General features: G+C 38.2%; 2 long non-coding RNA genes across 3 annotated transcripts; one reads left to right on the forward strand and one right to left on the reverse strand.

The window, feature by feature from the left end:
* Window positions 1-10,001: 10,001 nt before the first annotated feature.
* On the reverse strand, window positions 10,002-29,058 carry LOC134474613 (uncharacterized). 2 transcript variants are annotated; one of them, XR_010045483.1, is made up of 2 exons: window positions 28,869-29,058; window positions 10,002-26,396 (listed from the first exon to the last, which is right to left on the reverse strand). It is a non-coding gene; the product is annotated as an uncharacterized LOC134474613 (long non-coding RNA). The 2 variants fall into 2 exon arrangements; XR_010045482.1 differs by having other exon boundaries at window positions 27,828-29,058.
* A 15,511-nt stretch (window positions 29,059-44,569) lies between these two features.
* LOC134474615 (uncharacterized) lies at window positions 44,570-48,805 on the forward strand. Its single transcript, XR_010045488.1, has 2 exons — window positions 44,570-44,749; window positions 44,861-48,805. It is a non-coding gene; the product is annotated as an uncharacterized LOC134474615 (long non-coding RNA).
* Window positions 48,806-72,089: the final 23,284 nt, after the last annotated feature.

The raw sequence follows: 72,089 nt of genomic DNA on the forward strand, positions 1-72,089 counted from the left end.
ATTCTCTTTGCAGACAATATGAACTTCAAACCAAGAATGACCAAAAAGACAAAGAGCCTCACTGTATACATCTTAATGGAAAGTTTGAAAAAGGTAAGATAACAATCATAAATATGTGTGCATCTAATACAAGAGCACCCAACAATATAAGGCAATTGTTAAAAGACATGAAAATAATGCAAACAAAAAATAACATAATGGACCCAAGAGACTTCAATATCCCTCTATCACAAATAGATGAACTAGACTAATAATTAGCAAACAAATAAGAAATTAGAACTGAATCTGTGAACAAATGAACTGAATAGATGTTTACCAAGTATGTGACTCAACATATTCAGAATAAACATTCTTCTCAGCTGTGCAGGGGAGGTTCTCTAAAACATGCCATATAAACTAGTCCACAGAACATGCTGAAGTGAATGCAAAGAAACTGAAGTTACCCCATGCATTTTACCTGAGCATAGTGCAATACAATTGGGAAATAATTGTAAAAGAAGGTACAAAAACTTCATAACTATATGGAAATTAAGTAACACTGAGTCAAACAATCAATAGGTCACAGATGAAATAAAGGAAGAAACCTGAAAGTATCTACAACACAACAAAAAATATAGATGCAAACCTTGGTTCTCATGGGATTCAATGAAAGCAGTTCAAAGTGGGACATTAATAGTACTCAAATTTCACTTCAGGGAATAGAAAGAGCATAAATAAAGATATACTGTTGTGCCTCACACTTCCAGAAAAAAAAAAATGCATGAAAACCCCAAAGCCAATAAAAGGCGGAAACTATAGTGATCAGAGAAGAAAGTAATGCAGTGCAGAACATAAAAACGACAAAAAGATTTAATGAATCAAAGACTTGGTTCATTGAAAGAAAAAATAAAATTGATAAACATTTAGCCAACCATAACAGAAGAAGGAAAGAACCATTCAAAACCATTCAGTGAGGAATGAAAACAGTAAGATAACTACAGTTTGTGTGAAAATTATCATCAGTATCTACTTCAAAAACTCATGCTTCCCTAGGTTGCAAAACATAGAAATGAATCAATTCCTAGATTCATATGAATTGCCAAAGCTGACTCAAGAAGATATAAAAGTTCTAGATAATGCAGTATCTGTCAATGAGACTGAAGATCTAATTAAATTTTATTGGGTACTGGCCCTGTGGTACATGCCTGTAACCCTAGAACTTGGGAGGCTGAGGTAGAAAGATTGTTGTGAGTTTGAAATTAACCAGGGCTACAATGTGAACTCAAGGCCACTCCAGTGCCCAATAAGACCCTCTGTAAAATACATTAAAATGAAGCAAACAATGACAACAAAAAGGCAACTGACCAACATATAGAAGTCTAAGTCTTCAGAGATTTACTGCTCAATTTTATAAAAATGTATAGAAAATTGAAGGCCCCTACTCTTTAATGAAATTGAAAGAGAAGCAGTTCTCCCTATCTCTTTCCTGGAGGCCAGCATTACACTGACACTGATACTAATACCAGAGAAAAACACAACCAGAAAAAGAAAATTACAGGAAAGTTTTCCTAATGAACATAGTTGCAAAAATCCTTAATAAGATCCTAGCAAAGTGAATGTAGCAAATCATCAAGATTTTAAAACCTAACAACTTGAATTCATCCTAAGAAGTCAGGGATGTTTCAGTACATACAAATCAACAAATTTAAATGTTATATCAACACAGGTAAAAACAAAAGTCAGATGGTGATCATCTCAATAAATGCATGATAAGCTTTTGATGAAATCAAGAACTGATTTGTAATAAAATTCTGCAGTATGTAACAATAGAGAGCCTTTACCTCAACCTGATAAAACAAGCAAGGACAAAAATACACCCAGCATCGTACTAAATGGTGAAAAACTAAAAACTTTCACACTACAATTAAGAACAACAAAAGCATGATTACTATCACCACTCCTATTCAATACAATCTGGAAACAGGCAGATCAATAAGACATGATTCAAATAAGAATAATCACATAACAGAAAGTAGGTAAACTATCATTATTCACAGATGACATGATATTCTATGTAGAAGATGTCAACTACTCCACCAAAAGAATTCTAGACTTAACCAAATTCAATAATATAGCTGGAGACAAAGTTGACAATCAAAAATTAAGAGCATTCTTGTACACAATAAACTCACTAAGAGAAAAGTTACAGAAATCACACCCTTAAAAATACCCTCCAAGAAAATGAAATACTTGGAATGAACCTAACAAAGAAAGTCAAGGACTTACACACATTGAAAATTACAGTACTTTGTAAAAGGATACTGAAGAGATTATCAGAAAATGGAAAGATATCCCTTGCCCAAACTGTGCATTGTCTTTTCACTGTGTTAGTGATTTCTTTTGATGTACAAATATTTTTAATAAGATGGAGTCCCAGTGATTGATTCTTTGAAGTTGATTCTTCAAATGTTGTGTTTTGTTCATGAAGCCTCATTAGTGTTTCTGTTGTAATATTTAGATCTCCAAGCTAGTTTGTCTTTAGTCTATTTCATGGTGACAGGCATAGACCCAGTTTAAGTCTTCAGTATGGGGAAAGTCATTTTCTTCAGCATTGTTGAAGAGGCTATTTCTCTTCCAGTGAACATATTTGGCTCCTTCATCAAAGACAAGGTAGCAGAGTGTGTTTGTAGTTGTGTCTCCATCTCCAGTCTGTTTGATAGATTACTGGGTCTGTTTTTCTGAAAGGACTCTGGTGATTTTGTGACAGTAGCTTCCTAGTATTATAGCAAGTGAAGAATTGTGATGCCTCCTGACTTGCCTCTGTTGCACAGGAATATATTTGGTATTCTAGATATTTTCAGTTTCCAAATGAATTTTAGAAAAGTTTTCTCTATATTTGGGAGCTATACTAATTGTATTTGGATGGGCATTGCATTAAATCTGTATAAGAGTTTGCAATATGATATTTTTTAGTTTTCCATATCCTTAAACATAGTCTTCCTGGTTTTTATACTCACCTGATGTATCCTAAAAGGTATGATCCCAAGAGTTTCAAACTATTGAGTAGTTCTTCTCAAGGATATCAGTAATAATAGATACTGTTTTTCCTATTTGTTTGAGACAGGGTTTCCCTATGCAGTTTAGGCTGACTGTGGACTCACATCTTAGTCCAGTAAATTCACCCTGGTAATCCTACCTCAGCATTCCAAATCCTGGGATTACAAGTGTGCACCTGACACATGAAAGAATTCCTGGTGTTATCGAAAGATGAGAAAACAGTCATGAGATACACATGTATTCATTAACTGTCATTTCCTTAAAGGAAAATTGTTCAAATTAACACATAATACCACTGGAGTGTAGGGAATCATAAGACGTGTTTCTATCTCTTATGGTCTGAGGATAACAGACTATACTACTGCAAAAACGGGAGACATCACAGCTAGGAATATGTGTCAAATTTGAACACCAGTATTATGAATTAAGAGAGTATTTATGGAAGATGAGCAAAAAGACCAGTGCAAAATAATGGGAGACCTGGTGACTTTAGCATTTCATGACTCTAGATCAGGCTTTATTATAATGCTGAACATCACAAATATTGAAATAGTCAAATATTATGTGTGTTTTTACGTAGAAAATATTAAGGCTTGGCACTGTATTCTAGCTGTGTACTAGCTTGGCATAAATCATACAAGTTTGAGCCCTACATTTAACTAGTGCCTTGTATTTGGGCCAGGAAGATGGAAAATGACTAAGCATATAAGTACAATGAGAAAAGCAAAATGAGCTGTACCCAAAGAAAAAAACTTTAACCTGCTCAACAACAACAACAACAACAAACAACAACAACAACAACAACAAAAAAAAAAAACAGGATACAGGTGTCAAAAAATTAACATTAGATTCTAACTACATTGTTTCCAATAGGATGTTCTTTGTGATTCTCTCTTTTAAAAACTCTTAACATTCCAGTCCAGGATAACTTCTTTAGATTTTGAAATGAGGGAGGTTTTGAAATGGGAGAAGTGGTTCTGAGCACAGCTATTTAAATTCCAATTTTATCCTTTGTCTGTGTGGATTCCTATATTGTTGTTCACAAACTGGCTTCAAGCTCCAGAAAGGTTTACTGACACAAGCAAGAACCTAGATTAAATACAGTGTCACTTTAATGAAAGAATAATAGTGAAAAGGAGGGAAGAAAAAAGACAAACAACATGTGTTATGATACCCACCTCTTTACCCAGCATTAAAGAGGCTGAAACAGGAGAAAGGCCATGTATTCAAGGACAGACTACATAGTGAGTGCAAGGTCAGCCAGAACTACAAAGTGGGGCTATGTCTTTAAAAACAAAAAAACAAAAACCAAAAAAAAAAAAAAAGAAAGAAAAACTATAAAAACCGAGGAACAGAGAAAGACTATTAAAAGTAAACAAAAATATTAGAGCTGAATGAAAGTTGACTTAACTAAAATGGGAATTATGGAATGATGTTGCAGAGGAAAGCTGGTCCTGAAGTGGCACCCAGGAGGCAGTGAAAAATACAGTTATGAATGGGACCTATTGTGCTACATCACAATAGTGACCTCCTTCCTTCAATAAATCTGCAGTCTACTAGACAGGAGGTCCAAAAGTTCACGGAAATGTCAAACTCAAAGCAAATAAGCAGCTTGAAATCAAGGCTTTGAATCATGGGCTTTAGCAGATGTTTGATATTCAAGTTGAAATAGGAGAAATATAATCCTACCTGGTTTGATGGCAAATTCAGGAAGTTGGTTGGCTCACAGCATTGAAGGATGAAGTCACAAATCAAAAGAAGTTCAAAAAGTTTTCTTGGAAAAAAAGACAGAATAGCCCTGCCTTTGCAGGAGGGGTCTTCAGTGTTTAGCTCACAGATATATTGTCAGGGGTCATTTATACTGCAAAGTCAGAATGTGAGTACAGTGTGGGTCTCAAACTACAAACTACCTGTAAGTGTATAGGTGCTTAACTAATATTATTCAGAAGGGCAGCAAGTCACCCAGAAAAGGTATGTAGAAAGAGCCAAGGAATTTTGTGGGAACCATAGCCCAGGTGTTCTATTGATTATGATGGTAATAGATGCCTACCTGGACTTCCTGGGGAAGGTGGTGGTAACTGTAGTACATTTCAAGCTATTGTTTTTCTCTTTAAGAGGCATGTAGAAATGGTCACTGCATCTTCACCTTCAGGTCTGGCTTTCTTCATCTGTGCCTCTAGCAGGGATTGTTGTATTTCGTTTTTTACATTGATTCCTCTGAGGTTCCATTTCCTCGCTTACTGTATATCAGTTTCTGTCTACCTTGGCCTCCTGAAGTAAAATCACAATACTATTTGAATGGATAAAGTAATATTTATACATTTAAGAAAATATTGTTTAATAGGGACCTGGGTTTTAGTTCAGCAGGCAAAAGTACCTGCCTGGCAAGAGCTGGGTTGTGTGTTTGATCCCCAGTACCTAAAAAAAATGATTTAAAATGCAAGGAAAGGAAATAATTTCATTTGTGAAGATGTAGATGAACAAAATTTTCAATTAAATCTGTCAATGGCAAATTAAAGAGTTGTAATAGTCGTATTTAGAATCTAAGGTTGTTCAGGCTGGGGATTGAGCTCAGTTGTACAAGGACCAGCCAGGCAAGCACAAGGTCATGAGTTCAATCCCTGGTACAAAAAATAAAACTTCTACAGTTGGCAGCCATGTAGTGCTATGAGCACAATTATTGAAATTGACAGTTGTTCATTCAGTGGCTCAATTTTTTCTTCTGTGTACTACAAAATATCTACAGATAACATGGTTAATACAGTGAATGTTATACTGTCCCCTATACTATGGGTATTTGCTGAGAGTTGTTTTTAGTTTTTATTTTTTCACATACTTGAAACATGAAAATATTTGGTGATGCTAGATAAACTGTGATAATTATTTTTTCATTTTACTCATATATTTCACTATATCCATTAAGTACATTTTATTTGCTACAATTATGATAAGAGAAGTTGATAACTGATTCGTAATGTCATGGGCAGCTGAGTTAGTTAGAAATATAAGCAGTCAGACAGTGACATAGGGGAATGCAACTCCTGACCCAGTATGTTGGGTAAGAATTTAGGTTCTCTAAAACTGAAGAATGAATAATTAGGAACAATGGAGGTAAGAGCAGAATATATTTTTTGAGAGAAATAAACTGACAGGATTTTGATCTAGATGGGACATTTCAGCACTGGGAGGTGGGACCAGTGGACATTTACCTTGAGGTCACTTTCCCCTCTCCTTTGCAACTTACCTGTGGCATGAAAAGACTCCCAATCAGCTACTTGCACATCAGTAATGCCACCTTTAAGCACCACCCCAAATGGAAAACTATATGTATGCCCATACATGACATTTTTATTGTGTATTTTCTCTTTTACCATGCCAAAAATCCTATCATTTGGTTCCCTAAGGAAGATTGAGTGTCTCCTGGGAATCCCTCCCGTTTTGGGTCCCTTTGCTTTAAAACCACCAGTTTCTTCCTCCTGGATGGTTTACTTGCCACTGCTAATATGCATGCAACAGCAGCCTTACTCACTGAACATGGGTGAGATACCTTCTGTTTTTTGGGGGTTTTTTTTGTTTTTTGTTTTTTGTTTGTTTCTGTTCCTTAGCAAGCTTGTGACAGAAAGCACATCTTGCAGTCCCCAAACACGTTTACTAGTTTCCACATTCCTTAGGCCACACAGCTGGAGGTAACATGGAGATTTTTATGTGCTGGGACCCCGCCCTGTGCTCTCTTTGGTTACCTGTCAAGAAGAATGGGTGTTGGGACTCTGCCTAACACCCTTTCAAAATACATTATGATCTCTTATGTTGTGTGTGACCAAGCACAGCTTCCACATTCCTTGGGGGAGCTACAGCTCTTAGTTCCTGAGGTGAAATTGTTCTCTCAGCTCCCTTATAATTCAGTCATGGGGACCACTTCCTGCCCTTAAGAAAACACACCTCTTGGGGCCTGTTCATAACCTTGGTGCTTTTGGCCTCTAAAAGGCTACAACAACCAAAAAGCTGATCTTTTTTTATGCTTTTGTCACAGTGGTGGTAAGTTGGCCAAAACCCTTCATCTTTAGGCCTTCTTCACTTTAAGGACGTGGTTTTCTCTGACTCTGTCTTCTGTGATGGCCCAAGTACTCCTGGCTCACTCTGCTCCCCCAGGATTTCTCCCTTCCCCTCACTTATGATGCGGCTCCTGTCTTTACAGCTTCTCCCCATATCTCTCATACCAAATCCCACTGCTTTCTCAGCCAAAGGTTTCTATACCCCCTGCATCACCCCCTCCTCCTGCTTCACTCCCCAGGGTCTCCAATCCCCCCTCTAGGTTCTACAATCTTTCCCCTAGGGTCTCTAATCCTTCCCCTAGCATCTCTCACAAGGCTCTGACTTCTCAATCCCCCTGCTCTAGCCCTCTGTCCCATCTGACAGTTCTTTTCCTCCTTCCCCTGCATCATCATTTTCTCTGCCTGCCCACCATACTCAGTCTCAGGCATTGCAGCCTTTTGGCAGGCCACATGGATGCCAGCAGCCATGTTGATTACCAACATGCACCTGCTGGGCTCATCTCTACTGCTGCTTTGGGAACAGGCTGGACCTAAAAGATTAACTATTATTTGTGTTCCTTCTTTTTAATTTTCTGAGCTACCTCAGGTTAACCATCAATTTGGTTCCTTTTCTGGTATTCTTATTTCAAGAGATCTCTATTAATTGATCTATAAGAAGGTTCACTCTACTCTATTTACCATAGTTGAAGTTGGCCAAATATATTTGAGTGCATTCTAATTTTATAAGATGATTGTCAGTTTATATATCTGTTGTCCATTTGTCCAATTGTCTGCTCTGTTAGCAGCTTTTTCTTTTTAATTGAGCTCAACAATGTTTTCCTCAACATTTATATTTTCAGATCATGTAATAAAGGTTTATTTGGGTAACAGATTTAAAAGACATGCTTCCACCTAAGTTGCCAGCTGGTCAAAATGATGCTAAAATTGGTTAAACAAAATCCCTTGGGGTGAGGCAACATTAGACCGTTTTCCAATTGATAAATAAGAAAGTGGCCACCTGGGAACTTTTTAAAAATTTCATTTTGATTTCAAAGAGACTAAAATAAAAGAGGACTTAACAAATGATAGTGGACCACAGCAATTTAAATAAGACTGAATCACTGATGAAGAGGTGGACTATATGAACTGTCCAAGCAGGTGGGCCACAGCAGGCGGTCTCTTAGGTCTTCCTATCTGGGCATTATTGACCTGTTGTGAGCACAGTACTGGAGCAGAATGTTTGCTGGATCTCATTTAGTGGTTTCAATGTCATGTGGCCTGGTTAGGAGATCTTTGAGCCATATAATGCTGATGTTGTGGATGGGAGCCCAGAAATAGTGTGCAAATGGCCTAAACCTGTTACAAGTGGTTAGAAGCACTTGTTTCTCGATCCTCAGGTATTTAGTTAGCTTCAGATCCTGAGGTCCTCCAGCATTGGCTGTGGGTCATCAATTGTGCACGTTGCCTCTTTCTGGTTGCAAGAGTGACTCTATCTTCAGTTTGACAGCAGCAGATTCCAGTATCATCTTTGAAATTCTCTGCTGCCTTGGCACCTACACAAGCTCAGTGAGGGAAGGAGCTTGGGGACACCCTGACTCTGATGCATTTTGTAGCTGCTGCAAAAGTACTGAGGAAGGTCTCTGATCTCATTGCTGTGAGAAGCAGACCTAGAGGGTCTGATATTTACAAATGTCTGCGATACAGGGTCTCATAGCCGCAACTGCTCTCCTTAAACTTGTTTTTTTTTTTTTTTGTATTTAGAGTGATCTCCTAAATTTATAGTATGTTCTTTTATTTCCATCTTCATGACAGGTGTTGGCAAAGGTACTGAGTATTTGAAGATGTGTAGTGATGTGCCTCAATGGAGGAAGGCTTCTCAAACACTTGCTGAACTCCTGTGCATCACAGAGAACAATGCAAAATAATTTTGAACATAATTATTTATGTGACACCTCTGCTCACAGACTGTTTGTGAGATGGATTTTTGAATTCTGAGAAAAATGAAGCAGATATGAAAGTGTTATCAAGGGCAGTGTAAAGTGAGCTTGCTAAGGACAAATTCCAGAATCACCTGCCTCTGAAACCCTCATTGAAAAATGCCAAAATTTATGCACTTGCATGGATCTATACACATGATATCCTTCTGAATGGAAAGGAATAGGCGTGTCATCTCTGAATTAACAGCTGATTTAACAGCTTGGCTGATAATATACATTGTTTATCTATAGAAATTCTCTGCAATGGACTTTACTAAGTGGAGTAAAATAGAATCCCTAAATAGAAGTTGTGCTGCAGGAATATCCATAATTAGGCATGAAGGATTTTCTGTGTGGTGTTGATCAGAGGAGAATGGAAAGATTGTGCAAGTGATTGGCATGATACAAGGTGCCAATAGGATTTACAAGTCAGAAGATCTTCACTGAAAATTGAGTAGTTCTTAGGGTAAGCATGAAGTTAAATTTGGCTTCTGATTTCTTACTTGAGATGAATAACACCAACTCTGTCAATATTCAGTATTACACATACCTGTTATTCTAGTGCAAAACTCTTTCAAGTACATCCCTCAGTTTCAATGACAAAATGAAAATAAAGTTTTGTTATCTGTCTTCCTCCAATGCTGGTGGTAACCATTCACAAGAAATATTTTGAGTCATATCCTTAATAAATTGTAGATACCATAACCAAAATTACAGATCAGTTCACTTTCAGAAAACAGAAGCAGCACTTAAATGCAGGCATAAAGGCCTTCAATGAGAGTACCCTGAAGAGGTGAGATCAACATTATAGAACAAAAACTACTACTCATTTATCTGAGTTCACTAAAGAGAAAAATTTATAATGGTGTTGCTACAGGGGAAAGAAACTCCTGATCTACTATGTCTGGTGTGAGTTTGTGCTCTCAAAATTAAAGCATAAATTTTAGGAACAACAGAATTTAAGAGTAGAATATATTTATTGGGAGAAAGAAAGCTGTCTGAGAGAGAGAAGGGGTCCTGAGTGGGTTGCCAAAGACTGACTTTTCTAGGGACTTCTATAGAGTAAAATCATTTTGTGGGATGGATTTAAGGTGGGAATACTGGGAGCTCACAAGGCTGATAAACATAAGATGGGACAGAAATATGGGAGCCAATAAAATTAATAGTTCAGGTAAAAGTGTTTAAATTGGGATCAAATGGGGAAGCCTGTCACACAGAAAGTAGGCATTTTTATGCAGTAGTGACTCTTCAATTAAGGGTTTCAGAAGGTGACTCGACTTCACCAGGATGATAGGAATTATTTGGAATATCAGGCTTTAGTTGAATGGTAACTGCTGACTTCCTCAGAGTGCTAGAGAACCATTTCAAATATCAATCCTTACAATGTGAATACATTTGCTTAATCCTTTGTCCTGAAGTCTGACACTTAGCAGGAAGTGTCTGCCTTCCCTATAGTTCAAGGTATCTGGGCTTCTGCATGGGATCCTTGGAGAACCTAGCCCTGTCTCACTGCCAACATTATTTGACTAACTCAGCTGCCCATTACAGTATTGTTTGGAGAATTGAATACAAATGTCTTGTGCTCTGGCTGAATGATCTGGGGATTACAGTGTACAAAGTATTTACCATTGCTGTCCCCTGATTAACATGTTTTGAAATTTAGTTTTAGTTTATTTTTATCCTTGAAATCAAATGAAATTAGAAATAAAAAGCCTGAGGTAAATCTCTTTGGTACAAGCACTCCTCGGTGGATATCCGCACTGTAGAAGACATTCAGCTCCAGAAGTCTGCACTACAGTCCATCATTTGGGATCCACTCTTGCAGGGAGGGGTTCCTTTCCCTGTTTATTCTTGATTCAGAAGGAGAGCAGTAGAGCAAGACTGAATCACTGATGAAGAGGTGAGCTATATGAACTGTCCAAGCAAGTGGGCCACAGCAAGCGATCTCTTAGGTCTTTTATTTAAATAATTGCTCTGGTAAGGACTTATGTATAAAGCCTTAGGCTAAGTGTGATTCTTTTAATCACAGCATCAGCAGAGGATGAGATGGAACAATCACAGCTTTGAAGCTGACTTTGTGAAGCAATTTTGCTAGGTGATTTAGCAGAATGTGTGGTAGGTGTTTTTATACCTGCATTTGAAGTTTAAGGAAACAGGTAAGTTTAGGTCAAGAATATAAATGTAAATAGGATAGCTGAATCATGAAAATTATGATTTCATTTTTTTTGGACCAGGAAATGTGCATTTCAGGGTAATTTGTGCAGCAGTCTTAAATATGCCCGTATTTGAGTAAAACATAGTGAAACGTGAATGAGCCAGGCATTCTAGGTTCTGAAAGTGGAGGCATTATCAAAACTTTTTTACAATGCTATTGCTGGTGCTTTTTATAGGAAATAAGATAGGGCAATAAAGCATGATAAATGATTCTATAATAATTTAAAACTCGTGCACAAATGAAGAAGCCAAAAAACAAACAAACAAACAAAAAGTCAAAGAAAAAAAGACGAAGAGACAATCTACAGGATAGGAGAAGATTGCATGTTACTCCTTGACAGCTAACATGTAAATCCAATAGAAATTTGAAATGAATACACACTTTTCAGAACAGGTACAAATTGTCAAGAAATAGCTGAAGAACTATTGAACATTTATGCACAATAGAGATATGCAAATCAGTACACCATCTCATTGCAGAGACAAATCACCACAAGATCAAAAGAACACTCATGAGACATCAGGAAACTATTTAACTTTGTTGGTGGAAATGTAAGCAAGTATTTCAACCACTACTGAAGTCAGTGTTCAAAGTATTCAAATGATTAAACATAGTAAGTCCACTAAGTGCAGTGCTTCCTTTAGTGGGTCTCATACTCAAAGATCTAAGGACCCATTGCTGTGATTCATGCATATTCCTGTTTACTGCAGCAATAGTCACTTTTCTGTGGAGAGCTGCAGCAAGCACTGCTCCATCACCACCAAATGCCAATGATGAACAACAAATACTCATCGGTGTACTCTTTTTAGTAAATGATATATTTTATTATGAAATGGGCCCATGACAGTTTATTGTTGTCAAATTGATGATGTATTTGATATATTCATATTTCTGAAGGCATAGGCCTCCAAGATTGTAAAATGGGGATTGCTTATGGGAGCAGACTTTTTTTCCATGTTCATACCTCTCCTAATCCCAAAGACTTGTGAGGTTCACATTCCACTAAAGGTCAATAAATTGGTCAATGATACATAAGAGACTTCTTGGGTATTTGATAAGGGTGCTTGACTAAAATGGATATTTTATGTCAAAAGAGAAATTCAGATTATTGCAAGGATGTCATAATACAATAACATGTACGGTTCTGATTTCGATTTGCTATGTAAAATATGTCACTGTTAACACTGTAGGTATTCAAATGTTAAAATATCCATGGATAGTAGAAAATACATTTCACTTAATGTTCTAAGGTGTTTCATGTTTAGATAAAACAGTAATGTTAAGCTTACTGCCTCTAATGTATTGTATTGTGATCAATCTTTTCTTCTGGATGTCCAACAGCTAAGGTTTAGGACCAAAAATGAGAGACACAAATGGGCTAAATGGATAGCCAATGTTTTGTCCACAGCACTTCAAGCTTGGAGGAGACTCAGGATGTAAAAGAAATCCTGCTTTCATCATCAGAAGATAACCAGTAAGTACCTAGTATTCTGATCAGAAAGATGATGAGACCAAAAAGGAAAGTGACCTTTGATGCAAGGTGTGCTTAAGGAGAGTCACGAGTCACCAGAAAAATCTCCTAAGTTTTCACAGAAATCAACATGGTCAAGCAATGGCCATGACTCTTCCAGGTGGCAGACACTGATAGAAGAGATATGAGGAGCTATGCATGGTTATAAGAGCTGGCCTTGATAGGAAGTAACGAACCCATTGTCCTTAGTGTAATCCTTATGTTAGCTTGATCTTGAACCTTCTGCAGAAAAGTCTGGACTTGGGAGGTACAGTGCAATTCTAAAATATTCTAAAATATTGTCTAAAATATTGTTTGTAGGTGAATCTCATATCACTAACATCATCTAACAATTGCTATCTATGCTGGTAACTGACAACCATTATGGATGGATGGACTGTGCAGTGGTCGGAGCTCTAACACAACTTCTACATCTTCAGCAGGACACCCATCTGTGTATCAACCAAACAAGAAGGGGGGACATGTTGGAGCCATTGAAGCTGAATACTCATGCAGGGCTGTGATGTGGCACAGGCATGATTGAACTGAGAATCAAGAGATGCCTCAAGTGGCAAGATAGGCCACATTGAGGCCACCTAGACACTTTCTGTGGGATAGTTCTCTGCAGTTACCATCGTCTGTTGCTTGGAGTGGGTCTTGAACCTCTCCCAAGATCCTGTTCAGGTTTCCTCCATTTTCCACTCAACTCCTGCCTGCATGAGGTTGGCCAGCTGGCTAGAAGAGTGATGAGCTCTGCCAAGGATCTCTCTCCTCCAGCAGCCCTGAAGACCATGCTGTGTTTCTCATTTCTTAGAGTCTTTTTGGTACACCTTTTTGGCATCTTGTTTTCTAGGAAAAGACTTCAACATGAAACATAAAATGTATCTGTTTTAAGACTCAGCACTGAAATCTGGTATTGTTTTATGATGAGAGGAAAAAGAAAAAGTATCAAACCTGTTTAAGACAATTCATGAATGCAAAAGCTGTTATATTCCACTGTATTTTTTTTGGTTCACCAATGCCAAATCCTCTTACATGACACAACTTTCCTCAAGACAATTATTTCCACTCCAATCAATGACCTACATATGAATTATTTTCTGTAGGACACACACACAGATATGCAGGTTTTATGATATGTCTCCACCAAGTCATCCTGAAGAAAAAATAAAAAATCCAGAGCCATCCCATGCCTGAGAAGAGAAATAGAAAGCTAATATGGCCTTGCTGTGAGCTGGTGGATGTCATATGGGGAATGATAGGGGAACCTAGCCAATGTGCCCATGTTGTGATTCTCTGGAAGCTATTCTGGTTCTCTGAAGAAAAACAAGACAGTAACTTGCACTTCCTGTGAGCTAGCCATTGCATTGGCAGGGAGATGAGCACCACAGTCACCTCCTCCCACCACCAACAGTCTGACTGGTTTAGAGCACATACTGAGTTGATAGCAATGGAGCTATAATAAAACTTAATCTTTGTATTACTTGATTGGCTTTGCAGCCTAAGGCTAGTATTCTTAAGCATGTATTTAAATTGGGAAATGATGGTAAAAGAAGTTCCAAAAACTGCATATCTTTATGGAAATTAAATATTACTCTTCTAGACATCCAACGGGTGGCAGATTAAATAAAGGAAGAAACTTAAAAATATCTACAACCTAACAAGAACATAGATGCAAAATCCTGTATCTTATGGGACTCAATGAAAGAAATCCAAATAGTTAAATTTATAGTAGTCAAATTTCACATCAGGGAATAGAAAGAACACAGTGTTGTATCTCATTCTTCCAGATGAATGGCAAGACAAACACAAATCCCATACAAGGGAGGAAATTATAAGACCAGACAAGAAATTCATGCAATGCAGAACAAGAAAACAATACAAATAATTAATGAATCAAAGAGGTGGTTCACTGAAAGAATAAACAAAATGGATAAACCCTTGGACAACAATATCATAAAAGAAAAAATAAAGACTGAAAACCATGCACTGAGGAATCAGAAGAATAAAATAATTACAGATGCTGTGAAAATTCAGAAGATCATCAATATCTACTTGCAAAGCTTATACTTTCATAGGTTAGAAAATATAGAAATGCACTGATTCCTAGAAACATATGAAATGCCAAATCTGATCCAATAAGATATAAAAATTCTAGAAAATATATTATCAGATTATCAATGAGAATGAAGATCTAATTAAAAATTTATCAGATGGTGGGCATGGTGGTGCAGAAATTGGTAGGCTGAGGTACAAGGATTGTTGTGAGTTCAAGAATAAACAACGCTACAAAGTGAGCTCAAGGCCAACCTGAACTGAATAATGAGAGCCTATCTCATGAGAAAATTAAAAAAAAGAAAAACAATGACAACAGAAAAGCAAATGACCAACATAAAAAAGTCTAGGTCCTGATGGATTTACTGCTGAATTCTACAATAAATGTAGAAAAAAATTTAAGGCCACTGCTGTTTAATGACATTGAAAGAGAAGCTGTTCTCCCTAACTCATTCCTGGAAGCAAGTATTACCCTGATACTAACACCAGAGAAAGACCCAACCAGAAAAAATAAACTATAGAACAGTTTTCCTAATGAACAAGATGCAAAAATCCTTAACAATATACTAGCAAAGTGAATGTAGCAAATCATCAAGAAGATTTTAAAACCTGATCAACTTGGATTCATCCTAAGAAGTCAGGGATGTTTCAGTACATGCAAATCAACAAATTTAAATGTCATATCAACACAGTCAAAAACAAAAGTCACATGGTGATCATCTCAATAAATGCACAATAAGATTCTTATAAAAGCAAGCACTGATTTGTGATAAAAAGCCTACAGTAAATAATGACAGATGACCTTTACCTCAAGCTGATAAAATCAAACAATGACATGGCTGGAGATTTAGCTCACTAGCATAAGCACCTGCCTTGCAATTGTGTGGTCATGAGTTTGGTCATCAGTACTGATTTTAAAAAAAGACAAAAAAATCAAACAATGAGAAAAAAATTCCAGCATCATACTAAATAGGGAATAACTGACAAATTTGATTTTACAGTTATGAAAAGGACATGGATCACTACTATGACCATTCCCATTCAATATAGCTCTGTAAACATTAGGCAGTCCAATTAGACAAAAGAGAGAAATAAGAATAAATATATAATAGAAAGTAATTAAACTATCATTATTCACAGATGATATGATATTGTAAATAGAAGATACCAAAGACTCCACCAAAACAGTCCTAGAATTAATATCCAAATTCAATAATGTAGCAGGGGATGTAGTTGACAATCAAAAATCAATATCATTCCTGTACACAATCAACAAACTCACCAAGAGAGAAATTACAGAAACCACAGCCTTTACAATAGTCTCCCAGAAAACAAAATACATGGAAAGAACCTAATGAAGAAAGTAAAGGACTTACATATTGAAAATTATAGTACTTTGGAAAAAGATATTGAAGAGATTATCATAAAAAGAAAGATATTCCTTGCCCATTCTGTGCATTGTCTTTTCACTCTGTTAGTTATATCTTTTCATGTAGAAATATTTTTAATAAGATGGGGTCCCAGTGGCTGATTCTTTAAAATTTGTATTTTGTTCATGAAGCCTCATTAGTGTTTCTGTTTTAATATTTAGATCTAATCTAGCTTGACTTTTGTTTTTTTCATAGTGATAGACATGTCTCCAGTTTAACTCTTCAGTATGAGAAAAGTCATTTTCTTCAGCACCATTTATTGAAGAGGCTATCTCTCTTCCAGTGAACATGTTTGGCTCCTTTGTCAAACACAAAGTAGCAGAGTGTGTTTGGAGTTCTATTTGCATCTTCTAGTCTTTTTGGTTCATTCTCAGGTCTGTTTTTCTGCCATAACTATGCTGATTTTCTAATAGTAGCTTTCTAGTATTATAGCAAGTCAGGAATTGTGATACTTCCTGACTTGCCTTTCTTGCCCAGCAATGTCTTTGATGATCTAGAGCATTTCTGTTTCCAGATGAATTTTAGAAATGTTCTCTCTACGTTTGTGAGCTATCCTAGTGGTACTTTGGTGGGCAATGCATTACATCTATATGACAGTTTGCAATAAGATTTTTTTGAGTTTTCTCCATATCCTTGAAGGTAGTTTTACTGGTCTCTTATACTCACCACATGAAACATAATAGGTATGATCTTAAGAGTTTCAAACTTTTGAGTTCTTCTTCCCAAGGATATCCACAATAATAGGATATTTTTTCTGTTTCTTTGAGACATGTTTTCCCCATGCAGTTCAGGTTGACTGCGGACTCACGTCTTAGTCCAGTCAATTCACACTGATTATCCTACTTCAGCCTCCCAAGTTCTGGGATTACAGGTGTGCACATAAAACTTGAAAGAATTCCTGGTGTTATTTGAAACCTGAATAAACAGTCATGAGATACACATGTATTCATTAACTGCCATTCCCTTGAAGGAAAAGTGTCCAATATAACACAAAACATCCTTGGAGTGTAGGGAATCAGAAGATGCGTTTCTATCTCTTATGAGCCCTGGATGCCAGGATACACTACTGCAGAAACAGGAAATGTCACAGATAGGAATATGAATGAAATGTGAGCATTAGTATTAAGAATTCAGAGAGTATTGTATTTAAGGATGATGAGAAAAAGACCAGTGAAAAGCAATGAGAGTCCTGGGGAGCTTCACTTGTCCTGACTATAGATCATGCTTTACTATAAGGATGAACATCATAAACAGTGAAATATTCAAACATTATGTGCATTTGACCCTAGAAAATATTGAGGCCTGACACTGTAGCTCAGCTGTATTGTAGCCTGGCATAACAGATGCCATCTTGCACCCTGCTTTTATCTAGTGCCCTGTATTAGATCCAAGAAAATGAAAAATCACTCACGATATAAGTTCCATGAGAAAAGCAAAAGGAGCTGTACCCAAGTAAAAAAAAGTAACATGCTAAGAAAAAAAGCAGGATACAGGTGTCAACCAAAAATTAATTTAAGATTCTAGCTAAATTGTTTCCAACAGGATGTCTTCTGTGATTCTCTCTTTTAAAAATGCCAAACTTTCCAGTTCAGAGTCAATTGTTTAGATTCTGAAATGGGGAAGGGGGTCTGTATAAAAGTGGTTTTGAGCTCAAATATTTAAATTCCAAATTTATTCTCTGGATGCTTGGATTCCTGTACTGTTGTTCACAAACTCACTTCAACATGCAGAAAGATTACTGACAGAAGCAAACCTCTGGATTAAATGTCAGTGCCCCTGAAATGAAAGAGTAATGCTGAAAAGGAGGGAAGAAAATGACAAACCCCATGTGTTATGATGCCCACCTCTTTTCCACAGCATTAAAGAGGCTGAAACAGGAGAATGGCCATGTATTCAAGGACAGTCTAACCTACAAAGTTAGTGAAAGGCCAGCCAGAACTACAAAGTGAGACTACATCTTTAAAAACAAAAAAATAAAAATGAAAAAAGTAAAAAAACCAAGGGAAAGAGAAAGACTATTAAAGGAAAACAAAAATAATAGAGCTGAATGAAAGCTGATCTAAATTGGCAATTATGGAATGATGTTGCAGCAGACAGCTGGCCATGTAGTGGCTTCCTGGCAGCTGTGATAAATACAGAGTTAGGAATGGTACCTATTGTGCTATAGCACAACAGTGAACTCCTTCCTCCAATAAATCTGCAATTTGCTCGAATGAAGAGGTCCAAAAACTCATTGAAATCTTAAACTCAGAGCAAGCACGTAGCTTCATGCAAAGGCTTTCAAAGATTTCTTTGACCACTAAGCTCAAAACCCAGCCCAACATTTTCAGCTTCTATATATGACTATTACCAATGTTTAATTTACCATTGACATATTTAATTAAAACTCTTATTAATCTACATCTTCACAAATGAAATTATTTTCTTTCTCTGCAGTTTAAAACACTGTTTTTTTTAAGTACGGGGGATCAAACTAACAACTTAGCACTTCCCAGGCAGGTGCTTCTGCATGCTGAGCTAAACCCCTGACCTCTATTGAATAATATTTTATTAAATGTATAAGCATCACATTATCCAGTCAAATGGTATTGTGATTTTACTACAGGAGGTCAACGTAGAGAAAAATTGATATACAGTCAGAGAGGAATTGAAACCTGAAAGGTGTCAACATAAAATACTAACACAACAATCCCTCTACAGGCTCAGCTGAAGAAAGCCAGACACAAAAGTGAAGATGCAGTGACCATGTCTACATGCCTCTTGAAGAGAAAACAATAGCTTGAAATGTACTACAGTTATCACTACTTCCTCCATGAAGTCCAAATAGGCATCAATTACCATACTCAATGACCAGAACAACTGGACTATTTTTCCCACAAAATGCCTTTGCTCTTTCAACATCCTTTTTCTGGGTGACTTCTTCCCAGGTTAAATAATATTAGTTGAGCCACTAACTACAAGCTTATAGGTTGATTGTAGTTTGGGACTCACACTCAAGCTTATAGGTTGATTGTAGTTTGAGACTCACACTCTAGTCACATTGTGACTTTGTTGCATAAATGACCCCTAACAATAGGTCTGTGACTTAAACACTGAAGAGCACTCCTGAAAATCCAGGGCTATTCTTCTCTCTTTTTTCCCAGAAAGCTTTTTGAACTTCTTTTGGTTTGTGACTTCATTCCTTAATGTTGTGAGCCAACAAACTTTGTGCATTTGACATCAAACAGGGCAAGATTATACTTGTCCTATTTCCATTTGAATATCAAACATCTGCTAAATGTTCCAAAACCTTTGCATGAAGCTACTTGCTTGATCTGCATTTTTAAAGACATATTTTGTCTTGAGGCCTGGCCTATAACAAGAGGTATCTGCTCCCCCATAGTTGCAAGGTGTCTGGGCTGCTGTGCTGGCCACTTCTAGGACCTGATCCTGTCTCCCTGGCTGTATATTTCTAACTAACTCAGCTGGCTGTGACAACAGGGCTGGGCCCTCAATGGAGCCAGAAAATAAGTTCAGATGGCTTCTAGCATTTGAAGAGACAATAACCTCCTGCTGTGGGCCAAATCTCAAAAGAACAGGAAAGGAAATACAACCAAGTGCTAAGAACCAACACTTCAAATAGTTCTCTGAGCACCCAGAGGAACTCAAGAGTCCCCATCTCAACCCCCTACAGGAAGTGTCCCTGCTCTTAAACAGGCCCAATTAGTATGTGACTTGCTCTCCCATTTGCTCCCAATTTAATCAATTTTACCTGTGAAATTAACCTTATTGGTTGACCACAGTCTTATCCCGCCTTATGCTAATGTTCAAAATTCCTATTTTTTCCCTACTGTGACCCATCTGACCTCATGGTTTAACTCTGTACAAGCTCCTCAAAAAGACAGAGTCATTGGCAACCCACTCAGGACACCTTCTGTCTCTCAGAAGCTTTCCTTCTCCCAGTAAATTTGTTCCATTCTTAAACTCCATCATTCCTAAAATCCATTCTTTAAATTTAGAGAACACAAACGCATACTGGACATATAGTAGGTAAGGAGTTTCATTACCCTATACCATTAACCTGAACCAAATTAACATGACTATACTATATAATGTCTGAAATTTGCTCCTTCTCCTGCAGTTTTAAGTGATTAATACAAATCACAGTGATTGTAGTCCTGGCAATATCTAAAATTGTATACATCAGTCATTATAAATGTTAAATAATTGGTTTGAGTGTATTATTTAGCAAGAACTAGACATTGCCATTGCAGTAGGTTATATCTTATTAAAGAGAAGATTCACCTATAATTGTTCAGAAAAGTTTCTACACAATTTTTCATTAGAAAAACTGTGTATTTTGTCAGTTTCTAGAAAGCATCTATTATATTATTGAAAGCTGTCTGTAGGTCTCTAGGACGTTGGCTGTATTTTGATGCATATTTGTGTTTTGAAATTTATATGAAGATTTATTTTTATCTTAGGATTAAACTTCCTGCATTGACACTGATAGAGTGAAGCAACAGCCCACTGCATTAATTTCCATTGGGTCCTCGTGGCATTTAACATGAGAATTATTGAAGAGATAAATTAGCTTCATAGATACACAAGAATCAGTACTGTTACTGAAAGAGTTTTGGCTGAGACAGGACACTGTAGCCAGTGAGGCAGAACCAAGGAGCTCCTATCTCCCCCACCCCTAGGAAATTACCTGTGACTCCAACTTCCCTGCACCTAGGAATTTACCTATGGTGCCAAACAAAGACCAATGGACTACGTGTGCATCCCTAATGCCCCCTCAGGTTCCACCCCAAACCTAGGTTGCTTATATGCCCCCATGCCATGAGTCCATGAGAGAGAAAGCCTGACTCCAATGGTTAGGGGGTTTTTGTTTTCTCTCTTCGCATTCTCAGAATAAAGGCCTCTTTTGTTTTATACTTCTCATCTTTTGGATGTACTATATAATCTTATCAGTTAGGATTTTGTGGCCCAATAGAGAAGCAGAATATAAGAAAAAGTAAAAGTGTCCTTTCCATTTAAAGAATGTGGAGGGGAGCCTACAGCCACCAAGGGTTTGCCTTTTTTTCTGACTGATTATGGGATTATGGAGAATATGTGAAATTTTGCTCTATGTGGTTCCTGGCACTAACATTGATGTCATGCAAGGAGCTGATAGGAATTTTCTTTGGGCCTCTGGAAAAGGAATGAGGAAGTTGTATTCAGGGAAAAAAAGAGGAAGTAGCCATATGGGTAAGCATGGCTGATTTTGTAAGATCACCATCATGAAGAAGACCCCAAGGAACCAGCTCTCATGAAAAATCAAGCGGTTTTATTGTCTGCGCATGCGAGGGACTCTCTGACCGCACTCCAGTGGGGAGAGGGGAGAGTGCCCGGGTAAGGGAGTGCAGAGTATATAAAGCCAAAAACCACAAAGCAAGCATTGGTTACAGAAGCAGATGGCATTGGTGTTTTGAAAACTCATATCCTGTCTTGCATGGTCGATATTTCACAATGCTCTTATTTTTGAGGATGTTGGACCACAACTTCCCTATCAGGCCAAAATATCTAGTTGTTCTGACCATGTGACAAGGCAAGAGGGGTTTTCTGGATGTTTTAACACTTCATTTCCCCCTTTTCTTGTGAGGATCTCTAATCCTAGAGATTATTAGTAGGTATTGGATCATATTGGTATCCTAAGACCATCATCTTTACCTGGGAGACCTGGGATCGCACCAGATGTGTAATCTTGTTTAAAACGCAAGGGCCAATGGTAAGGAATAAGAGCAAAGCAGCTAAAGGGCCTAGGAGGGGGACAGCATAAGGAACTAGCCCTTGCCATAGGGAAGAGAAGGATGTCCCCAAAGAGTATTTTTTTTCTCTAGTTTTGATATTTTCTCTGAGTTTGGACATGGCATCTTTTATTATGCCTGAATGGTCAACATAAAAACAGCACTCTTCTTTTAGAGTGGCACATAGGCTGCCCTCCTTTAGGAGGAGTAGGTCTAGTCCCCTCTTATTTTGGACAACTACTTTAGCTGACAAGTCTATATGTTCTTGAATGACCTGAATGGTACTAGATAATTTCTGTATATCACTAACAATCTGGTTGGAAGGTTGGACAAAAACCCCTACTACTGTTGCCCCCAGACCTAAGGCTCCTGATATCTCTAAGCCTATCAATAAGGAATAAATTGAATTGCCCTCTTTGAGTGGCCTGTGATGTAATCTAAACTAGGAATGGGGACAGGCTCATCCCCGGGTAGGATCTCTATATCAGGCAACAGGACAGCTGTTACACATATCCCTATCCAGTTAGTTGGGAGGAAATTATAGGCCATATTTCCTCCACAAATAAATACTTGTCCTTTGGCAGTATAAAGGAGGTAGTCTGCTTAACTATGGAACTAAAATTAGTAAATGTGATGAACTCCACATCAAAGTTGGAGGTATCGTTATGAAGACCTCCTTGGAGACAGAGAGAGTCCTTGAAGTCTACTGGTTGTACTCTAAAGGGGGGACCAGCACTAAAATTTAAGTAATCTTGTTTCTCCAGTGTAGCCAGAGAAACACTGTTGGGGATGGCAAGGGGTATGGGGGAGCCCTGTGCCATGCATAACCAGCAATTCTTCAGCCAAATTTGGGTTGGAAGCATTTAAGGCTTTATGAGTGACCTCTAGAATATCATAAGTTTGAGCGTCCAGACCAACTCCCCACGATTTATGCAGCTTATTTTTATTAGCAGCTTTACTCGTTCCTCAACCACCAGAGTTTGTTTTTTTTTTTTTTTTTTTGTGGATCTTATCTTGTGGCCTGCCCCTATCAGACACATGTATAGGGCCACCATGCTCCAGCTCACTGATTATCAACCATGTTAAGACATGAGGCTTGGGCATACATAGAACTTCCTATCACTGTCAAATATGTCAACCAATCACCTTTAACCCTTTTAGCCTTTGTCCTCATAAGCTCAGCAGTGAAGTAAGTTTTGCTATCTATGCTATACATTCTTGTACAGAGTCATAGCAGTAGGAATGCATTTTTGAATACTAAGAACAATTCTGATGGCATGGCCCTCACTGACTGCCTTTGTTAGGTATCACACAGGGGCTTTATCATTTACATCCACCTTTTAGTCAAACCCCCTGTACCTGAGGGTATAGCTACAAGGAATGTTAACTTGCACTCACAATCTGTCCGAAAGACTGTATGTATACAGTTTCTCATTTGTGTGGGAAGGATCTCGATACTTGTTTCCTATTGTATGTATAATTCCCCCCAGTTGGTGTCTTTACCTTTAGTAATATAGCCCCCTCCACAATAACAGAAGCTCCCACATAAAGATCTTAACAATTGTTCTTTGCTTACAGGGGGACCAAAACCGCCATGCATCAATGTTATTGATGCCATCGGCATCAATGTTATTAAAATCAAAGCAAGCAAGCTAAAAAAGTTCATGACCAGCATAATCTTAGTCAATTTTAACTTTAAGGGGTTACCAGTCTGCTATGTAGTCTACTGAGTAAGTCCTTCGTTGTCCACTGTTTCCAGTGGCTTTACGTGAGTGTAGTGAATCTATGCAGTTTTTTCTGCTACCTTGATGGCAGTGGGGGTACTGAGCACCATGGTGAAAGGTCCTTCCCAGCGGGGTTTGAGAGAGTCACGGTGGTGACATTGCCCCAAGACTGGAGTCCCTGGCTTGATTGGCACCTTGAGAGGTGTCTCTGAAGGCAGATCCAGGTTTTTTTGTCTAGTCTAAACAGCTGGTGGATTGAAGTCAACATGGGTTGGAGAGTCTGTCAGGACTTAATGAGATCTTGATTAGTTATTTTAGCTAGTTTATTTTCTGGCAATCTTGGAACCAATGGCAAGGGCCTCCCAACATGGCTTCAATGGGGGAAATTCCAGAAACATATGGGGTACATCTAGCTCTTAGTGCAAAGGGAAGAAGGCTCACCCAATTATCACCAGTTTTTGAAGATAGCTTAGCTAAAATGTCCTTGAGACTTTGGTAAATACATTTTACTTGTCCTGAGCTTTGTGGCTGATAGGCATACTGGAGTTTTAATTAATTTTTAATGCCTGGGCTAACTTTTGGGTGACCCAGGCTATGAAAGCCAGGCCATTATCAGTCCCCATTGATAGTGGGAGGCCAAATCAAGGTATGATCTCATACAATAGCCTTTTAACTACCACTAAGGCTGACTCAGACTTAGTAGGGAATTCCTCCACCCAGCCAGTAAAAGTGTTTATTAATACCAAGAGATAGCAGTACCCCTGTAAATCAGGCTTTACCATGCCATGAAGTCTACTTTTTAATGTTCTCCTGGAACTATTTTTTAATGTCGGGTGGTCTCCAGCATAGAGCTCTTGGCTAAGTTGACTAACAATCACTGTGGGCATCTGGAGCTCAAGGAGGTGGTCAGTTTGCAGAATTTTGGAATAAAAAACCAAGTTCTGAACAATTCCACAAGTTTAGTTTTCTCTAAACGAGTAGTCTGGCGAGCCCAGTGTAACAGCTCCCACCCTAGTGCCTCCAGTAACAGTACTTGTTTATCAGGTAACTGGTATCAGCCCCCAGGGATGGGGGACTTTACTCCTAGTTGAGTTGCTAACTGTAGGTCCTTTTTTTGTGTAGACTGGTTCTGACAAGGTTGGAGGGACTAGCATCAGAGCAGTTACTTTCTTAATTGGCCCCTCTGATGTGGTTGCTATTTTTTGAGCGCCTTGATCTGCCAAACTGTTACCTAAGGTGACAGTGTCATCTCCTGTCTGGGAGTCTTCTAATGAGTAATAGCATCTCCTTGAGGCAACCAGACATCTGTCAGCAAGTCTAGAATCTGTGGAGCATTTTTAATCTTAGTCCCAGCTGAGGTTAAGAGACCTTGCTCTGATAGACAGCTCCATGTACATGTACAGTAGCAAAAGCATATCTACTGTCAGTTAAAAAGGTTTACCCTCCTTCCCATGGCTAGTTTTAGCCTCTCAGTCAAAGCAACAAGCTCCGCCTTTGTGGCAGAGGTGCCAGGTTCTACCTGCTTAACCCAGAGTACCTCCTTTTTGGTGGTCACTGCAGCCCTGGCCATTCATTTGCCATTCGGGATGAAGCTGCTTTCATCGATAAAATAGTTGTCCCAAAAGCTGGTTGGTAAGATCAGCCCGTAGGTTCTGCTCAGTTTAAGGATGTCAGCACACTCATGGAGAGGTGTCTTTTTTTCCTCCAGGTCATCATCAGGCATAAGGGTGCCTGGGTTTAAAGCTGAAGAAGTCTTGAATATCATTGACTCTGGGTCTAGAAACAGGGCTTGACAGTGTAGAATTCTAGCATTCAAAAGCCCCCCCCCCTTTTTTTTCCAGGAGGGGTTTTGATAAGAGTCTCTAAACTGTGAGAGGTTACCACAGAAATCACTTGCCCAAAGTGAGTTTCTTCGTCTCCTTAAGTAACATTGTCACAGTAGCTAGTATTCTTAGGCAAGGGGGCCATACTCCTATCACTGGATCAAGTCTTTTGGAGAGGTAGGCTATAGGCGTCTTCCAAGGGCCCTTGTCTTGTGTTTGGACTTCTTTGGCAATGCCCTTGAGTTTGTCTATGAACAAGGTGAACGCCTTGGTAACATCAGGGAGCCCCAGGGTTGGGGCCTCTGTCAAGGCCCGCTTGAGCTGCTGGAATGCCTGTTCACATTTATCAGTGCAGTTCAGTGTTTTGAGTTTCTCCCTTATAGGAATCATATAGAGGTGAGCTTTTCAGTAACATTTAGCATACAGCATCCAAATGCCCCCAGAAACTCTCATCTGTTTTTTAAGAATTTTTTCTCATAGAGGAATTCTAACACCTTGGTTATTTTTTTGTTCATAGCTTTTTGTAAATTTTCCAGTTCTAAAAGACCTTTTATGCTATCTCTATTAATTGGCTGAGGGGCATTCCCTGAAACCTCTCAAACCTTTGCAATTTTTGTCTAACATGTGGGGCCCACTGAGTTGCAAAGAGAACAACTGGTGATACTGGGAAATCTCCTTACCTCTGGATGTCCAATCGGGGTCGGACAAAAGGAGAACATGGTTTTGGCACTCTGGATCAGAGAGCCGGCTTCATTTGGATGGCACATTGCTTATTCTTTTTCTCCCAGGATGTCACGAAGCAGGCCATCATTTTACTGAAATTATATTCTTAACAAAAAAGGACTTTTTTATAGGTAACAAAGTTGTGCTGCATAATCTCCCAGATATTTACACCAATGCAGATACTTATAGCACATGTATCTTATCTCTAGTATTACCTATAATCTCATTTCAATGGAAACATTTTGCAGCAAAGTACAATCTTATGAATACTTCTACCAAAACTGATCTAATACTGTCAAATTCTGAACACATTTTCTTCTGGTCAAACCTGTTATTTGTAGTACTATAAACCAAGACAAATAAAATTCACATCTTTTTGAGCCTTCTACAATTTACAATATACCACCCAAGCTAAGCTTTTATCTTTTTTTTTTTTTTTTTTTTTTTCACATTCTGGCACAGCCAGACATTTTTACTTGAAGACAAAACACTTTTATTTTGTCTCCTCTTTTTACTATTACTAGTCAATTACCTTTCCTCTCGCTTCTCAGACAACATCAAAACTCTTAACAAAACCCTTGAAGTCACCTTTTAGTAGTCTAAAACATACTTAATTATTTTATGTGTTTTTACCACATAATTTTTTAAATAATGCTGTATTTTTAAAATTAAAACTGTAGCCTTTTAACTGGCTCAAACATAGTACTACCTGGTTTTTACTTGGTAAAGTTGATATGATTCTTAAAAACCATAAATATACATGTATATGTGCACATATGTTTACATTTTAACCAGAAAGAAAAATACTCTTTTTAAAAGGCATGCTGAGCTTGCAAGCAATCAATTGAAGACTTACATATTAAACAAGGTGAAGACTTACATATTAAACACACAAACAAAAGGTTGCTTCATGCATAGTTTGGTGAGCTAAAGGAAATAATTCTTACTATGAACCTTGAATCTAATAAGCCATATGGATCCTGCAACAGAAATGGGCAACACGCCCGTAAGTTAGCAACAAATTTAAACAGGCAAACAATTCTAAATTACAAAAACTCTGAACATAATTATCTAAATCCTGTAGTCCATTTTGGGCTCGTAGAAGGGGTTCCTAGGAGAGAATGTTCAGTTAGATTTGGAGTAACCAAAAGGAGAAAAATTAGAACAAATGGACATACAAACAGACGTATAAGACAAGACAAGCTGCAGCAAAATGGCCTTTGCTCAAAAATTAGTCAAATTTTGGGATCTGGAGGAATTAACAAATTAACCAATGGAGCGGTTCCCCACCCAGGGCAGAGTCACAAATGGCAAAAACAATTGACTCCGTCATCGGGAGGTTTCACTCCCCAAATTAAAGGTGTCCCCTTCCTAATGGAGCGGTTCCCCACCCGGGGTAGAGTCTCAGATGGATGGAATTTGTCCAAAAAAGAACCAAATGACTCTGTCCTCGGGGGGTTCCCACTGGCAAATTGAGGGCATCCCGTCCAAATTACAAATTTACCATGGCCCAAACAAACCCTCCAGAGTACTTACTTTCAGATGTTCAGAAATGAGTCTGTGGTCTTGCTCTCATCCCAGACCGAGCCCCCAAATGTGATAACTCAGATCCCGGTATGAAATTCAAGGAAGCAAGAAATTAAAATTAGGGAAGCAAAGCCTTTATTTCCAGGCCTGGTGACACAGCCTCCAGGAGCCAATTTGGAGACTGCACACCTGACAGCTAAAAGTCAGGGCTTTTATCTTGTAAATCCACAAACAGCTGCTGGTCACACAATGTAAGGAAGGGGATGGGGGTGTGATGCACTACAAAGCTGAAACGGCAATTAACAACCTTGGTTACCTTACTTTAGCACCTTTTACAACTGTTATTTGTAGAGGGCAACAATGGTTAACATATCAATTAGGTAAGATTTTACAATTCTTTACACAGGAGAGCATTGATTAACATATCAATCCTTACAGGTATTGTTATGATACAAATGAAGCTATTACAATCTAATGCAATTAATACAATTTGTGACTGACTACCCAGTAGAGAAGGGGGTTGTCAGGAGCTATTACCTCAGACCTTTGTTATATGGCCTTTTAGGAAGTTAAAACTTAACCTAGTTAGATTTGAAGGCGGAAAAGGAGGGAAAGCAGCAGGCAGGCTTATACAGAACAGGCTTCATGGCATGATAGTTAGGGGGCCTTAGGTTATTATAGTTCCCTTATTTTGACCAACGGTCTAGAGTAACACAAAGAGGGGTTGAGACACTTTGTCCCATGACAAAAGAGACGAGAACAAAGACTGAGACAACAGAGAACACCAACAAGACAAAATACACCACACGTTCTGGCCGGTCACACTCACATGAGATCGGTGAATCCACCACCAATGAGAGGGCAAAGAGACCCCTCCTAAAAAACTGGGAGTCTGAGGGACAAATGGACTCCCAAGAGAATCCTTTTGGGGCATCCCCCAAAGAAACTGCCCTATATTAGGATCGCAAGGTACGGGTCAGAAGTGATTTGGGGCAGTTAAGATGAACGATCGATCACAAAAATGAAACTAAAAGGAATGGCTGTACTTACCCCAAGAGACACTTTGTGGCCGTTGGGGCTGCCCTCAGCGAGGGGGGGGGCAGATCTCACTGGGGCCTCCAAATGTAAGATCACCATTGTGATGAAGACCCCAAGGAGCCAGCTCTCATGAAAAATCAAGAGGTTTTATTGTCTATGCATGCAAGGGACTCTCCAACCACACTCCGGTGGGGAGAGGGGAGAGAGAGAGTGCCCGGGTAGGGAAGTGCAGAGTATATAAAGGCGAAAATCACAAAGCAAGTGTCGGTTACAGAAGCAGATGGCTTGATGTTTTTGAAAACTCATCCTGTCTGGCAGGGTCGATAGTTCACGGTGCTCTTATTTTTGGGGACGTTGGACCACAACTTCCCTATCAGGCCAGGATATCTGGTTGTTCTGACCATGTGACAAGGCAAGAGGGGTTTCCTGAATGGTTTAACTCTTCAATTTGAACTTTAACTCTGATGAACTACCACCATGATGTCCTGTAATTTATTCTAGGGCAAAACACTTTCAAGTACATCCTGCAGTTTGAATTACAAAATGAAAAAAAGAATTTTTGCTATGTGTTTTCTTCCACAGTTAGTGGTAAACAATTCACAAGAAAAGTTTTTAGTCATTTCCTTAATGCATTGTACAAGTAAACAAACCTACAGATCAGTTCATTTTCAGAAAACAGAAGCAGCACTTACAGGCAAGGATAAAGCCCTTCAGTGCAAGTGTCCCTTAAGAGGTTAGATCAACATTTAAGAATACAATCATCTACTGATTTCTTTGACTTCAAGAAAAAGAAAAATTTATAGTGGTATTGCTATAGGGGAATGAAACTCCTGGTCTACTATGCTGGTATGAGTTTGTGTTCTCTAAAGTCAAAATAAGAATTTTAGGAACAACAAAAGTAAAGATAATATACTTATTTGGAGAAAGACAGCTGAGGGAGAGAGTGAATTCATCCTGAGTGGGTTGGCAAAGACTGTCTTTTCCAAGGATTTTATAGAGTAAAATCTTATGGTGAGATGGGTTTAATTTGGAGAAAACTAGGAACTCAAAATGCAGATGAGCATAAGATGGGACAGATCTATGGTTGTCAATAAGATAAATAGTCCAGGTAAAGTTAATTAAATTGGAAACAAATGGGGAAGGGAGTCACTTAGAAAGCAGGCATTCTTAGGCAGCAGTGAATTTTCCCTTAGGAGGTTGGGAGGGTGACTCTTGATAGGAATTAATTACAATATCAGTCCTTAGGATATGGAGACATTTATTTGAATGGTGACTCCTGACTTCCTCAGAGTGCTAGGGAACTATTTAGAATATCAGTCCTTAGAGTATGGATGAATTTGTTGATTTTTTTGTCTTGAGGCTTGGCCCATAGCAGGAGCTGTCCATTGTTGTAACCTAGTTCTAACCAATGGACCTCCTTTCTCTTCTGTATGTGCCATTTCAATAGAGATTAAAATTCCATCTCCAGTAAAGACTTACGTTTCAGCTCCTTGTAAATCCCCCTCCCCTCCCTATTCTTTTTAGACTAAGTAAACTTTAAGTTTCAGTTTCTTGAAATCCCCCCAACCCTCTTCAGCCTATCTGCAATACAATGTGCTGTCTTTTAGAAAAGTTTAACAACAAGGAAGTTACCAAACTGGGTAAAAGTTTGCAACATTCCTGTGGTTTTTGGCTTTAAAACCCAACCTTTTTAGCTGTAAGGCTGGCAGTCTCCAAATTGGCTCCTGGAGATTGCATTGCCAGGCCAGGCTTAAAATAAAGCCTTTGCTCCCAAATTTTAATTTCTTGCTTCCTTGGGTTTTATTCCCGAGTCCAAACTATCACATCCATCTTATTCATAGATGCAAGGTATCTGGGTTTCTGCATGGGCTCCTTGGAGGACCTAGCCCTGTCTCACAGCCAATAATATTTAACTAACTCAGCTTACTATAACAGTATTTTTCTGAAAATTGAATACAGATGTCTTGTGCTCTGGGTGAATAATCTCGGGATGACTGTGTGCAATGTATATAGCAGTTCTGCCCCCTGATTCACATGTTCTGAAATTTAGTTTTAGTTTATTTTTTTCTTTTTATCCTTGAAATAAAATGGATGTGGAAATGAAAAGCCTGAAGTAAAGCGCTTTGGTACACATATTCCTCTGTGTAGCTGAGATCAACATTGTAGAAGACAGCCAGCTGCAGAACTCTCTGATTACAGTCTATCATTTGGGATCCTCTCTTGCAGGAAGGAGTTCCTTTCTGGGTTTATTTTTGACTCAGAAGGAGGGCAGGAGAGCAGCAGTGAATCAGTGATGAAGAGGTGGGCTATATGAAATGTTCAATTAGGTGAGCCATGACAGGCCGTCTCTTGGGTCTCTTCCATTGTCTAGGCATTATTTACCTGTTTGGAGCACAAAACTGGGAGCAGAATACTTGCTGCATCTCATTTCCTGGTTTCAAAGTCCTGGGGCCTGATGAGAAAAGAACCTGGGAGACCCTCTAGCCACAGAATGGTGAGGCTTTGGATGGAAGGCCAGAAATAGGGTGGAATTGGGAGAATCCAGTTACAAGTGTTTAGAAGCAGTTCTGGTGTCTGTAGGCACAGGTATTTAGATAGCTTCAGCTCCTGATGTATTCTAGCATTGGCTTTGGGTAATCCACTGTCCCTTTTTACTCCCGCTGGGAGTAAGTATGATTTTGTGTCCCCAGAACCCTGAGCTAACTAGGAGAGCAACAGAATTGGAGTATCATCTTTAAAATTCTCTATTACCCTGACACCTCCATTATAGGGGGCAGAGCAAGGAGCTTGGGCAGACCCTGACTGATGCATTTTGTATCTGGAGCAGCAGTACTGAGCTTGGTCTCTGTTCTCATTGCAGTTTGCAGCAATCTTTAGGTTCTAAAGTTCATAAATATCTGTAATACAGGGCCTCAAATCCACAATGGCTCTCCTTAAACTTGTGCTTTTTTGTATTCATAGGGATCGCCTAAATTTATTTTATATTCTCACATTTCCATCCTCATGACAGGTGTTGGCAAAATTCCTAATAATTCAGAGATGTGTAGTGATGTGGCTCAGTGGAGGAAGGCTTCCCAAACACTTGGTGAACTCCTGTGAATTACATAGAACAATGCAAAGAATTTCTGAACATACTTTTTGTTACCCACTTGCTCATAGACTATGTTTGTGAGAACAGCGATAGAAGTTTGAATTCTGACAAAAATGAAACCGATTTAAAAGTGTTATCAAGGGCAGAGTAAAGTGTGCTTGCTAAGGAAAAATTCCAGAAAGGGCTGCCTGTTAAATCCTCATTGAAAAATTCCTATATGTAGTCATTTGCATGAACATATACAGGTGATATTGTTCTGAATGGAAAGGAATATGGGTATCATTTCTGATTTAACAGCTGATTTAATAGCTTGGTTGATCATAGACAATGTTTAAATATGGAAATGCTCTGCAATGGCCTTTACTAAGTCATGTGAAGAAGATGTCCTAAATTGAAATTGTGCAGGAATATCAATAGTTTAGGCATGAAGGGTTTCCTGCTTACGGTGGATCAGAAGAGCATGGAAAGGATGTGGAAGTGACTGGCAGGACACAGTATGCCAATAGGAGGACATACAACAGAGAGGGTCTTCACTGAAAGTCAGGTATTCTTAGGGCAAGCATGAAGTTAAGGGTGGCTTATTGTTTCTTCCTTCAGGTGAATAACACCAGCTCTGGTAACAATCATTATTCCACACCTCTGTAAACCCATGAATTCTGTGTTCTTCACTTGAGATCCAATTTTGATTATCTCTAATTATGACCCAGTGTCATGAAAATGAAAGTTGAATTTTTTTTGTACCAAGATTCGAACTCATGATCTCAAGCTTGCCATTTAGGTTTTCATGCTGCTGAGCTAAACACCCAGCTCTGAAAGTGTTTTCTGTATATTATGGATGATATCAACCTTGTTCCTCAGAAAATGTTGAACATTGTGGAATTTTTCTATATTGTATGGCTAATTTTTTTAAAGCAAACCAAAAGTGACTTATGCAGTCACTTTTCAAGTTTCACATTGTCTGTGGGGTGTCTCAGTCAGGGTTTATCTATTTCAGACCGCTTTGTAACTTAGGCTAGCCCCAAACTCAAGGCAGTTTTCCTGCATGAGACTCCCAAGATATATTTCTTATATCTGAATGTAAAGTGATCACTTGGTGACACTGAGCTATAATTTGAAGCTTGTACCTGGTTTCATTGTTTATTCATTTTTTACATACAGCAGTTTTCTATGAACATTTGAGTTATTATTTATATAACATTTGATGTTATTTATGTTTTGTTCTATGAAACAAAATTTAAATATCAAAATGCTGCTTAAGTATATTAAGAACAAAGAACTCAGTGGCCTAAATGAGATTTGAAGAGATATCATTGGTAGTACATCAAAGTGATTGATGAGATATTTGTCTGTCTCTGTGCTTTATGGATGTTGATCCTGCAGGCTCCCACTATAAGCTCTGCTTTAGAGACAGTGAATAGGGACTCTTGCACTGACTCACTACAAGAATCAGTGCTCCTATTTGGCTGTAGCATTAGCAGTGAGTTCCAATCTAGTATTAAATGTGCTGTCTCAAAAAATGTGTATATACAAAAAATTAATGCCTGAGACATGAAATTAAGATTTGATGGAATCAGTCTCCATTCAGCTGTTTTGTTTGGATTTATTTGTTTAGTTTAGTGTTGTTTTATTGAAACAAGTTTTCTGTATGTATATCAGCTAGATTTGAACCCCTAAGACAGCTCAGAATTGCCCTAACCTCAAAGCAGCACTCCTGTTTCAGCCTCTTAACTGTAGGGATTATAGATATGTTATTTTTACCCCAGAAAATATTGAGGCTTGTAACTTAGCCATGTTGTAGCTTGGCATAATAGATGCCATTTTGAGCTTCGCATTTAAATGGTGCCCTGTATTTCACCCAGCAAAATGGAAAATCACTCAGTGCAGAAGTCCCAGGAGAAAAGCAAAATGAGCTGTACCCAATGAAAAAAATTAAGTTGCTCACCAAAGAAGCAGAATACAGTTGGCATCCAAAAATTATTATAAGATTCTAGCTAAATGATTTCCAACAGGATATTTTGTGATTCTATCTTTTAAAACATCTGTAAATTTCCAGTTCAGAGCCTCTTGTTTAGATCCTGAAATGGGGTTAGGGGTTCTGTATCCAAGTGATCCTGAGAGCAGCTAATGAAATTCCACATTTATCAATTGGATTGCTTGGCTTCCTATATTCTTGTTCACAAACTCAACTCAAGCTGCAGAAACCTTTACTGACACAAGCAACCAACACAATTAAAAGGCAGTGCCACTGAAATGAAAGAATAATAGTGAAAAGGAGAGGAGAAAAAAGACAAATGCCATGTGTTATAATTCCCACCTCTTTTCCACAGCAATGAAGAGGCTGAAGCAAGAGAATGGCCATATACTTAAGGACAGCCTAACCTACAAGTGAGTGCAAGGCTGGCCAGAACTCCAAAGTGAGACTATGTCTTTAAATCAAAAAACTAAAATGAAAAAATAAACAACCAAGGAGAGTGAAAGACTATTCAAAAAAAAAACAATAATAGAGCTGTGTGAAAGTTGACTTCTCTAAAATGGAAATTATTGAATGATGCTGCAGAGGAAAGAAATCCATGTAGTGGCATCCAGGAGGCTGTGACCCACACAGACTTAGGAATGGCACCTATTGTGCTACAGTACAACAGTGATTCCTTCCTGCAATACATCTGCAATTCACTAGACTGAGGACTTCTAAAAGCTCATGGAAATGTTAAAACCATGGCAAACAAGCAGCTTGAAATCCAGGCTTTGGAACATGGCATTTAGCAGACATTTAATATTCAAACTGAAGTAAGATAAATACAATCCTGCCCTGTTTGATGTCAAATGCACCAAGTTTAATTGCTCACAACATTGAGAAAGGAAGTCACAAACCAAAAGAAGTTCAAAAATTTTCTTAGAAAAAAAGAGAGAAGTATAGCCCTGAATTTTCAGGAGTGGTCTTCAGTGTTTGGCCACAGACCTATTGTCAGGGGTCATTTATACAGGATAGTCACAATGTGGGTACAGTGTGGGTCTCAAACTACAATCAAAATATTAGCTTAAAGCTGCTTAACTAATATTATTCAGCAGGGGAACAAGTCAGCAAGAAAATGTATGTGGAAAGAGCCAAGGCATTTTGTGGGAACAATAGTCCAGTTGTTCAGGTCATTGAGTATGGTAATTTATGAGTATCAGGACTTCCTGGAGGAGGTGGTGGTAACTATAGTACATTTCAAGCTGTTGTTTTTGTCTTCAGGAACATGTAGACATGGTCACTACATCTTCTTCTTCAGGTCTGGCTTTCTTCAGCTGTACCTGTAGCAGTGATTGTTGTATTTAGTTTTTTGCATTGACTCTTTGAGGTTGAATCTCCTCTTTGATTGCATATCAATTTCTGTCTACATTGACATCCTTTGCTAAAATCACAATACTATTTGAGTCAATAAATTGATGTTTATGCATTTAAAAATATTCATTAATACTGAAGAGTTAAAACATTCGGGAAACCCCTCTTGCCTTGTCACTAGGTCAGAACACACCAGTAAGCAAACGAAACGACCGCTATTAACCAATGCCATCTGCTTCTTTAACCGATGCTTGCTTTGTGGCTTTTGGCTTTATATACCTTGCACTTCCCTACTTACCGCTCTCTCATTCCCGTCTCCCACCGGAGTGTGGTCAGAGTGTCACTTGCATGCGCGGATAATAAAAAACCCCTTGATTTTTCATGAGAGCTGGATCCTTGGGGCCTTCTTCGCGATGGTGATCTTACAATACAAGCCAGGGATTTAGCTCAGCAGGCAGAAACACCTGACTGGAAAGAGCTAGGTTGTAACTTTGATCCCTGGTACCTAAAAAAAAAAAAAGTAATTTAAACTGCAAGGAAAGAAAATAATTTCATTTATGAAAAGGTAGGTTTAAAAAATTTATAACTTAATATGTAAATGGCAAATTAAGCATTGTTAATAGCCATATTTAGTATCTAAAGTACTTGGGGCAGGGTATTGAGCTCAGTGATATAATGAGCTGCCTGGAGAGCACAAGGTGATGAGTTCAATCCCTCATAGAAAAAAAAATAATTCATAGTTGTCAACGATGCAGTACTGTGAGCACATTTATTGAGACTGATACTTGTTAATTAATAGGCTCAATGTTTCTTTTGTGGTCTACGAAATATCTGCAGATTACATGGCAATTGCAGTGAATGATATACTGTCCCCTGTAGGATTGCTATTTTCTGAGTCGTTTTATTTTTTGTTTTTCCACGTACTTGAAAGTTGAAAATGTGGGCTGGTGCTAGGTAGAAAAACTGTGATAATCATTTTTTCAATTTAATGATATATTTCCCTATATTCATTAAGAACATTTTATTTGCCACAATTATTCCAAGTGAAATTGATAAACAATTCTTAAATTTACAGGCAGCTGAGGTAGAAATACAGGCAGCCATACCGTGTTATAGTAGAATGAAATTCCTGACCTTCTATGTCTGGTATGAGTTTGTGTTCTCTAAAATGGAAGAATGAATTTTAGGAACAACAGAGGTGAAGAGCAGAATATATATATTTAGAGAAAGAACGTAAAATTATTTTGCACTAAATAGGATATTTTGGCAGTGAAATGAGGAGCCAGGAAACTTTTATCTTGAGATCACTTTCCTCTCCTCTATGCAACTTACCTGTGTCCAGAAAAGAGTCTCAATCAGGCACCTGCATACAGCAATGCCACCTTTAAGCACCACCCAAATCAAAACTATATGTGTGCCCCACACATTTCCAGAAGAAAAAGCCAGAACCCCAGTGGTCATGGGATTCTCTCCCTGATTTTAGAATAAAGGCCTTTTTGACTTTATCTTCTCTTCTTTACTACACCAAAAATCCTATTGGAAAGATTCTGTTTTAGAGAAAGAGGAGGGGTTCTGTCTTTTCTAGGGACTTTATAGAATAAAATCATGTGGTGAGATAGGTATAAAGTGGGTTAGATTACTGAGGTTAGTGAGGAGGCAAATTAGCACATTAGAGAAGCAGAATATAAGAAATAGAAAAGTGACCTTTTATTTAAAGAATGTGGAGAGGTTCCCACAGCCACCAAGGGTTTGGCTTTTTTTTTCTGACTGACTATGGGGTTATGGGGTATATGTGACTTTTGACTGGATGTGGTGCTTGGAGGGGACATTGATGTTATGCAAGGAGCTGAGGGAAATTTTCTTTAGGCCCCTGGGAAAGAAAGTGGAAGCTGTAATCAAGGAGAAAAGAGGAAGTGGCCATATGAGTAAGCATCCCTGATTTCAACATCTTGCACTTTGAACTACCACCATGAGGTCCTGTAATTGTTTCTAGGGTAAAACTCTTTGAAGTACGTCCTTCAATTTGAATGAAGAAATCAAAGCAAAGAATTTTTGCTATCTGTCTTCCTCCATGGCTGGTGGTAAACCATTCATAAGAAATATTTTGAGTCATTTCCTTAATGCATTGTCGATACCATAACCAAAATTACAGAGCAGTTAACTTTCAGAAAAAGAAGCAGCACTTAAAGGCAGGGATAAAGGCCTTCAATGCAGGTATCCCTGACAAGGTGAAATCAACATTGTGTGATACAAACTACTACTGATTTCTCTGACTTCAAGAAAGAGAAAAGTTTATTCTGATATTGCTATAGCGGAATGAATCTCCCAGTCTACTATGTCTGATATGAGTTCATGTTCTCCAAGGTGAAAGAATGAATTTTAGCAACAAAAGAGATTAAGGGGAAAATACACTTATTGAGAGAAATAAAGCTGCTTGAGAGAGAGAAGAGTTTCTGAGCAGGTTGCCAAACACTGTTCTTTCTATGGACTTTATAGAGTAAAATCATGTGGGGAGATGAGTTTAAGGTGGGGAAAACTAGGAACTCACAATGCAGATGGGCATAAGATGGGACAGAGCTATGGTACCCAATAAGATTATAAGTTCAGATAAAGTTGATTAACTTGGGAACAAAGGGGGAAGGGAGTCACAAAGAAAGCAGGCATTCTTAGGCAGCTGTGACTCTTCCCTTAGGAGTTTGGGAGGGTGACTCCTGAGTTTCTCAGGATGATAGGAACTATTTAGAATGTCAGCTTTTAAGATAAGGATACATTTCTTTGAATGGTGACTCCTGAATTCCTCAGAGGGCTATGGAACTATTTAGAGTATCAGTCCTTAGGATAGGCATGAATTTGCTTATCATTTGTCTTGAAACAAAATTTATATTTCAAAATAATGCTTAATTATATTAAGAACAAAGTACCCAAATGAGATTTGAAGAGACATGATTTGTAGTCTATCAAAAGGATTGATGAGATAATTTTTTTTTAATTTTGAAAGTGGTAAAATACAACAGAACAAGACAGAATAAGGCCACCTAAGATTGTACAGTGAAACTGGTACAGAACTTCACAGCAGGTTAGTGTGATAATAACAATAGATATCACAGTATATTTCATTATCTTTATAATGGTTGTTCTTTCAATCACATATATCCAAATGAGATGAAATACAGAGCGTTATAGAACTTATCAAAAGAAAATATTGAATAGAGCAGTACCATTAATCAGAATAAATCAAAACAGTAATAAACATATTTGCATTCCAAGTGATAATAGAAGGAAGTCCTCCTTATTTGCTTTGGTCAGCTTCCCAAGAGACGCTCATTTTTCTGGTTCCCATTTGCTAACAGGAGGATGATAGGAGAAGAGGGGTAGGGGAAGTGGGATATTTGATTCTAGGCTGTGAATCAGTAGGTTCACTATTGCTTAGCAGGGAGGCAGGCTGGTTGTTTGGTTTCACAGCATCCTAAGTTGCAAAATGGCGTGGATCTCAGGAGCTGCTGTTGGTTCTCCCCCTGAAGGGCCACAGTCTGCCAAACCACCACTGCTTACAAGGGATGGCAGGTGCTTGCTTGGCTTCCCAGTGTCCTAAGTTCCAATATGGATCTCAGGAGCTGCTGATGGTTCTCCCCCTGGAAGGGCTGCAGTCTGCCAGACTGCCACCACTTACCAGGGAGGGGATGTGCTTGCTTGGTTTCCCAGTTGATTGATGAGATATTTATCTGCCTCTGTACTTTGTGGATGCTGGTCCTTCAGGCTTCTCACTGTCAGCTCTGCTTTATAGACAGTAAACAGGGAATCTTTCAGTGACTAAGCACAAGAATCAGTGCTCCTGTTTGGCTCTTAAAGTAGCAGTGAGTTGCAATCAAACATCAAAATTGCTGTCTCCAAAAGTGTGTATATACACACAATAAATGACCCAAACATGGAATTAAGATTTGAATGAATGAGTCTCCATTCAGCTGTTCTGTTTGGTGTTATTTGTTTAGGTTAGTTTTGTTTTATAGAGACAAGCATTCTGTATGTATATCAGCTGGATTTGTACCCTGTATGGAGCCTAGAATTCTCCTGACCTCACCAAAGACCTCCTATCTCAGCCTTGTGAGTGCTGGGATTATAGATATACACCACCACATTTTGCTTTTGATTCAGATTTGTAGGAGAGAATTTAAGATATCCCAAACATGGGGTCTCAACCTTCTTTGAGGAATATATGTATGATCCTTTAGGAGGTGGTGACCCTTGAGGATGTGGCTGTGAACTTCAGCAATGAGGAGTGGACTTTGCTGAGTACATCCCAAAAGAACCTCTACAGAGATTTGATGGGCGAAATCTTTAGGAACTTGACTGTGATAGGTAAGCATGACATCTTTTTGTCACTCATGCTGTTAGAATGTTTGTTGCTCATCACTGTTGTTCCATTAAAAGGAATGTAAAAATATTTTGAAAAATAGCTCAGACCTAGTCACCTTATATCATAAATCTAAAAAAATCTATTAATTTGTATTTATTACTCTAATGAATCCTGATATTTCTATGTCTACAATTCAGGAGGACTTGGGGATATCCAGGAAGCTGAAAAAGAATGCAAAACTTATTGGAGATACTTAAGGTAATTCACACTCACAAGGAGAAGGAATGTTCCTGAGTAATTAGTTTGTGAGCAGAAAAACTACAGCCAAAGAAATGAGGCACCATTCAATTAAATGTCAGTAATATTCTCCCAAGATGTATAAGCCATGGTATGTATAATGAGGGAATTAAATCATAAAAATGGGCATACACTTTGAGTTATGACATTCTGCCTCCAGTTTTCCTATCCATATGTACTAGCAAATACAAAACATTCATTATCTAACAATTGCTAAGATTGCAATAGAATTTGAAATAAAACTGAGTGCTCATGTTTCCAAGCCATGCTATAGAGAATCAGCCATTCTGATTAAAATTCTAAGTAGGCTGGTGGAATGTTAAGTGCATTCATTCTGAATATCAGTATGCAGTTATCTCTAGAATCTCACACTTGTCCTGGATATATTTTTAAAAACTCAAAATCCACATAAAGTACAGATACATGCTTACTCATATACAAAGCAGATCAAGTTATAAGATATCAGGCCTTGAAGCAGCTTAGCAGTCTATAACTGGATTTGTGGAGAGGAAAATGTTAATAGACTCTGTGATTGTTCATTCTTGTAAACCCAGCACCCTAGGAATCAGATTTTGCAGAATGGCAAATTCAAGTTCAAACTTCACAGCTTAATAATCAGTGAAAATTTCTTAAAATAAATATAAAAGCTAGAGATTTTATGCTAATACCTGTTGTTCATTCCCAGCATGGAAAATAAAAACGTGTTATATAATGTCAAAAAATAAATAATATAATGTCATTTGCGATAAGATATGCATGAATCTTTCTCCCATCAATTCAGTGAAATATCTCAGATATAAATCCTAAAAGGTCACAGGGTTTCTTTTAGATGAGAAACAAAAATATTAATTGTGGAATGAAATGAAAGAGGGTTGATAGAGAAAGGTAACAATGACTGGTTGGCAAAGGGAATTACAGGTTAAGGACAGAAGGGAGACTATGATTGAGAAATGTATCAGAATGATTTGTCTGTGATACACATATATACCCATGCCCAAAGTGAAGCTAAATATTCTGCATTTCAAAAGGTACCAACTTTTAAGATTTCCAAATGTGTACTAGTGTTTTGGGAATGGTTGTTTTCAACATATCTTACAAGGTCATTCTGTTGCTTCATTGTCAGAACTTCTTAACAGGCATTAAAAGCAGAACTTGATGTTAATGGAGTCATTAACACAGAGACCCATTTCATTGTGATTTTTTAAAAATTTTATATAAGGAAAGACTAAACAAACAAAATGAGTAGAAATAATGCTAGTTTCAAAGTGAAAATAAATGGCAAGAAATAACTAGTAGATGATTTCATATGGTGCTCATAGAAATAGTTAATCAAGATACAAAAGTGAAACATATGAAGTGGGGATTCAAACAGCAAGACTGCAAAAAGTTTTGTTCAACTCTCCAACAAAAACTTAGTAATATGATTATCGATCCTATAGGTGATTTTTTTCTTTACAGAAATGACAAGCTAGGGAAATCCTATGGACATACATCTTGCAATCAGTGTAAAAAAGTATTCCTTTGTACTGCAGAAGGTAATTTGAATGTTAAAGAAACAGAAACACACCACAATGTTGATATTTATAAAAAATATTGCAGTGGAGGGAAACCCTATGTATGCAAGCAATGTGGGAAAGGTTTTACCACACATGGAATTTGTAAGAAACATGAAAGAATTCACAGAGGAGAGAGACCCTACATATGTAAGGAGTGTGGGAAAGCTTGTACAACATGTACATATTGTTAAGTACATGAGTGTCTTCACTCTGGAGAAAAACGTTATACATTCAAGCACTGTGAGAAAGCTTTCAGCACACGTACTTATTGTGTAATCCATGAAAAACTTCACATTAGGCAGAAATTGTATATATTTAAGAAATGTGGGAAAGCTTTTAGCAGTAACATTCATTGTGAAGTACATGATAGAATTCACACTGGAGAGAAACCCTGCGTATGTAAGGACTGTGGGAAATGTTTTACCACACATGGAGGGTATAAACAACATGAAAGAACTCACACAGGATTTAAAAGCTGTAGTAGTTTTATTGGTATGTTTAGTGTGATTATATTTAGTACTGGTCTGTCTACTCACATTAGATTTGAGGGCACAGACATATAATCCAAAAATATCAGGTTATACCATGGTAACTATCCTTAATTTCCTATTAACTTAAACTGAAACCCTATATTACTTACATTGTCTTACTATGGCTGATTTATTCACATTTGGTATGCTTGCTGGTATCAAATCAAAGAGTAGAGGCAACTACTCTGAAGATGACAAGATGTAAAAGATATGCATTGGGGGGCTAGGGATTTAGATCAGTGGCTTAAGCACCTGCCTGGCAAGTGTGAGATTGTGAGTTTGATCCCCAGTACCAAAATAAATAAATAAATTAATAAATAAATAAAAGATATCCATTCCAGGTTTTATTATTAACTGCTTTCACATCCTACAATGTCTTCAAAGTTGTTTTTATAAAAATAGCTATGCAATGTTATGCTTAACTATATAATGCTTGATAGTGTGGACAATTCTATTGATAACAACAAGAGAAAGCATAGTACATACTGTATATCACCTAATATTTTGGTGTTATATGTCTTTTTCATATCATGATTTTATACAAATTTGTTTTGTTGTCTTGTTTTGATCTGTTTTTCCCAATAATACAGAAAGGATTGATATACACATAGAGAGTCATACCTGGGAAGAATTTCTAACCTATTTATGGGAACAAATTATATAATACACGATGTAATTAACAGATACTCTGAAGAAGAGACACTAAGAAACCCAATGCTAATTCTGTAGCATTGTGATATAAAATTGAGCAATACTATTAATTAGTCTAGTCACATATTTTTTGGTGAATTGTAATTTTAACACTGCATTTGCTTTAATCTTTTGTTGCACAGTATACATTCATTTTCTCTTTCATAAATCATGTTTCTGAACTGGATGCAATATTTGGCATTAAGATATACATCTAAAAGGCTCGGAGCATGTGGTTTTGACAAAGTTGTGTTCTTTTCACATAACTTGCACATTAATGAATGTTATGTTTTCCATGTTGTGAGGAGACAAGATATCTGCTGATTCCCTGACATCACTGGACATCATACAATATACATTATGTTGACTGATTTTCTTTCTCAGTGGTGCCAATATTCATCATTTAACTAAACTGTTGTTTATCTAACCATCAGAATTTTACTTGTTATATTTATATTGCATCTTTACTTTGCTAGTAATGTTTCCCCATATGTACCAAAGTAAACCATACTACTGTGAATTTCTGATTGCCCCGTACTGACAGAATCATAACTTGTCTCCAATGGCACATCACAAAATATATTAATATCTCCAGAAATTATAAAATTTGGCATGATTTATGAGTAACCATAGTTTGAAATCAATTTTTCTTAAATGTGGAGTTGTTTTGGGGGAAAATGTTGCTATTGGGTATATCATGCAAATGCCTTTTATTCCTTGTTGCTGTGAATGCATTATATATTTTGTAATTATTAAAGCTTTTTCCTAAAACACTGAAGTAATGGCACAAAGGGAAACCTAAATTTTGAGCTGTCAACACAGTAAAAAATTAAATTTGCTAAATTAAGATTCAGATTGTTTTACTGTTTTACTGAATTGTGAATTTATACAATGATATACCTCTTTATTTATAAGGACCAGTGCCTGATGTTTGTGGTGTGTGCCGATTATCTCTAAACACATACACTGGGCCATGAGTCCCAGTTGGTTTCCTGTGGCCTGGGATTTTCACTTCCGTTTTAACATTCATGTAATTTGTAAAGTGTTTAATGCAGTGTTGTTGAATTCAAAATCTGATTAGATTCCAATGGAATTATGTTTTTAACAAATGTGGTGTCATGAAAACACAAGTGAGCATTTCATGAAATACCCCTAATCCAGTGAAGATAGCCTGCCCAAGTCTCAATTATCCTTGGAAGAATACATTACTCACCTGTTGTGTAATCACCACTAAAACTATATCTATTTTGTACCTGAAGTACCTGACATACTTCATAAAGTAAAAGACACTGTAAAGTACATTGTCAGCCTGTATGTACTACAGCATGTGGACAGATTCCCTGAAGCACATTTCTGCTTACCGTCAATGGGAAAATTTGGAGTTGGTATTACAGCTAATAATAGAAGACTGAATCTATAATACATATATCCTGAGTACATGCACTTTCTCATTTCATCATGAAAGTAAATCCTGCTGGTCTTGTTGATGCATGCTTGTAATCCTACTACCTAACGGAGCTTAAATTAGTGGAAGAGGAATTTGAGTCTAACCTACACAATTAGTGTGACCCTGTCTCAAAATATATCATCAAGTTCTGCAGATGTAGCTTAATGCTTTAGATCTCTTCCCTTTCCTCCCCAGCATCAACATTTGTTAATAGTCACAATTACACATCAATAGTTGTCCTTTATCACTTGGCCACCTAGCAGTTATCCCCAAGAATCACTTGGGAAGCCCATTTGTTTATGCAGTGACCATCCTGAGCATCATTGGGGCAGTTGTCAATTTAACCCATTCATTCTTGTATTGAGTATAGTAGAACTGTCACTTTTATATTCCTTGTTATTTTATAAAAACTAAGAAATGTAGGGAGCCGAGTGACAGGCATTGCTGCCTAGATGTCTCTCTCTCTCCTATGGGCACTGCGTCTGCCTACATTAACCATAATCCTCTTCTGCTTACGTCACTTATCCGGATGTGATGGTAACCCTGTTGTATTCATCTGTTTAACCTCTTCCTGTCCCAGCTCCCGCCCTTAGCCTATAAAAGGTGTGATTATTTTCTCAATTAAACCGGAGGCTTGATTGGGTTAACATCAACTTGCCTTCGTCTCTTTTTGTCTCCCCTATGTCTTTTATTTAATCCCCGTTTCTCCTCCAGGAGTTCCGAACTTGTTGATCTGCAGGCCGGATCAAGTGGCGCTCAGCGTGGGAGCCCCTGGCACGGAGAAGTTAACGAGGGAGCCGTTCGAGAGACAGCCGGCTTAAACCGAAAGTGAAAGCAAATTGAACCAGAGACCTCGGCAGAGGAATGAGTAAACTGAATCAAGGATTAAAGTTTAAAGCAACAGGACATTAAATCAAGTGCCGAGACCTGCGCAGACGACTACCCGACGTCCTGCCCGAGTCACGGTGAGTGAACGGCAACCCCATTTCCCTTTCCCGACATGGGTCAAGTATTGAGCGAACATGAACTGTTCGTCGGAGGCCTTATAAAGGCATTAAAGACAAGAGAGATAAGGGTTGAAAAACAAGAATTATTACAGTATTTTCAGTTTATTCATAAGGTTTGCCCTTGGTTCCCCCTAGAGGGTTCTATAGATACCAAGAGGTGGAATACAGTAAGAGATGTTTTAAAAGATTATTATAGAGTTTTCGGTCCAGAAAAGGTTCCTGTGACCACCTTTACATATTGGAATTTAATTTCTGAGCTGCTTGCCCAGAAGCATGCAGACCCTCAGGTTGAGGAGACAGTTGCACTAGGTGAGGCTGCCTTGCGCGACTTCCTTAAATCTACCTCAAAACCGTTCTCAGAAAAATCTGAAGCCACTAATTTCTCAGATGCAGAGAATGATGGCCTGTTAGAGGTCCTCATACATGGTGATCTGCCACCACTTCCACCTGTTGACACGATCAGCAGGTCCCAGGATGGCAGCCCGCCACTCCCTGTGCCTCCATGGCAAATTGGGGATTCATATAAGCCTTTAAAAACAACCTTAACTCTGAAAAGCTTGCAGCCGCAAGGCAGCTGGTACAGGACCAGTTAGATGCAGGCCACATTGTTCCTAGTAATTCCCCTTGGAACACACCTATCTTTGTTATCCGGAAAAGGTCAGGAAAGTGGAGGCTGCTACAAGACCTTAGGGTGATAAATAAGACAATGGTCTTAATGGGGCCTCTACAGCCTGGCCTCCCCTCACTCAGTGCCATTCCTTTAGGATTTTTTAAAAATTGTCATAGATCTTAAAGATTGCTTTTTCTCTATTCCTTTACACTTCATGACTTCCAAAAACTATTGGGAGATATTAATTGGCTCATACCATTTTTAAAACTAACTAAACATGATTTACAACCCCTTTATGCACTGCTTCGGGGAGACATAGATCCAACTTCCCCCCGAGAGCTTACACCTGATGCCAGGAGAGCGCTCAGTAAAGTAGAAGAGGCTATTGCTCAACAAACTGTTTCCTTTATGGACTACAATGAGCCTTTACAGTTTCTCATTTTTAATACAAAGCTTTGCCCTACAGCAGTGTTCTGGCAACAAGCTCCCCTCATGTGGGTCCATTTACCAGTCTCTCCAAAAAGAACACTTTTGCCTTATTTCCAAGCTGTCTCAGACCTAATAATCCAGGGTAGAAAGCAGGGAAAATGTTACTTTGGCAAAGAACCAGACATTATCATTCAACCTTTTACAAAAGACCAAATAGATTGGTTACTTCAGAGTACTGAAGTGTGGCCTATTGCCTTAGCTTCCTATTCAGGGACTATTGACAATCATTACCCTCCAAATAAGCTAGTTGACTTTGCTAATCGTCACTCATTTATATTCCCTAAAGTCACAGCTTCACAACCCCTTCCGGGTGCCCTGGTTTTATTCACTGATGGCTCATCCTCTGGAAGAGCTGCTTATGTATCTCAAAACAATGTTTCTACCCTCCAGGCAGATACTTCCTCTGCACAATTAGCAGAGTTAGAAGCTATTCTTGCAGCTTTTGCTGCTTACTCTGACCAACCATTTAATTTGTATACTGACAGTGCTTACCTTGCTCAGTCTGTTCCATTATTGTTGCTACTATATGTCATGCTTCCCCAGCTGCAAATCTGTTCAAACAATTACAATGCTTCATATGGCTTCGCCGTCATAAGTTCTTTATCGGTCATCTGCGAGCTCATTCCAACCTCCCAGGGCCTCTTGCCCAAGGAAATCATTTGGCTGATGTTGCTGTACGAGCACAGGTTTTTATGGCTCAGGACTCCAAGGTGTCTGAGGCCCAACAAGCCCACCAGCTACATCACCTCAATGCTCACACCCTCCGCCTTCTCTACAAAATTACCCGTGAGCAAGCCAGACAAATTGTAAAAAATTGCCCATCTTGTGCTATCCACTCACCTGTTCAACACCTAGGAGTCAACCCTAGAGGTTTAATTCCTAATGCCTTATGGCAAATGGATGTTACCCATTTCAATGAGTTTGGCAATCTAAAATATGTACATGTCATCATTGACACTTATAGTGGCTTCATTTTTGCCACTCTCCAGACTGGAAATGCTGCTAAACACATTATAGCCCATATGCTGTCAGCCTTCTCAGTTCTGGGATGTCCTCAACAGCTTAAGACCGATAATGGCCCTGGCTATACCAGTACCTCCTTTGCTCAATTTTGTAAAAGCCTTAATATCCTCCACACTACAGGTATACCTTACAATCCTCAGGGACAAGGCATTGTTGAACGTGTGCATCGTTCTCTTAAATTCACCATTGATAAAATAAAAAGGGAGACATGGTACCCCACCCAGGGGTCCCCTAGAAATGTCCTTTCACATGCTCTTTTTATTTTAAATTTTCTGACCCTGGATGCTTCAGGCTGCTCCGCAGCATCTCGGTTTTGGCATACTCAGACTCAAACACGGTTTGCATCTGTTTTATGGAGAGACCCACTAACCAATGTGTGGAATGGCCCTGATCCAGTCCTTATCTGGGGACGAGGTTCAGTGTGTGTTTACTCTCAACAAGATAGAGAAGCTAGATGGCTACCTGAACGCCTCGTAAAGCAAGTAGACAGTTCTTCAAAGACCCCGTATAACGCCCAGGAATAATGTTATTTCCTGAGGCACAATCCCCTGTGTTCTCTTACAGGTGACACATCTCCTTGGAGCCTTATGCTGCTTAACCAGCCTTCTTGAGCCACACCACACCCATGGTGGATTTTGACCCCTGCCAAACAGACTGCAACTGCTGACAGCCATGCACAGAACCCCATGACTGCGGAAGAGGCTCTTCTCGGTCTGGAGGAACGCCAGCCAAATAGACTGCATCCAGTGTTATACAAGGCATGCTCCAAGACACAGGAGAATGACTTCATACAGAGACACCAACAAATGACTGTCAACCCCTTCTCCTTGATTTTGGGGGGGGGGAGTTTTTCCCTTACCTAGTCCCACTTTTGGGTCCCCTAGCTGACCTATTGTTTCTCATTTCTGTGAGTCTTGTATTTTTCAGAGGATTATGATGTTCATTAATAACCGGATAGACGCATTTATGGCAAAGCCCATTCAGGTACACTACCATCAGCTGGAGATGACAGATCAACAAACCTACAGGGAAGGAATTCCCACGAGTGGCCCATATGATGATGCGGCCTGACTGCCCTGGGGCAATGGACAGGCAGTCAGAGACGGGCAACTAGGACATGCATGTTAATTCCAACAGCCACCTAAGACAGGCACAGGACCAACTGCTGTTCTGCAAGCCCATGACGGGTAAGGCCTGGTTGGGTTCATGCAATGAGGTCCTTGACCTAAGACAGACGCTGTCCTCACAGGGCCTGCCATACTCTTAATTAAATAATATAAAAAGGGAGGAGATGTAGGGAGCCGAGTGACAGGCATTGCTGCCTAGATGTCTCTCTCTCTCTCTCCTATGGGCACTACGTCTGCCTACATTAACCATAATCCTCTTCTGCTTACGTCACTTATCCGGATGTGATGGTAACCCTGTTGTATTCATCTGTTTAACCTCTTCCTGTCCCAGCTCCCGCCCTTAGCCTATAAAAGGTGTGATTATTTTCTCAATAAACCGGAGGCTTGATTGGGTTAACATCAACTTGCCTTCGTCTCTTTTTGTCTCCCCTATGTCTTTTATTTAATCCCCGTTTCTCCTCCAGGAGTTCCGAACTTGTTGATCTGCAGGCTGGATCAAAGAAAAAGTATGCAATTTTTGATAATTTTGTATTTAAATAATTGCATTTGTAAGGAGTTACCTATAAAGATTGGCTAATGGTGATTTCTTTAGTCCCAGCCTCAAGAGAGAATGAGATGGGATGATCATGGCTTTGAAGCTGACTTTGGGTGGCAACTGCTAGATGATTTAGCAGAGTGTGAAGCAGTTGTTTTTATCCCTGCATTTGAAGTTTAATGAAACAAGTAAGTTGAGGTCAAGAATAAAAATGTATGATAGAACAAAAGAATCACTACTGCAAATTGTGAGTTTTCTTTCACTCAGGAAATGTACTTTTTATTATAATTTGTGCAGCACTTTCAAATATGCCTCTATTAGAGTAATACATAGTGAAACATGAAAGAGCCAGACATTCCATGTTCTGAATGTAGAGGTAGTAAAACATTTTTTCTTAATGCTATTGCTGCTGTTTTGTGTAGAAAATAAGACAGGGTAACAAAACAAGCAAAAAGGACTTTGTCAGACTTTCATCCTCCTGCATAAACATAGAAGCCACAAAAAAAGTCAAACAAGATGGTGAAATAAACTACAGAATGAGAGAAATTGTACCTGTTCCTCCCTGATAGCTAACATGTAAAACCCATAGGAACATGAAAGTAACACACATTTTTCAGCATATGTACAACTTGCTAAGAAATACCTGAAGAACTATTGAGCATTTTTGCACAATAGAGAAATTAAAATAGAGACATCATCTCATTGCAGAGGAAACAAATCACCACAAGATTTAAGGAAGGTACATGAGACTGCAGGAGTAAAGAATCTATTTAACCTTGTTGGTGGTAATGTTGGTAAGTATTTCAACTACTACCGAAGTCAATTTTTAAAGTATTCAAAAGACTAAAATTAGTAATTCTCATTAGTGCAGTGCTTCCTTTAGTGGGTCTCTTCCTCAAAGAGTTAAGGACATATTGCAGTGATGCATGCAGATTCCTGTTACTGCAGCAATAGTCATTTTTCTGTGGAGAGCAGCAGCAAGCAGTGCTCCATCACCACCAAATATCAATGATAAACAATAAATACTCACCAGTGTACTCCATTTGGTAAACGGTGTGATATTTTATTGTGAAATGGGCTGTAAGTTAGGTTTTCCTATAGGTCAGTATAAACATGAAAGTCATGCTAATGTCACAAGGGAATCACTGGTACACTATTATGTTCATTAGATTTGATATATTTATCTTTTTTAGTAAGCATGGTGCTATGAAGTCCAGGCTGGCTTTGAGATCACTTTATAAACCAGAGTGGTCTCAACAAGTCTCCTTCCTCAGTGTCTTAAGTAATGGGCTCAATGCACTAGCCATCAGGCCTAGTTTAGATTTGGTATATTTGGTGTATTCAGTATATTTTACTTCAACTGCTTTTGTTGTTAAAGTATTTCCACTATTTTACATCCAGCATCAGGAGAACCCTCAGTCTTGTTGAGGTGGTGATGTGCATACCACCAGCCTCGTGACATTCTCTCCTGGGTTCAGTGCTGTCAGGGTACTGTAGTGAAACATAGGTGTACATAACTGCTTCTTTTTGTAAATTCCTTAGAAAAGATTTTTAAAATTTCCATGGATAATCAGAGGGTCAATTTCCCTGACTATAGTTTCATTCAAATGCCCATGGTTATGTAGTGTGTAGGACACACAGAAACATATAACATAGTTCCAGTGAGGGGTTTATCAAAACAGATGTGAAGATTATTTTGTGAAGGTTTGTGTTCCTGATTATTTCATTTGAATGAGCCTCAGGTTTTCTCACTGTTGTTTATGTGAAGCAGACCAGATGACCACTTTAATATATGAAGTGATATAAAGCCTGTTTGGATTTTAAGTATCTAAAGAACTGCTCTGGTGCTGTGGCCTGCTTAGTAATGGTCAACTTGGATTACCCAGTGAATGAAGTCATCATGGTTTTGGGACAGAACATGCATTGATGGATTGTTTAAAACAGCATTAAAGGAGAACTAGAGGGAAAGGAGCTGGGATGTTGATTCTCATGGAGAAGCTGGTAGCACTGGTTTTCCAGATATGATCTCAGCCATCATCATCATCATCAAAGAAGCTCAGGTCCTCATTATTGCTGTGCATGGCTACTGTTCTCTTTTGAAGATCTCTGGCTCTTATCTTGAGATTCATGCCTTGACTCCAGTAATGATCACTCAACTTTGTGGCACAGATTCTATGACCAAAGGAACAGAGATTCTAGCTTCTAACACTGAATTTTGAGCCTTCCTGGGTACTATCTTAACAGAGACTTTCATGACACATTGTAAGTGCCTCTAAGTCTCCAGGTAAACTTTTGATTGTCCTGGCCATGGCCTCAAATTCTTCAGCTGTACTTGTGTTGGATATTGTCATAGCATTCAAGTACTCAGTTGTATTTTTTGGTATCTAGTATCTGAAAAGCTGTACATCTCTCTAAATCTGACATTCTGGGATAAATATGTTTAAATTATCTTATCAATTATAAGTTCCATGTTAAGTGTCTTTCCTCACAAACCCTGACTATAACAGATGGGAAAGGATAAGATGTGACATATTTGAGACAGGAGAAATTTCTTTAGTTACCTAAAGTTATATGCCATTTTTCTCTTGGAAAGAAACCCAGATATATCAATAGATTGATTTTTAGGACTGTTGATAGCTTCTCCAATACTATCAAGCCATTACATTTTGTGTTGCATGGGCAAGAAGTAGGTGTGTTAGGAACCTACATGGTGCTGCAAGTCACCTGAACATAAGCCTTTGCAACCTATGCTGTCTGGCCTCTGTGTACGTAAATTGTCACTAAAGGATGCACTCACAGAGGCAGTAATTTTTCATTGGCAAATAATTTGCAAGTCTCTCAAGTCTTTTACTGGTGTTCTGATGTGAAGAAAAATGTAGAATGCACAACCTGAGTTCCAAGAAATAATTGTGATACCAATATATACCTATCTGAACACAATTAACATACAAAAATCAAATCCAGACTACAAAAATGCTTTGAAAGACATTTCTATGAAGCCTGACACTACTTTGGAAATCCCTGCTAAGTTTTATAAGGTCCCTACTACTTTTCATGATCCCCTACCTCCTGAGATAGCTGGCCTAGTTCTTTCCTGTTAACATGCATCAAAAATAGCCACTTTTGTGATTCCAAATGTCATTGTTGCTGCTTATTCAGGCATATTGTTGATTCAAGTGTGATCTCTCTTACCCATTCAACTAAATGTTTCTGAATCTGTAGCTAAACTAACTGTCTTGTCTTATGTCTACTCTAAAGCTTGTCATGTTATTTGTGGAAATCAATGATTTGACTGCAATTTGTTGTCTCCTGCTATTCCCATAGGAGATGCATGCCGAAGCCTCTCCTAAACTGTTGACAACCTTTCCTTTTCATGTTTGCTACTGGAGCTGGTGTTTCTCTTTTACTTCACTAAGTTGGTGATATTTTATTTCCATGGGCAATGCTATTCCCTCTCATCTCTTGAGATTTACTGGAACACCTATAGTCCTTAGAATTGATTTAATCACTACTATCTTGGCACTTACCAAGGCTTACTTTTCCTTTTTGCTGTCCTCTGCTGTTCCCTCTGCAAACACAGGCCTGTAGAATTAGCTCAGTGGCATGAATGCCTGTCTTGCAAATGCACAGTCATGATTTTGATCCAATGCTCTTTGAATCCCCACTTTTTAAGAAAAATTTATTTAAAAGGAAAAAGAGAAAAAAACAAAAAAAGTGGTGTAAGGGTACGAGTAATACAGACAAAAAAAAAAAAACAGTAAGAAATCACCAGTTAATAGATTACACATTATCATCTTAGAGATAGTTGCTCAAGTCACAGTATCAAAGCATACAAAGTGGACATTCAACAGTGAGACTGTAAACAGTTGTCTTCAATGATCCAACCAAAAACATTAATATGGTCATCTATTTAACACACCTAAACACACTTGCAGTTGTATCCCTCAGAGCACTTTTTCCCCTCTCTTTTTTACAACACAATTTACACATTTTGGATTTTATTACTCCTTGGTGCTTATTACTTTTTTGGAAGAGAATAAAGTCAAATATTACAAAACAAATCTGTCAGTCAAAACCAAGGATAGACATAGCACATGATGTAAAAACAGAGTACAAGGTTATCAACAATTGTTACCATAATTCCTCTTGCTTCCTTAAAAAGAATAGTCTACCTCATTAGGTATTATAAAGTTGAACTAAGCAGTAGAGAATAAGACCAATAAAACCTAAACATTGTAAACATTACAGGACTTCCAAAGGAGATAATAGTCAAATGAGAATGGGCATCTTAGTGAATCTTATTGCCTTATAAATAGTTGCCTATACCCTTAAACTTGATACTATCATACAGAATGGAAAAGAGTCTAATCAGTCAAAACAAGATAGTGGGAGTATTACGTGACTTCAAATCAAGTTAATAGGAAATCAAAAATGTTACTATAATATATATTGCTAATTTCTTTTATTTTTTCCCCTTAATTAAAAAATCATAAAAAATAACTAAATATTTTTTAATGAATAAGGGAGAGATTGAGATAAAAGAGGACATAACTACATAACAATACAGGTCAAAGCATGACAATTTCAGCAACCTAGTGCTTCAGCACAAATAACCCGACTTAATAGTAGTTACCATAGTGTCTGTCTTTTTCCTTGAAATATTTGAATATAATTTCATATACTATACCTTCAAATATTTCCATATCAAGCATCCCAGAATAAAGCCATTTCAATTAATAAGTGAAAACTTTGTAAGGCTTCAAGGCCACATAATGGGGAATCATGTGAATCCCCACTTTGTATAATCCACTCTTGTATCTTGAACACTTATTTGTAAGAAGACAATATGTAAACAACCAGTGATTTCTTATATATAGTTAATTTTGTCTTTGAAAGCATATATCTTTTCTACCTGTGTTCTGTTTTGTTTCGTTTATTTTAATAAAAAATAAGAAAAGAATATCTCTTCTCTTTAAACAATTAAAAAAGAAAAATGCACTTCCTGCACAGGTTTTACTATTCTCTTCATGGTGCTATTTACTTTAGGTCAGTTGTCCCAATGAGGCTGTTTTCTTCCCTGATTCAAATACATTCTTGCCAGTATATACCTCTGACAAACCCTTTTGTATGATACAGAACTCCCCAAGACCCATGTGGGCCAGGGATGATGCCTCTGTTGATCTGGGGAAGGGGCATCCTCTGTGTTTTTGCTAAGGTCTTGCGTGGATTTCTGCTAATTGTGTTTGCCCTGTATGGAATGAGTTGGCATCGTAGGCTACAAAATGCAATTCCACCATTTCAACTCTCCCTGAATCAGGCCTTTGATCCTTTTTATAAGATCTCTGTTGTTGGTCTAAAGCAAATCCAACTGGTTGATTCATAGTTGTAGATTTGAAATTTGTAAGAAGGTATTGTAATTTGGCTTGATTAAGGATATGCTTGAGTGCACTCCGAATTTGTAAGATGTTTATCAATCTGTTCATATATCAGTTGCCTGTTTGTCCATTCCATTTTTAAGCAGTTGCTGAGCTAGTGATTGTTCATACCTGTAAAGCAGAAAGCAAAAATACCCACACAGGCATGCTCAAGTGGCACAGAACATCTGGGAAACACGCTGAGGGCATGGAATGCTTGAGGTGAACAGGTGTTCCAGCACTGGGAGCATGGGGTTTAAGAGGGCAGCTAATTTAACAAAGAGGCATGGTACAAGTAGATAAATGGCCTTTGTGGAAATTAAATATTCTCACAGACCCCGACAAGTCGTGTGCTGATTTCTGTGTTTGTTTGAATCCATACTGATCATCTGTCTGTTTGTCCATTTGTCCACTCTGTGAACAGCAGTTCCTTTCATTTTAAGCTCAGTAACTTTTCTCTTTTTCCAAGTTTGCATTGTTTGATCAAAGATATGTTTGGGTTGTGAATTTACGAAGCATGGTTTCACATTGGTTGACAGCTGCTCAAAATGTCACAAAGCCTGGGTATATGAATGCAATATGTTGTTATTCATCACTGATTTATAGTTTCATTATTTAGAAATTATGTTATTAGGATGAATAAACACAGTCCTGGAGGTGAAAAGATGGTGGATAGGTAACAGCAGGCTACAGAGTTTCTCTGAGATGTCAACTTAGATTCCAAAAATAATACAGCATAGTGAGACCCAGGCAGGGGGAGATAGACCCTCCTAAGCCTGGAAAAAATTAAGCTCAGAGAAACCATTTAAAAATACAGTCCCAGTGCTTCTCCTGAAACAGCTACAGTCTCGGTTATGCCACTTGAACTTGCTGCCACTACTACACTTGATATCATGCAGCCAAGATTTATGGAACTACACAAAAGCTCATCAGTTTCATCTCACTGGAAATGCATTTGCACTGAGGATGGGAGCCAGTGATCTTAACTGACAAGCTGAGTTGGCAGGGAACCCTGCATCGACCTGTGGTGAGTGATGGGAATAAACCCCTTCCATAGACCTCCAAGAGTAGACATTCAGGGACAGCTCAAATTGGCCAGAACAAGGGGCTGCAGTGACTTCAATCAGCTTCTCCCTTCTTAAGTGCGATTGATGGGGAGCACCTGTCCTGTGTCATGCCTCAGGCTGAAACCAATAGGCTAGCCCATACCAGTCCCGATGCCTGTCAGTTCACCCTAATGCAGTGAAGCCTTCAGCAGGCTGATTAATCCAGAGGAGGTGGGCCCAGCATAGGCTTCCCTGGTCTGTATCTACATAGTACACTGCACTGGGTGGGTACATACAATCAGCACTTCAGACAAACTGTAACCAACAAAGAAAGAACCTGGACCTCCCATATATACCTGTATGGAAGAAACAAAAAAGAATAAGAGGAAGCAACAAAAAAGGGTTCCCATTCCCCAAACATGATAACATGGATCCAGGAAAGGTAAATGCAAAGGAGAATGAGGATAGCAAACATGCAATATCAGACATGGCCCCAGTAGACATAAAGCAGTATCTTAAGGAATGCATAGTAATTTGAAAGCTGAAGCATTTAACCGAGTAAAGCAAGATATAAATAGAATAATTTAAGAAATGCTAAGCACCTCTCAAGGAAAAACATGGAAAAAGGGAAGAAAGCAAAAAAACGGGAGAATTGTTTCATGAGGAAAATAGAGAAAATATAGAAGAAAGGAAGCTGGTTCAAAGAGACAACCATGAATTTAAAAACTCCTTTGAAAGATGGCAAAATTGATTGCAAGAAACTAAGGATAGATTATCCAAACCAGAGGACAGGTTTGCACTATGGGATCATGAAAGGAAAAAATTCTTAAAAATAACAAGGAAACAAGTAGTAACAATACAAAGGCTAGATGATGACAAAAGGATGTATATAACTTAAGAATAGTGAATGTGAATGAAGAAGCAGGAGTACAAACAAAGTTACTACAAAGGCTATTCACAAAAATAAGGAAAACATCCCAAGCATAGGAAAAGGAAAAAATACTCAGGTGTATGAGGCATACAGAACTCCAGCCACCTAAACCAAAACAGAACTACACATAGGGTTAGGGTTAGGGTTAGGGTTAGGGTTAGGGTTAGGGTAAACCAAAACAGAACTACACATAGGCATATAATAATCAAGATCCCAGAAATCCAATATAAGAACAGAATATTAAAAGCTGTCAGAGACAAGAAACAGATCATTTATAAGGGAAAGTCCATCAGGATTACATCAGACTTCTTGGCACAAACCATCAAATTGAGAAGAAAATGGAGTGAATCATTCCAAGTCCTGAAAGAAAATAACATACAGCCCAGATTGATGTATCCTGAAAAAATTTCCTAGAAATTAATGGAGAAACAAGATGCTTCCATGATGAAGAGGAACTGGCAGAATTCACAACCAGCAACCCAATCCTACAGAGAATACTACAGGACATTCTAAACTAGAGAAAATCACCAGGATTTCAGGAACAGTGGTAGAGAGGCCACAATGAATGGAGCAAAACGCAAGCTGAAGAAGACAAGTAGACAGTTGATGACAGAAAAATAGAACAACAGAAATGAGACAGAGAAGGTTGGATATAATTTCTAATGCCGATGTCCTATACACACTAAATTAAAGAAAAAAAGAAATAATCACAGGCAGAGTGGATCAAGAAATAGGGCAAACTGAGATGCTCGTTTTAGGAACTATAATTGACCTGAAGAAGGGTATTAGGACTAAAACTGAATATGAGAAAATACAACTTGATGTGATAGGGAATGAGAGAGTAATAGGGGCAACTGGACCAGTATTTATGGGTAGGTTGGAAAGATAGGCTTTAATAAGTAAAGAAATACAACTAGAGATCAAGTCCAGTAGGGAGAAAGTTCAGAGACACTTAGATAAATAGCAAGTTTCCCCCCACAATATAAAATCAAGGGTGTTGGGGAGACCCATACACAGTACACCCTGGGGGAGTGAAGGGGGAAGGATAGTCTTTAAAAAGACAGAAGAAGACATTGCTATAAGTGTATCAGGAATTAAAACCCATATTACTTGTACCACTCTGTTTAGATAGAACTTATTCCATCCCAGTTTTTATACAAGCGCTAGATCTGAGGGCACAGACAGCTATCCCAAAAATATCAACATATAGCACAGTAATCATTTTTAATTTCCTGTTAACTTAAACTGGATTCCTCTATAACTTATACTGTTATATCATTACTGATTTTAGTTAAATCTGATTTGTTTGATTGCTTCTTGTTATTGACTATTTTATTCAAAACCGTTAGTTTGATAGTATCGTCAGTGTAGACAACTATACTGAAAATAGAAATGATTCATATAATACCCATTCTGTCTTGATTAACATCTGTTTTTGTAGCTCTACACTATCTACAAAGTTCTATTTCTGTTAATACTGTTATGCAGTGATATATTCGATTATACTTTATCTGATGATATAGCCATTTTTATTGATGATAACAAGAGACAACACAGTAACCATGGTAGAACTCCTTGTACAGCAGTTTTATCTCTTTTTAGTTTTATGTATCTCTAGGATTATGTTTTGCTCTGTCCTGCTTTGTCCTGTTTCTCTCTCTAACATACAAAGGATAGTAACACATGATAAGATGCATGCTTCCATAAAGCCTATCAACAATTTCCAAGAACTGATGTTATGACACATGATGAAATGAACAAATACTTTGAAGGAGAAAAAAAGGGACTACAGAACCCACTGCTGGTTCCATAGTGTCATGATGTTAAATCAAGCAATACTATTAATCTTCAAATAGAGTGATTTTAATCTGCTTTGGTTTGTTTAAACTCATCATAAATGAAGATACGGATAAATACATACATGTTTAAGTGTATAGGATTGATTGCCATATTACTTAGTTTTTATTAGATAGTGGAATAGAACTATTTGAAGTCTCGCTGTTTGAATTCCCATTTATACGTTCCACTTTTGTATCTTGAACAATTATTTGTAAGAGGACAATAAATCACATAAACTAGTGATTTATTATTGTTTATTATTTTATGTACTATTTATGCCCGCTTTCTGTTTTGTTTTTTCTTTATTTAAATAAAAATAAATTTAAAAAGATAAATAAATAAACAAAGTCCCTTAGCAGTGAAATTGGTGGACCAAGCTCTGATTGATAAATAAGAAAGCAGCTGTCTGGTAATATTTTTAACCAGTTTTTGTCCATTGATTAGAGACCTCAATGATCTCCAGAGCATTATAGGAGACACCTCAAATAAATTTATGAAATGTATTCCTAAATGTTCACATTGGTCATTTTAAAATGAAGGAATACATATTTTTGGTTTGATGATGCCTGTATAAAGGTTTCACATGTTTATGACAGTTGATTGTAATCAACTATATGATATATTGCATATATTTGGAATTCCAGATGCATAAGACTCCATGATTGTAAAGCGGGGATTACTTATGGTAACAGATTTTTGTCTCATGTGCACACCTTTGGTGATAACAAAGACTTGTTCACACATTCAACTAAAGATCAATAAGTTGTTCAATAATACACAAAAATCTTCTTGTGTATTTGATAAGGCTGATTGACTAAAAGGGATATTTTATATCAAAACAGGAATTTAGATTATTTCAAGAATCTCATGATTGTCATGATGCAATACTATGTATGTTTCTGATTCCTGATATATTATGTAAAATATGCAACTGTTAAAACTGTAGGTATTCAAATGCTAAAATGTCCATGAATAGAAGAAAATAGGATTCATTTAATGTTCTAAGTTGTTTCATGTTTAGATAATATAATAACATAAAACTTACTGCCTCTAATATACTCTATTGTTACCAAAAGCTTCTTTTGGATATTTGACAGCTAAGTTTTGGAAGCCAAAACTTACAGAAAGAGATGGGCTAAATGGATAGCCAATATTTTGGCCCCAGCCAGTCAAGGGTAGTGGAGACCCAGGATATAAAATACCCTTTGATTGCATCATCCTAAGATATTCAGTGAGTTCCTGGTTGTTTCATCAAGAAGAAGATGAGACCACAGATGAAAGTCACCTTCAATGCAAGTTGTGCCTAAGAAGAGTCACCAGGAGAAAAATCTCCAAAGCTTTCACAGAGAGCAATGTGGTCAAGCAATGATTGTGACTCTTCTAAGAGGCTGACACTGACAGAAGAGCCATGAGGTGTTATGCATGGTTCTAAGATAACTCCTGAGAAGACCTAAGTGACCTTGATAGGAAGTAAGTAACTGACTGTAGTTGTCATGGTTTATGCATGTGTCCCATAGGCCTCATACGTTTGCACTGTGTATTTGTGATGGTTCATTGTCTAGTACTTGGATTGATGCTGTCACTGCTAAACCCACATTGGGGTGGAGCCAGGATGTAATTCAATGGCAGGAAGGTGTGTCTTGCTTTTCGCTGGTTCCTGCTTGCTCTTTGCAGCCTCCATGAACTGTGGCCCAGCCATACCTGCCTGCCTTGGAGCCAGAACTGAAACCTGCAAACCTTTCAGTTCACAGAAGTGTGAACTGAAACCTCCAAAAACTGTAAGAAATGAACCTTTCCTTTCTCAACTTGGGCTTCAGTTATTTTGTCTCACAAACAAGTAAAAAGTAACTAAGACAGAATTTGGTACATACAAGTGGGGTCATTTGCTGTGACTATACTTGACTATGCTTTTTGAGAGGCTTTGGAAATAGCTTGTGGGCAGAGTTTGGCAAGCTTTGGACATGTCTCCTGGATGCATAGAGCTGGAGCCATTTAGGATGTTCTGTGGAGGTGATTCTGGTCAAAGCTCAGGAGACCAGAAGGCTGATAGAGGGCCTGATGATAAAGACCAGGCTTGGGAGGTTTTTGTTGTGAAGAAGGACTGCATTGGTTGTTGGACTCCACATGATATGTGTTATGGCTTGGCAGAAGGTTTGTCTGCAAACCTCAAGGTTTGCTCCTGCCCAGAGAAGAAATAGAAACAGCAAATAAATATGTGATAAAATGTTCTGCATCACTCGTTATTTAAGAATTGCAAATTAAATAACACTGATATGTCACCTTGCCCAAGAAAAAATGCCTACTGTCAAGAAATCAAGCAATAACGAATGCTGGAGAGGTTGTGGGGGAAAAAGGAACCCTTCTCCATTGTTGGTGGTAAAGCAACCACTGTGGAAATCAGCGTGGAGATTCCACACAAACTAGGTCTACAGGTCCCACTCAACTCAGCTATTCTCCTTCTGGGTATCTACCAAAAAAATAAAAATCATTATACCACAGTGGTATGTGTGCACCCACGTTTATAGCAGCACAGTTTGTGGTAGCCAGATCTTGGATGGAATGCAGGACCTCTAGCTTGCCAGGCAGGCTATTAAGCTAAATCCCTGGACCACATTTTTTTTACTTTTTAACTTTGAAATAAAATGGGTTTGGGAGAAAAACAAGGACTGAGGTAAAGACTTTCAGTGCAAATACACATCGGACTATCTGAGGTCAACATTCCAGAACACAGCCAGCTCCAGAAGCCTCCACAATCTTTCACTGGGGATCCACAATTACAGGGTGGTTTTTTTTTCTGTAATTATTCTTGGTGGGGAAGGCAGGCAGGGGGGCAGGAGCCAATCAGTGATGAAGAGGCCAGCTGTATGAACTGTCCAATCAGGCGGACCAAGGTAGGCGGTCTCTCCCGCTGTCATGGCGTCAATTGAAAGGCCAGGGCAGAAAAGAGAGCACTAGATGTTTGCTAGATCACAATTTTTTGCTTCTATTTGATGTTGACTGCTTAGAAAGAACCTCGGAGAGACCTCCAAACTACGCAATGGTGATGTTATGGGATGGGAGCAGTGAAATGGGGTGGAATCCGATTGAGACCAGTTAGAAGTGGTGAGAAGGGGCTGGGGGTTTAGCTCACTGGCATAAGCGCCTGCCTTGAAAGCAGGCAGTCATAAGTTCGATCCCCGGTACCGATAAAAAGGAAAAAGACCAAAAATAAAATAAAAAAAAAATAAAAAAAAAAAAAAACAAGTGGTGAGAATCAGCTGTGCTGTCTAGAGCCTGTGTGCTTAGCCTCAAACCCTGAGGTCCTCTAGTGCTAGCAGTGAGTCATCCTCTGTCCCTTTTACCCCTCTCTGGGTCCAGGACAGTTCTGGGTCGCTAGAACACTGTCGCCACTGTGATACCACCAGGCCACAATGCCATTTTTAAAATCGCCTGCTGCCCTTGCTCCTCCAACAGTCTGGGCCCAGGACGGGACATGAGGAGACCCTGATTCCGATGCGGTTTCAAGCTGGGTGCAGCTGTAATAAGCTAGGTCTCTGCTCTCATTCCTGTCAGCAACAGATCTGAAAGTCAGAAGTTTATAAATGTCTGTGATGCAGGACCTCATAGCTACAACTGATCTCCTTAAACTTAGGCATTTATGTATTTTGTGATCGCCTAAATTTATACTATGTTCTCGTATTTACATGCTCATGAAAGGTGGAGGCAAAGGTTCTGAGAATTCAAAGATGTATAGTGATGTGCCTCAGTGGAGGAAGGCTTCCCAAACACCGGATGAACTGCTGTGTATTATAGAGAACAATGCAAAGAGTTTCTGAACATACTTTATGTGACACATGTGCTCATAGATGATGTTTGGGAGAACATCCATAGAGGTTTAAATTTTGAGAAAAATGAAGCAGATTATAAAAGTGTCACCAAGGGCAGGGTAAAGTGTGCTTGCTAAGACAAATTCCAGAAAGGGCTGCCTGTTAAATTCTCACTGAAAAATGCCTAAATGTAGTCATTTGCATGAACATATACAAGTGATATCCTACTGAATGGAAAGGAATGTGGGTGTCATCTCTGAATTAAGAGGTGATTTAATAGCTTGGTTGATTGTATACATTGTTGAAATATGGAAATGCTCTGTGGTGGACTTTACTAAGTGGTGTAAAGAAGATGCCATAAATTGAAATTGTGCAGGTGTATCAATAGCTTAGTCCATGAATGGTTTTCTGCTTAGGGTAGATCAGATGAGCATGGAAAGGATGTGGAAGTGACTGGCAGGACCAAGATTGCCAATAGCAGGACATACAACAGAGAGTGTTGTCCCTGAAAATCAGGTAGTTCTTAGGGTAAGCATGAAGTTAAAGGTGGCTTATTGTTTCTTCCTTGAGGTGAATAACACCAGCTCTGGTAAGAATCACTATTCCACATCCTTGTCAACCCATGAATTCTTTGTTCTTCACTTGAGATCTAATTTAGATTATCTCTAATTATGACCCAGTGTCATGAAGGTTAAATTTGAATTTTTTTGTAACAGGGATCAAACTCATGATCTCAAGGTTGCTAGGTAGGTGTTCATGCTGTTGAGCTAAATACCCAGCTCTGAAAGTGTTTTCTGTGTACTATGTATGATATCACCATTGTTCCTCAGAAAACGTTGAATATTGTGGAATTTTTCTATATTGTATGGATATAATTTTTAAAGGAAACCAAAGGTGTCTTATGCACTCACTTTTCAAGTTTCACATTGTCTGTGGGGTGTCTCCATCAGGGTTTCTACATTTCAGGCAGCTCTGTAACTTAGGCTAGCCCCAATCTCAAGGAAGTTCTCCTGCATCAGCCTCCCAAGATATATTTCTTATATATGAATGGAGAGTGAACACTTGGTGACACTGAGCTATAATTTGAAACTTGTACCTGGTTTCATTGTTTATACATTTTTTACATACAGCAGTTTTCCATGAACATTTGAGTTATTATTTATGTATCATATTTGATGTTATTTATGTTTTGTTCTATGAAACCAAATTTAAATATCAAAATGCTGCTTAACTATATTAAGAACAAAGGACTCAGTGGCCTAAATGAGATTGGAAGAAATATCATTGGTAGCATATCAAAGTGATTGATGAGATATTTGTCTGCCTCTGTTCTTTATGGGTGCTGGTCCTGCAGGCTCTCATTATAAGCTCTCTTTAGAGGCAGTGCACAGGGACTCTTGCAGTGACTCAGCGTAAGAATCAGTGCTCCTATTTGGCTGTTACATTAGCTGTGAGTTGCAATATAGCATCAAATTTGCTGTCTCAAAAAATGTGTATATACAAAAATTAATCCCCAAGATGTGGAATTAAGATTTGAAGAAATCAGTCTCCATTCAGCTGTTTTGTTTGGTTTTATTTGTGTAGTTTAGTTTTGTTTTATTGAGACAAGTTTTCTCTATGTATATCAGGTAGATTTGAACCTTTATGGAGCACAAAATTGCCCAACCTCAAAGCAGTATTCCTGTTTCAGCCTCTTGAGTCCTGGAATTATAGATATGTGTGTTTTTACCCCAGAAAATATTGAGGCTTGTAACTTAGCTGTGTTGTAGGTTGACATAATAAATGACATCTTGAGCTTTGCATTTAACTAGTGCCCTGTATTTCACTCAGAAAAATGGAAAATCACTCAAGGTATAAGTCCCAGGATAAAAGCAAAATGAGCCATACCCAAAGGAAAAAAAAATAAACTGCTCAACAAAAGAAGCAGAATACAGTTGTCATCCAAAAATTATTACAAGATTCTAGCTAAATGGTTTCCAACAGGATATTTTTGTGATTCTATCTTTTAAAACATCTCTAAATTTCCAGTTCAGAGCCTTTTGTTTAGATCCTGAAATGGGGGTAGGGATTCTGTATAAAAGTGGTCCTGAGACCAGCTAATGAAATTCCACATTTCTCAATTGGGATGCTTGGCTTGCTATATTATTGTTCACAAACTCACCTCAAGCTGCAGAAACCTTACTGACACAAGCAAACCTCAGGATTAAATGACAGTGCCGCTGAAATAAAAGAATAGTAGTGAAAAGGAGAGGAGATAAAAGACAAACACCATGTGCTATAATGCCCAGCTCTTTTCCCCAGCAATGAAGAAGCTGAAACAGGAGAATGGCCATTCAAAGACATGGTATTCAAAGACAGCCTAACCTACATAGTGAGTGCAAGGCTGGCCAGAACTCCAAGGTGAGACTGTGTCTTTAAATCAAAAAACTAAAAAAAAAAAAAAAAAAAAAAAAAAAAAAAAAAAACAACCAAGTAGACAGAAAGACTATTGAAAACAAACAATAATAGAGCTGAGTGAAATTTGACTTATGTAAAATGGGAATTATTGAATGATGTTGCAGAGGAAAGAAGGCCATGTAGTGGCATCTAGGAGGCAGTGACAAACACAGACTTAGGAATGGCACCTATTGTGCTACAGGACAACAGTGACCTCCTTCCTCCAATACATTTGCAGTTCACTAGACTGAGGACTTCTAAAACCTCATGGAAATGTTAAACTCAGTGCAAACAAGCAGCTTGAAATTCTGGCGTTCGAACAATGCCTTTAGCAGACATTTCATATTTAAATTGAGATAAGAGAAATATAATCATGCCCTGTTTGACATCATATAAATCAAGTTTAATGGCTCACAACATTGAGAAATGAAGTCATAAACCAAAAGAATTTCACAAATTTTCTTAATAAAAAAGAGAGAAGAATAGCCCTGAATTTTCAGGAGTGGTCATCGGATTTTTGTCCGCAGACCTATTGTCAGGGGTCATTTATACAGGAAAGTGACAATGTGGATACAGTGTGGGTCTCAGACTACAATAAACCTATAAGCTTATATCTTCTTAACTAATATTATTAAGAAGGGGAACAAGTCAGCCAGAAAAGGTATGTGGAAAGAGCCAAGGCATTTTGTGGGAACAATAGTCCACTTGTTCTGGTCATTGAGTATGGTAACTGAGGCCTATCTGAACTTCCTGGAGGAGGTTGTGGTAACTGTAGTACATTTCAAGCTGTTGTTTTTCTCTTCAGGACCATGTAGACCTGGTCACTGCATCTTCACCTTCAGGTCTGTCTTTCTTCAGCTGTGCCTGTAGCAGTGATTGTTGTATTTAGTTTTTTGTATTATTGACTATTTGAGGTTCCAGTCCCTCTCTGATTGTGTATCAATTTCTACATTGACATCCTTTGCTAAAATCACAGTTCTATTTGAATGAATAGAGTGAAATATTCATTAATACAGGCCAGAGATTTATCTCAGGAGGCAGAAACGCCTGCATGGAAAGTGCTAGGTTGTAACTTTGATCCTGGTACCTAAAAAAAAGTTATTTAAACTGCAAGGAAAGAAAATAATTTCATTTGTGAAAATGTAGGTTTATAAAATTTATAACTAAATAAGTCAATGGCAAATTAAACATTGTTAATAGTCATATTTAGAATCTAAAGTAGTTGGGGCTGGGGATTGAGCTCAGCGATACAAGGAGCTGCCTGGAGAGCACAAGGTCATGAGTTCAATTCCTCATACAGAAAAAAAAAAACACAGTTGTCAACGATGCAGTGCTATGAGCACATTTATTGAAACTAATACTTGGTATTTAATAGGCTCAATGTTTCTTTTGTGGTCTATGAAATATCTGCAGATAGCATGGCAATTAAGTGAATGATATACTGTCCCTTATAGGATTGCTATTTTCTGAGTTGGTTTTATTTTTTGTTTTCCCACATACTTGAAAGTTGAAAATGTTGGCCGGTGCTTGGTAGAAAAACTGTGATAATAACTTTTTTCAATTTAGTGATATATTTCCCTATATTCATTAAGAACATTTTGTTTGCTAAAGTTACTCCAAGTTGAATTGATAAACAGTTCTTAAATTTACAGGCAGCTGAGTTAGTTAGAAATAGAGGCAACCATACCATGATATAGTGGAATGAATTCCTGATCTTCTATGTCTGGTATGAGTTTGTGTTCTCTAAAGTGCAAGAATGAATATTAGAAACAACAATGTTGAAAGGAGGAATATATTTACTGATAGAAAGAAAGTGAAAATATTTTGCTCTAAATAGGATATTTTGGAATGGCAGGTGAAACCAGGGGACGTTTACCTTGAAGTCACTTTCCTCTCCCCTATTCCACCTACCTGTGGCCAGAAAAGAATCTCAATCAGCTACTTGTATATCAGCAATGGCACCTTTAAGCACCACCCAAGTCAAAAACTATATGTATGCAGCCCCGGCATTTCCAGAAAAAAAAGCCAGACCCCCAGTGGTTCATGGGGTTCTCTCCATGCTCTTAGAATCAAGGCCATTTTGACTTTATGTTCTGTTTTTTACTACACCAAAAATCCTATCAGAAAGCTTCTGTCTGAGACAAAAAGGAGGGATTCTGAGCCAGTAGCAAAGGACTCTGATTTTATAGAATAAAATCATGTGCTGAGTGTGATAGCTCAGACCCCAGCATAAAACCCAAGGAAGCAGGAAATTAAAATTTGAGGAGCAAAGGCTTTATTGTAGGACAGGCCAGGTGATGCAATCTCAGGGAGCCAATTTGGAGACTGTGTGCCTTACAGCTAAAAAGGTTAGATTTTAAAGCTGAAAACCACAGGAATGTTGTGGACTTTGACCCAGTTTGATAACTTTCTTGTAGTTAAACATTTCTTAGGGACAGTGCATTGTATTGCAGATAGGCTGAAGGGGGATTGATTACAAGAAACTGAAACTTAAAGCTTTTATGGGAAATGGAGACTTAACCTAAGAATTGGGGAGGGAAGGGGAATTTACAAGGAGCTGAAACTTAAGTCATTACTGGAGATGGAATTTTAATCTCTATTGAAATGGCACATATAGAACAGGAAGGGGCACATTGGTTAGAACTAGGTTACAACAGTGAGATAGGTTTAAAGTGGGTTAGATTACTGAGGTTACTGAGGAGGTAAATTAGCACAATAGAGAAGCAGAATATAAGAAATGTGAAAGTGGCCTTTTATTTAAAGAATGTAGAGAGGAGCCCACAGCCACCAAGGGTTTGGCTCCCCTCCTCCTGGACTCCCTATGGGGTTATGTGATTGTTATAACTCAGACCCCAGAATAAAATGCAAGGAAGCAAGAAATTAAAATTTAGGGAGCAAAGGTTTTATTTTAGGCCAGATGTGGCAAAGAGTCTCCGGGAGCTAATTTGGAGACTGGACATCTGACAGAAAAAAGTCAGGGCTTTTATCTTGTACATCCACAAACAGCTGCTGGTCACACAATGCAAAAAAGGGGATGGGGTGTGGCACACTACAAAACAGAAACATGCTGCCTTACATTTCATGGGAAGAGCAAGATTCAGGTAACATCCAAGTTTTCCCCTAAACAAGCAAGTTTAGATAAGAAATCCTGTTTTCCTCAGCAGAGACTAGAAGTCTAGCAGTGATTAACAACTTCTGTTAGCTCATCTTAGCACCACATCTGTTATTTGTAAAGGGCAAAAATGGTTAACATATCAATTAGGTAAGATTTTACATTGTTTACAGAGGAGAGCATTGATTAACATATTAATTAGGTCATCCAGAGGGGGAAGAGAAAAACACATATACAGCAAGGCCAATTTACAGGTATTGCTATGATACAAAAATAACAAAGCTATTTTTCTAGACTACAACAGAGGTATATGTGACTTTTGAGTGGATGTGGTGCTTGGAGGGGACATTATGTCATGCAAGGAGCTGATGGGAATTTTCTTTAGGGCCCTGGGAAAGAAAGAGGAAGTTGTAATCAAGGAAAAAAGAGTAAGTGGCTATATGAGTAAGCATTCCTGATCTTGCCTTCTTCCACCTTGAACTACCAACATGAGGTTCTGTAATTGATTCTAGGGCAAAACTCTTTCAAGTACATCCTCCAAAACAACAAATTTTTGCCACATGTCTTCCTCCATGGCTGGTGGTAAACCATTCATAAGAAATACTGTTAGTCATTTCCTTAATGCATTGTAGATACCATAACCAAAATTACAGATCATTTCACTTTCAGAAAACAAAAGTAGCACTTAAAGTCTGGGATAAAGCCCTTCAGGGCAAGCATTCCTGGAAAGGTGAGATCAACATTGTAGAATACAAACTACTACTGATTTATCTGACTTCAGGAAAGAGAAAAATTTATAATGATACTCCTATAGAGTAATGAATCTCCCAGTCTAATATGTCTGGTATGAGTTTGTATTCTCTAAAGTCAAAGAATGAATTTTAGGAACAACAGAAATAAAGAGCACAATATACTTATTGAGAGAAAGAAAGCTACCTGAGAGAGAGAAGGGGTCCTGAGTGGGATGCCAAACGCTGTCTTTCTAGGGAACTTTATAGAGTAAAATCATGTGGTGAGATGAGTTTAAGGTGGGGAAAAATCAGAACTCACAATGCAGATGGGCATAAGATGGGACAGAGCTATGGTAGCCATTAAGATTATAAGTTCATGTAAAGTTGATTAAATTGGGAACAAAGTGGGAATGGAGTCACACAGAAAGCAGGCATTCTTAGGCAGCAGTGACTTTTCCCTTAGGGTTTTGGGAGGGTGACTCCTGAGTTCATCAAGATTATAGGATATATTTAAAATGTCAGTCCTTAGGATAAGGATACTTTTCTTTGAATGGCAACTCCTGACTCCTCAGAGTGCTATGGGACTATTTAGAATATCAGTCTTTAGGATATGGATGAATTTGCTTATCATTTGTCTTGAGACTTGTCCCATAGCATGAGGTGTCAGTCTTCCCCATAGTTGCAAGGTATCTGGTCTCCTGCATGGGCTCCTTGGGGGGACCTAGCCATGTCTCCTGCCAATATTATTTAAATAACTCAGGTCTCTATAACAGTACTGTTTATAAAATTGATTAGAGATGTCTTGTGGTCTGGGTGAAAGATCTGGGGATGACAATGTGCAATGTATGTACCAGTGTTGCCCCCTGATTAACATGATTTGAAATTTAATTTTTGTTGATGTGTTTTTTCACTGAAATAAAATGGATTTGAAAATTAAAAGCCTGAGGTAAAGCTCTTCAGTACAAACACTCCTCTGATAGAGCTGAGTTCACCACTGTAGAAGACTGGCAGCTCCAGAACTCTCTGCACTACAGTCTACCATTTGGCATCCTCTCTTGCAGGGAGGGGTTCCTTTCCCTGTTTATTGTTGACTCAGAAGGAGGGCAGTAGAGCAGGAGTCAATCAGTGATGAAGGGGCAGGCTATATGAACTGTCCAATTTTCAGGCCATTGCTGGCTGTGACTTTTGTCTCTTCCGGTGTCTCAGCATGATTTACCTTTTTTGAGTACGATACTGGTAACAAAACACTTGCTGGATCTCATTTAGTACTTTTGATGTCCTGTGGCCTGATTAGCAAAGAACCTGAGAAATCCTGGAACCATGAAATGGTGAGGTTGTGGATGGGAGCCCAAAGATAGGGTGGATTGGGTGAAACAGTTTACAAGTATTTAGGAGTAGTTCTGGTGTCTGGAGCCTCAGGTATTTAGTTAGCTTCAGCTCCTGAGGTCCTCCTGCATTGGCCATGGGTCATTCACTCTCCCTTTTGCCTCTTGCTGTTGGTAAGGGTGATTTGGTGTCCCCAGAACCCTGGCTTCACTATGACAGCAGCAGACTCAAGTATCATCTTTGAAATTCACTGCTGGCCTGGTAACTCCATCATCTTAGGCATTGCAAGGAGCTTGGGAAGACCCTGACTATGATGCTTTTTGTAGCTTGTAGAGCAGTAATGAGCTAGGTCTCTGCTCTCTTTCCTCAGAATAGCAGATCTGGAATGTCCAAAGTTTATTAATATCTGTAATGCAGGGCCTCATAGCCACAATAGCTAAACTTAAACTTGGGCTTTTTTGTATTTATAGTGATCTCCTCAATTTATAGTATGTTCTCATATTTCCATCCTCATGACAGGTAGTGGCAAAGATCCTGAGAATTCAGATATGTGTAGTAGTGTGCCTCAGTTGAAAAAGGCTTCCCAAACAACTGGTGAACTTCTGTGTATTATACAGATCAGTGCAAAATAATTTCTGAACATACTTAATTATTTAGGTGGCACCCTTGCTCACAGACTAGGTTTGTGAGAACAGCCATAGAGTTTTTTTTTTTTTTTTATTTAAGAGGAAAAAGAGAAAAACACAAAACAAACCAAAGCGGCGTAAGGGTACACGCAATACAGAACTACAAAACAAAACAAAACAAAACAAAACAAAAAACCATAACAGTAAGAAATTACCTGCTAGTAGATTACACACTATTTTCTTGAAAATAGTTCCTCAAATCACAGTATCAAAGAACACAAGGTGGACATTCAAACAGGGAGACTGCAAACAGCTGTGTTCAATGTTCCAAAAACATTGATAAAATCAGCTATTTAACACCCCCAAACACACTTGCTGTTATATCCGTTAGAGCTCTTTTTCTTTTTTTTTTCCCTCTCTTTTTTACAACAAAATTTACACATCTTGGATTTTATTACTCCTTAGTGCTTATTACTTTCTTTGGGGGGGGGAAGAATACAGTCAAATATGGCAAAACAAAGCTGTCAGTCAATACCAAGGATAGACATAGCACATGGTGTAGAACAGAGTACAAGTTTATCAACAATGGTTATCAACGTTGTCCCTTGTTTCCTTAAAAAGAATTGTCTATCTTATTAGATATTATAAAAGTTGGACAAAACTCATCATCATTGGTCATTAGAGAAATGCAAATTAAAACCACACTGAGATACCATCTCACTCCTGAAAGAATGGCCAGGATCAAGAAAACCGACAACAAATGCTGGAGAGGCTGTGGGGAAAAAGGAACTCTCCTGCACTGCTGGTGGGAGTGTAGACTGGTACAGCCTTTGTGGAGATCTGTCTGGAGATTTCTCAAAAAGTTGGGACTGGAAATCCCATTTATTCCAGCTATTCCACTTCTAGGCATATTCCCAGAAGAACTGAAAGCATCATACCACAGGGATATATGTGCACCTATGTTTATAGCAGCACAATTTTAATCGCCAGATCTTGGAAACAACCCAAGTGCCCATCAACTGAGGAATGGATAAAAAAGTTGTGGTATTTCTATACAATGGAGTATTATTCAGCTATAAAGAAGGATCACATTGAGATATTTATCAATAAATGGGCGCAGCTTGAGACCATACTCATAAGTGAAATAAATCAATCTCGCATGTGTGAATACCGAATAGTTTCCCTAACGTAAGTAATGATTCAAATATATAAAAATATGTGGTAATCATGATTCCCCATTAGGTGGCCTTGAAGCCTTATAAAGTTTTCACTCATTAATTAGAAAGGCTTTATTCTGGGCTTCTTGATATGAAAATATTTGAAGCTAGAGTATATGAAGTTTTACCCAAATATTTCAAGGAAAAAGACACTATGGTAACTACTATTAAGTCAGGTTATAAGGTGGTGAAGTACTAGGTTATTGAAACAGTCATGCTGTGACCTCTATTGTTATATTGTTATGTCCTGTTTTATCTCAATCTCCCCCTTATTGTTTCAAAAAAAATTATTTAGTCATTTCTTATGTTTGTCTTAAAGAAAAAATTCAAAAAAATTAGGATATATAAATAGTAACTCTTTTCGATTTCCTATTAACTTGTTTTGAAGTCCTGTAGTACTCCCATGATCTTGTTTTGACTGATTAGACTCTGTTCCATTCTATATGATAGTATCAAGTTTGAAGACATAGGCAACTACTTTGAAGACAATAAGATTCACTAAGATACCCATTCTGGTTTGACTATTGTCTTCTTTGGAAGTCCTGTAATGTTTACAATGCCTAAGTTTTATTGGTCTTGTTCTCTACTGTTTTAGCCATAGAGTTTTGAAGTCTGAGAAAAATGAAGCAAATATGAAAGTGTTATCAAGGAAAGGGTAAAAATTTTTG

The sequence above is a fragment of the Cavia porcellus genome, unplaced genomic scaffold (genome assembly GCF_034190915.1).
Source record: "Cavia porcellus strain 051 isolate PalLab524CR breed Dunkin Hartley unplaced genomic scaffold, mCavPor4.1 scaffold_34, whole genome shotgun sequence".
Classification (NCBI taxonomy): Eukaryota; Metazoa; Chordata; class Mammalia; order Rodentia; family Caviidae; genus Cavia; species Cavia porcellus.